Raw genomic sequence first — 72,089 nt, 5'->3', positions numbered from 1 at the left:
ACCTTTGTGACTTTGTTTGACCGCTCGTTTTTGTTTGCTGGTGTAATGCTTGTCGCTTTTGAAACGCTTAGGTGGTGCTAACTGCTAACTTTTGAAACGCTTTTGTGTGGTGCTGCTAACGGCTAGCTTTTGAAACGCTTTTGGTTATATTGATGGTTACTTTTGAAACGCTCAGGTGGTGCCAACTGCTAACTTTTGAAACGCTTTTGTGTGGTGCAGCTAACTGCTAGCTTTTGAAACGCTTTTGTGTGGTTATATGGTTGCTTTTGAAACGCTCAGGTGTGCTGTGTTTATCCAGTCGGTCGCTGGTAATTCAATCGTGTCTGTAATTATTCCGGCGTAGTAGGACCATCCGGCTCGCTCTTCGCTGTCAGCATCCATTAGACCAAATAGCATATTATAAATAGAGCCAATCCATTCAAAGGGAGCCGTTCGTTGTCTTTTATTGGACACGATTTAATGGTGACTACTTTTTAGCGCTTCATACCGCCTTCCTAGTGACAGCGATATAACCGTGCATGCTTCCTCGTGATCTTTTATTCGATGTAGACAGCCTGGCATCATATTCATTTGTTCAAAATATGAATGGAGATCATAATAGATTACCAAATTCCAATTTGAAGTTATGACGTCCATCTTTCCCAGTGAATCCAAATAGATAGCTGTGTTATCTGGAAGTTGAGCAACTACTCCATTGCTTCCTGTTTGACTGCTGACTGCTTTGAATCCATTTATTGTTGTAATACAAAACAGAAACATAAGTAGAAGTGCACATATGTTTGTACTTGGTCTGTGCTTTGCCAGTTTACTTGATTTAAATGTAGTTAGTACCTGTGCTAGTGATTCATCCGCTCGCTCTTCTTGATTAGTGTCTGGTGATATAACTAGCGGACACAACTTCTGAATCGGTCGTTTCAGCATACTATTCTGTAGCTTCAATGTGGCGACTCGAACTCTACCATCAAGTCCTGGATGGCACTCTATTATTCGACCAAGAGGCCATTTAGCTGGTTGGGTATTCTCATCCTTTACTATGACTATGTCACCTATTTTCATATCTTCTGCTGGTGTTTTCCACTTATTTCTCTGTTGAAAGGTGTGTAGATATTCATTCTTCCAACGTTTCCAAAAATCTCGCTGAATTTTTGGTATCAGCTTCCATTTATTCAAAGATGATATATTGTTGTCATCTTCTGAAGATGGTATCGATACCAATGGTCTCCCGATTAGAAAATGGCCTGGGGTCAAAGCATCCATTCCGTTTTCATCATTAATGGCATATAGTGGGCGTGAGTTTAATGATGCCTCGATCTGTGCTAGAACATTAGACATCTCCTCAAATGTTAGTTTTGTGTCTCCGATTGCTCGTTTCAAATGATATTTCATTCCTTTTACACCAGCCTCCCATATTACACCAAAATATGGTCCTGCCGGGGGAATAAGATGCCAAGTAATTTGCTCATTGGCTAAGATTGGTGCAACTTCACAATTTTGTTTTACTGCTTTTTTAAAGTCTTTGTCGAGCCATCTGCTTGCACCCACGAAATTAGTTCCATTGTCGGAGTAAATGTGTAGAGATTTTCCTCGTCTGCCAAAAAATCTTCTTAGTGCTGCCAAAAATGCTTCTGTTGACAAGTCACTGACGGCTTCCAAATGTATAGCTGTGGTTGAAAGGCAGACAAATATTGCGACATATCCTTTGAACGATTTTTGTCCTCGCCCTTTAGAACACCTCATTTGAAAAGGTCCGGCATAGTCTACTCCAGTATATGTAAAGGGACTGGATATCGACACTCTGGCTAATGGAAGATCACCCATGAGCTGCGTTGCAGCAGCTTGCTTGAATCGTATGCATTTACAACAGATACGTATGCAATGTTTCACTGCATTTTTTAATCCGATTATCCAGTATTGTCGCCTGACGACTGCTTCTGTTAACCGATTTCCACCATGTATTGTCGCATGATGAGCATCTTTAATAATTAATCCGGCCAAGTTTGAGTTTGGTACGACTATTGGGTGCTTTTCATTATAAGGTAGCTCTGAATTTGTAAGCCTGCCTCCAACCCTTATTATGCCATTTTTATCCAAGAAGGGGTTGAGGCTTGCTAATTTGCTTGAACTCTTGACTGCTTTTCCATCAAGAAGTTTACTTAATTCTTCTTTATAAAAGTTCTTCTGTATTTGTCGGATGAGAGTTAATGTAGCTGTCTGAAGCTCCTCTGCCGATAAATGTGAAAATTTGCGCGTTTCTTTCTTTTTACGAAAGCGTAAAATGTATGTTACCACTCTTTGTAATTTTAGCCAACTTGAATATTTGTTTATTAAATTTTCCATAAAAGAATCTTGGTCTCTGGACGTCAATAAAACCGTTACTTTGTTGCATGCATTTATCGTTGTTGACTCTTGATCTTCTGTTGACGATAGCCACTTGGGTCCATTCCACCAAATATCCATATTTAATAATTTTGGAGATGGAATACCTCTTGATGCCACATCTGCTGGATTGTCTTTCGTGTTCACGTGTCCCCAGGTTACTTGTGTTATAAGTTTTTGAATGTCTTCTACCCGATTTCTGATAAATTTATCTTTGTTCTTCGGATTTGCAATCCAGCCCAGGGTTATTGTTGAATCACTCCATGCATAAGCTTTATGATCCCTTGCAATGATCGCGCACACTTTATTCAACAATTTTGCCAATAAATGAGCAGCATAGAGTTCCAGTTTTGGTAAAGTTTTCCGATTTTTAAATGGATTAACTTTCGTTTTGGCAGTTAAAAGCTTTACGGAATCGCCAACTTTTGCATAAATTACTGCAGCGTATGCCCTTTCGGAAGCATCGCCGAATCCGTGAATTTCTACTTCACATTCCATGCTAGTTTCAATCCAGCGTGGAATTAGCATTTCTTCCAATATGCTAACAGTGTCAATGAAAAGCTTCCATTCGTTTTGTAGGTCATCAGAAAGCTGTTCGTCCCATCCAGCCTTTTCAATCCAAAGTTTTTGCATATATAGTTCTGCAACCACAGTGATTGGCGATAACCAGCCCAACGGATCAAATATTTGGGCGATTTGTGATAAAATACTTCTTTTTGTTATTTTCTTCGGCATTCCCAAATTAATTTTAAACTGGAACTCATTTTTCTTTGGATCCCAGTATAGCCCAAGTGTTTTCACTGCTTCATTTTCTTTTATTTGAATTACTTCATTTTCTCCCATAGTGGTGATATTTTTTGGTAATACTGTCGCAATTCCAAATAACTGAAGATGCTTGCTGATTTCTTTCTGGATCATAATACATTGATTAACCGTATCTCCACCAGTCATTAGATCATCCATATAAAAATCTTCCCTTATGATTTTTTGTAGCCAATTGTTTTCACTTGAGCATTTGTTGGCAATTTCAAATAATGTACGCACTGCTAAATATGGTGCTGAAGGGGTACCATATGTCACTGTTGTCAACTCGTATTCCTCTATATTGTTATATTATTTGAAGGATGTTCCCGCCACAAAATTCGATGATACACTTGATCTTTCTCCGAAATTTTTATTTGCCGGAACATTTTTTCAACATTTGCTGTGATTACCACTTTCCATAGTCTCCACTTGAGGATGATATCAAACACATCCCTTTGAAGTTTCGGTCCTGGTAACATGATATCGTTTAGGCATTTGAAGTTTTGGCTGACGCATCGAAAACAACACGAAGTTTTGTAGTTAATTTATCCTCGCGTATAACAGCATGGTGTGGCAAATAATACTTCCCATTTACCTTCTCGTTTGCTTTTATCATGTGCCCAAGGTTTTGGTATTCGTGAATGAACTCCTTGTAATCATTGCAAAGCTTTTCACTCTTTTTGAATTTAGTTTCCATGGATAGCAACCGAGCAACTGCCTGTTTACGAGAGTCACCCAGCTCCATGTCATCTTTAAATGGAATTTCCACAATGAATCGCCCATCTGCATCTTGTGTAGTGGTTTCCTCAAACTTTTTCAAACACATTTCGTCTTCCACTTTAGCTTCTTCATCCTGTTCTTCCTCTAGCTCCCAAAATCACTCAAGGTTGGTTACTGCCGATGTGACTTTGCTTGGTTTCTTTTGCTTAATTATTCCAGACAAAATCCAACCAAACTTCGTAGCTTGTGCAAGAACTCCATTGTGTTTCTTTATGCCTTTTTCTATTATTCTGCCAAATATATCACCACAAATCACCATGTCAATTCTATCAGCTTTGTTAAGTAATGGGTCAGCAAGAGTGTAGTTTTCCCATTTTTTAAAGTTGAACCTGAAGGATTGATCAGGTTGCGCAGTTGTAAGGGTTGATACAACTATGGCATCCACTTCTTCGACGTGCTGGCTCAGAAAACGTGGTGTAATTTGCACTTTAATTTTAAACTTCGATTCACCAACCACAACATCTCCTAGACCATGAAGCTTTGTCATCACTTTTTTCTTTGGTACACCTAATATCTGTGCTGCCTCTTCAGAAATTGATGTTATTTGTGACCCTTGATCAATAAGAGCCCTTAATAATATGTGCTCACCATTCGCAGCTTTTGCTCTCACTTGGGCTGTGGCCAGAATTACCGTTGTTAGACCTGCTTTTGTGGACATTGCTGCCTTCTTTTGAACGTTATCGAAATGAAGGAGCTCATGATGACTGCTGAAGTTGCATATTTTACACTTCATATTACTAGCACAAGTTTCTCCTAATTTATGAAACAGACATCTGTAGCAGATTTTATTGTCTAGCATATTTATGCCTTTCATCCGTTGATATGCTCTTGAAACTTCGGCATTCGGTTATGATATGATTTGGTATTTTGCAGTAAGTACACTGCCTAAATGGTTTCCTCGCGTTGGTTGACGTGTGATTTGCTTTAAATATTTGCAGCTTTCGGATTTTGTAACCTTGCTCCTTTTCGACTACAGCTTTCAATGTCTGGAAGTGTTGATCCAGAAAATCTCTAATATCAGATAATGTCTGCACCTATCTTGTCTTTTTAACCGTTTGTTCATATAATTTGAGTCCATCTGTGTCCAATTTGCGAGCTATGACTCGAGCAATAAATGGATCTGTGTTTTCAATTTGTATTCCTAGTGACTGTATTGCGTTAAGGCACTCATTTGTAGTATCGAGCAATTGCCTTACGCTTTCAGCATTGTCACTATTTATTGGCGGCTGATCCATTATCCTATCCCACTGTGTTGTAAATAAAATACGTTTATTAAAGTATTAGGGCGATAATTTATTTTTGGCTCTTCTTTCACTAGACATCTTTCCAAATGCCCAGATTTTCAAAATATTCTGCAACTACCTTGGCATAGGCATCTTCTATTTCAGCATTGTAGTATTTTCATTTCAATCATTTGTGTACGCATTTTTGATGTCGATATATAAACTTTCTAAATATTTTATTTGATTATTACCGATCGTGCTTTCGAAGCGCATATCAGTCATTTTATTCGTTCTTGTTTGAATTTTCTTCATGAAAAATTCAATTTTTGGGTCATTTTTACCCATGCTTGTAGTTTGTGCTGCTGTTGTTGGTGTTTGTGGCCTGCGGTTATCTGCTAAAGAAGTGTGCAATCTTCTTGGTTGAAATGACACTTCATCACTAAGGGATTGTTTGAACCCTTGAACTACTTCGTCAATTTGCATTCTTATGGCACTGTATTTATCTTGCGTGAAATAATCCTCATTGCAACGCCATCCGCCAAAAGTTTCTCGTTGTTGGCGTCCAATTCTTTTTGGAGCTTTTCTATTGCTTTTATCACCTCCTCGGCCTTCGACCTAGTTACTTTTCTTCCTGCAACATTATTGTACATCTGCAGTACTTTTTCACTTATGTCCATCTGGGATTCAAGGACTTTTCCTCTGTTTATTCCCATATTGCTTTTTATACTCAGTTGAGCAGAGCTCACAGAGTATATTAAGTTTGATTGGATAACGGTTGGTTGTACATATATAAAGGCATCGAGATAGATATAGACTTCCATATATCAAAATAATCAGGATCGAAAAAAAATTTGATTGAGCCATGTCCGTCCGTCCGTCCGTCCGTTAACACGATAACTTGAGTAAATTTTGAGGTATCTTGATGAAATTTGGTATGTAGGTTCCTGAGCATCATCTCAGATCGCTATTTAAAATGAACGATATCGGACTATAACCACGCCCCCATTTTCGATATCGAAAATTTCGAAAAACCGAAAAAGTGCGATAATTCATTACCAAAGACAGATAAAGCAACGAAACTTGGTAAATGAGTTCAATTTATGACGCAGAATAGAAAACTAGTAAAATTTTGGACAATGGGCGTGGCACCGCCCACTTTTAAAAGAAGGTAATTTAGAAGTTTTGCAAGCTGTAATTTGTCAGTCGTTGAAGATATTATGATGAAATTTGGCAGGGACGTTACTCCTATTACTATATGTACGCCTAATAAAAATTTGCAAAATCGAAGAAGGACCACGCCCACTTTAAAAAAAAAAAATTTTGTAAAGTAAAATTTTAACAAAAAATTTAATATCTTCACAGTATATAAGAAAATTAGTCAACATTCAACTCCAGTAATGATATGGTGCAACAAAATACAAAAATAAAAGAAAATTTCAAAATGGGCGTGGCTCTGCCCTTTTTCATTTAATTTGTCTAGGATACTTTTAACGCCATAAGTCGAACAAAAATTAACCAATCCTTTTGAAATTTGGTAGGGGCAAAGATTTTATGATGTTAACTGTTTTCTGTGAAAACGGGCGAAATCGGTTGATGCCACGCATAGTTTTTTATACACAGTCGTTCGTCTGTCCTTCCGCATGGCCGTTAACACGATAACTTGAGCAAAAATCGACATATCTTTAATGAACTTAGTTCACGTACTTACTTGAACTCACTTTATCTTGGTATGAAAAATGAACGAATTCCGACAATGACCACGCCCACTTTTTCGATATCGAAAATTACGAAAAATTAAAAAAATGCCATAATTCTATACCAAATACGAAAAAGGGGATAAAACATGGTGAGGTAATTGGATTGGTTTATTGACACCTTTCATTTGATACCCATATCGTACAAACAAACTCTAGAGTCACCCCTGGTCCACCTTTATGGTGATATCTCGAAAAGGCGTCCACCTATAGAACTAAGGCCCACGCCCTTTTAAAATACTCATTAACACCTTTCATTTGATACCCATATCGTACACAAAAATTCTAGAGTCACCCCTGGCCCACCTTTATGGCGATATCCCGAAAGGGCATCCACCTATAGATCTAAGGCCCACTCGCTTTTAAAATATTCATTAACACCTTTCATTTGATACCCATATCGTACAAACAAATTCTAGAGTCACCCCTGGTCCACCTTTATGGCGATATCTCGAAAATGCGACCACCTATACAACAACCACCACTCCCTTTTAAAACCCTAATTAATACCTTTAATTTGATACCCATATCACACAAACACATTCTAGAGTCACCCCTGGTCCACCTTTATGGCGATATTTCGAAAAGGCGTCCACCTATAGAACTAAGGCCCACGCCCTTTTAAAATACTCATTAACACCTTTCATTTGATACCCATATCGTACACAAAAATTCTAGAGTCACCCCTTGCCCACCTTTATGGCGATATCTCGAAAGGGCATCCACCTATAGATCTAAGGCCCACTCGCTTTTAAAATACTCATTACCACCTTTCATTTGATACCCATATCATACAAACACATTCTAGAGTCACCCCTGGCCCACCATTATGGCGATATTTCGAAACGGCGTCCACCTATAGAACTAAGGCCCGCTCCCTTTTAAAATACCCATTAACACCTTTCGTTTGATGCCCATATTGTACAAACAAATTCTAGGGTCACCCCTGGTCCACCTTTATGGCGATATCTCGAAACGGCGTCCACCTATGGAACTAAGGATTACTCCCTTTTAAAATACTCATTAACACCTTTCTTTTGATACCCATATTGTACAAACAAATTCTAGGGTCACCCCTGCTCCACCTTTATGGCGATATCTCGAAACGGCGTCCACCTATGGAACTAAGGATTACTCCCTTTTAAAATATTCATTAACACCTTTATTTTGGTACCCATATTGTACAAACAAATTCTAGGGTCACCCCTGGTCCACCTTTATGGCGATATCTCGAAAATGCGACCAATTATACAACAACCACTACTCCCTTTTAAAACCCTAATTAATACCTTTAATTTGATACCCATATCATACAAACACATTCTAGAGTCACCCCTGGTCCACCTTTATGGCGATATTTCGAAACGGCGTCCACCTGTAGAACTAAGGCCCACTCCCTTTTAAAATACTCATTAACACCTTTCGTTTGATGCCCATATTGTACAAACAAATTCTAGGGTCACCCCTGGTCCACCTTTATGGCGATATCTCGAAACGGCGTCCACCTATGGAACTAAGGATTACTCCCTTTTAAAATACTCATTAACACCTTTCTTTTGATACCCATATTGTACAAACAAATTCTAGGGTCACCCCTGGTCCACCTTTATGGCGATATCTCGAAACGGCGTCCACCTATGGAACTAAGGATTACTCCCTTTTAAAATACTCATTAACACCTTTCTTTTGATACCCGTATTGTACAAACAAATTCTAGGGTCACCCCTGCTCCACCTTTATGGCGATATCTCGAAACGGCGTCCACCTATGGAACTAAGGATTACTCCCTTTTAAAATATTCATTAACACCTTTATTTTGGTACCCATATTGTACAAACAAATTCTAGGGTCACCCCTGGTCCACCTTTATGGCGATATCTCGAAAATGCGACCAATTATACAACAACCACCACTCCCTTTTAAAACCCTAATTAATACCTTTAATTTGATACCCATATCATACAAACACATTCTAGAGTCACCCCTGGTCCACCTTTATGGCGATATTTCGAAACGGCGTCCACCTGTAGAACTAAGGCCCACTCCCTTTTAAAATACTCATTAACACCTTTCGTTTGATGCCCATATTGTACAAACAAATTCTAGGGTCACCCCTGGTCCACCTTTATGGCGATATCTCGAAACGGCGTCCACCTATGGAACTAAGGATTACTCCCTTTTAAAATACTCATTAACACCTTTCTTTTGATACCCATATTGTACAAACAAATTCTAGGGTCACCCCTGGTCCACCTTTATGGCGATATCTCGAAACGGCGTCCACCTATGGAACTAAGGATTACCCCCTTTTAAAATATTCATTAACACCTTTCTTTTGATACCCATATTGTACAAACAAATTCTAGGGTCACCCCTGGTCCACCTTTATGTCGATATCTCGAAACGGCGTCCACCTATGGAACTAAGGATTACTTCCTTTTAAAATACTCATTAACACCTTTCTTTTGATACCCATATTGTACAAACAAATTCTATGGTCACCCCTGGTCCACCTTTATGGCGATATCTCGAAAAGGCGACCACCTATACAACAACCACCACTCCCTTTTAAAACCCTCATTAATACCTTTAATTTGATACCTATATCGTACAAACACATTCTAGAGTCACCCCTGGTCCACCTTTATGGCGATATTTCGAAACGGCGTCCACCTATAGAACTAAGGCCCACTCCCTTTTATAATACTCATTAACACCATTCGTTTGATACCCATATTGTACAAACAAATTCTAGAGTCAACCCTGATCTACCTTTATGGCGATATCCCTAAATGGTGTCCACCTATAGAAATATGGCCCACTCCCTCATAAAATACTCTTTAATGTCTTTCATTTGATACACATTTCATACAAACACATTCCACGGTTCATTTTCCTACATGGTTATTTTCCCTTATGTTGTCACCATAGCTCTCAACTGAGTATGTAATGTTCGGTTACACCCGAACTTAACCTTCCTTACTTGTTTTTATTTATTTTTCACTATTCAAAAATAAACACTGAGCACTATTTAAAAACTTCACTTTTTATTTTGACTTGTTTTTCTCCAAAGGAATCGTTGGAGGAAATTGGTTTGGTCGCCCGGTTGACCTTGCTGTGCCTCGACTCACCGCTGATGTATTCCTTGGATTGATTACAAATCACTTTAATTTCGTATAATTTTTTATATTATACAGCTTATTTCCCATTCGTTGGAGCTCAATTTGGCGGCTCGTATGGACCAAATGTTGAGGGGTAAATAAAAGCAATGTTGTCGTTTGAGAATATTTTTTAATTCTGACTTGTAAAGTTATTTACAATAGCTTATAAAGAAAATCTTAAAAATATGTTCCTAAAACTAATTATATGTGTATGTGTGATTGTTTATATGTATGATGATAGAGATTCATTTATTATTTGATTAATGCTAGCCTCTTGATTTTTATAATTGTGATGTGAGCATTTGTAGCATTTACAAGTAGGCAAACATTTTGAAACTAAGATAAGAAACGTATCTTGTGTTTGGCTATAAATGTCAGACAGTAAAATGGTTTAGGTATATTTGTATATGCATGTAAACATTTGTAATTTTTATGTGTTGTGAACGAAGTGATCGTTTTGCTAAATATATGTATGTACATGTGTTTGTTGGAAATATCAGTTTACGTGTCAATATTACTTCTCAAAAATATCCACGGATTATATTACTAATATTTGTTCACATGTGTATATGCATGTTCAATTTTTATTTGAACAAATAGTGAAAAGGGAGCGTTGAATACAATTACTTTGGAGGAAGAATCCTTTGAAGCACCAGCCGATGTATGTTCCGGCAATGCAGAAGATAATTACAAACCTTGTAGTAAGAAAGGGTCAAATAAATTTATTGTCATGGAAAAGGAAATAATGGCGGAAATTAAGAAAATTCATTCTAGAATAAATATGAATTTACCGTTTAGGACCGATGTTAGAGCGGAGATTCGTACTACGACTAATACTCCGGTTTGGAGTAAGCAGTATCAATATCCGCTAGCTGCAAATAGCTTTGTTAATGAGGAGATCAGGGTTTTATTACAAGATGGTGTGGTTAGTCCAAGTAAAAGCCCATACAATTCACCCATCTGGGTTGTACCAAAAAAAGGAATAAATGAAGATGGTATACAAAAGTTGAAGATGGTTGTGGACTTCAAAAAATTAAATGAAGTAACAGTTTCGGATAAATATCGAATTCCAGACAGCAATGTCATACTGTCTAATTTGGGGGTTCTAAATACTTTTCTACAATTGACCTTGAGTCGGGATTTCATCAAATTTTGATGAAAGATAGTGATGTGGAAAAGACAGCATTTTCAGTTAATAACGACAAGTATTAATTTCTAAGAATGCCTTTTGGACTGAAGAACGCACCTAGTATTTTTTAAAGAGCTATGGCGAACGTTCTTAGGGATTACATGGGCAAATTTTGTCACGTATATATAGATGATATCATTGTGTTTTCCAAAACATTTACGGAGCACACGGAGCATTTAAAGCCGGTTGTTGATACGTTGAAGAAAGCAAATATGAAAATTTCATTGGAAAAATCGAAATTTTACAGAAAGGAAGTAGAATTTTTAGGGTATATTTTGGCTAACAATATTATTAAAACCGATCCGGAAAAGATTGAAACGATTTCGAGGTATCCATTACCTAAAACAGGAGACAACTTCGTAGTTTTCTGGGGATGACAGGTTATTATAGAAAATTTATTAAAGATTATGCAGCGATAGCGAAACCATTGAAGAAGCATTTATCAGGGAAAAATGGACATGTGTCACAGCACATGTCTAAAAAAATTGAGGATAGATTAGAATAAGACGCAATTATGGCTTTTGAAAAATTAAAGAAATTACTTGCAAACCAAGTCGAACTAACTCAGCCGGATTTTACAAAAAAATTTATATTGGCAACAGATGCCTCAAATGACGCATTGGGAGGAGTATTAAGTCAGAAACTAAGAATGTTATAATGAAAAGATGGCACACTATAATAGAGGAATATGCGCCGAAAATAATTTATAAGCCAGGTAAAGTGAATATAGTAGCGGATGCGTTGTCTAGGCAATATTTAAATCAGGTGATGATGACTCATCGGATCGTGCTACGCAGCATTCTGCGGAAAGCTCAGATAATATGGAAGTTCCGGAGACAAAAAAACCGTTGAATCAGTTTAAACAGCAGATATTGCTGAGTAAAGGACGTTTTACCATACATGAGTCAGTGATAAACTTTGGTCGGACAAGACATCTTATTGAACACGATACGCTGGAAAATTTGATAACAATTTTAAAGGAATTTATACAACCCAGTCTTGTGACTGCAATTCACTGTACACCAGAAGATCTCTATGAGATTAAAGCTAAGTTAAAGGAAACGTTTACAAAGAAATTTATAGTAAATGCCAGGAATTTTCCTATAGATGTTACAAACAGGGAGGAGCAAGGTGCGATAATAGAACAAACACATAACAGAGTACACAGAAGTTTTGAAGAAAATATAAAGCAAATTTGTAAGATGTACTATTGGCCTGAAATGCATAAGCAATTCAGAGAGTATATTAGAAGCTGCGATATTTGTAATGGAAGTAAATATGATAGGAACGAATACAGATTCATATGGATATATCTTATGCTCAATCTTTGAAATTTATTACATGTATTGACGCATATTCAAAGTTGTTGATTATTAAACGAATTGAGGATAAGACTGAGTTGGAAGATAAGGTATTGGAGATATTGCAGGGTTTCCCTAATGTAAAGATGATAACACTAGATAATGAACCAGGATTTACTACTATTCAATTTAAGACCACGATGGAGAGACTTCATGTTGAGGTTTATTTTTGTAACCCAAATCACAGTACTACAAATGGACAGGTTGAGAGAGTTCATTCAACGATAATTGATATTGCGAGATGTATGAAGCAGGAATATGATTTAATCAGTTTTTCTGAATCAGTATATAGAGTGGTTCAACAATATAATAAAACTAAACACTCCGTAATTGAGAATAAACCTTTTGAGGTACTTTATAATAAAACTAAACATTATACTGTGCCACAAATAGTAGTACTGACGCAAGAAAAGATGTTATACAGACAAAAGAAAAACAGAAAAATGAAAACGTATTCATGTGGTGATATTATATACGAAAAAATCATAGGAGAGAGAAATAAATTAAGACGTAGGTATAGGAAACAGATAGTAAAGGAGGATTTAGGCAATAGGGTTAGGATTAATCAAAGAAATAGAATAGTGCACAAAGATAATATAAAATCTTAATTATACATTTTTTTTTATATGATACCAGTAATAATTGTATCACTAATTGCTCTAGCGATATCAGACATAGTAGACTATACACGGGAGGATTATGTATTAACAGAAGATGGTGATGTTGCTTTATACCGCAGTTTTGGAACAATTTTTCACAATACCAATTTGACTTATTTTGAAAATCTCATAATGGCAGATAAAAAATTGTACAACAAAAAATTCAGATACAATAATTTAGAGGAAACGTCTGAATCACCAGATATTAAGAACTCAGACATAGAATTTGAAACTGGTTTAATAGAAACCTTATTGGGGCAACTACAAAGAAATAGTGGAAGAAATAAAAGGGGTATTAGGGAGAATATGGAAATGGATAGCGGAATCACCAGACCATGATGATTTGGTGTTAGTAAATAACAAATTGATCGAATAAACGGATAATAATAATAAACAGTACACTACAAACTCGGAAATTTTTAAAGAAATTTATAGATTAACTGAAACAATAAGAAGCTTAAACGGAGATGAATATGTTAAATTACTTGTAAAACGAAGAAATGAATTTTCAATGTCGGAATTACAAAATCTGGTGAATACTATAGCAATGGCAAAAGTAGGAATTTTAAATCCAGTAATTTTACATTTGGATGAAATAGAGAAGATAACCGAAAATGAGCACGGACGAATGTCTATATCAGATATAATAGACGTATCTACTTTTAGAATATTGCATAATGAAGATGTAATAGTTACTTACATAAAATATCCAAAAATTATATTTGATTGTAAATTGTATGAAGTAAGGCCAATTACCAAAAATTATATTTGATTGCAAATTGTTTGAAGGCCAAATTAATTGCAAAAGAAATTTCAAAATGTAACGACAAATACCCTAATGTTGAAAATTGTAAAAAAGAATTGATAAATACCTATTGTAAAAATAATAATACAAATAGGTGCTTGTCAGATATTTTAACTGGAAATAAAGCTAAATGTAAAAAAATGAAAGAAGACAATAAACAAATAGATGAAATAAAACAAGGTGCTATATTAGTTTCAGGGAAGCACATTATCAATAATCAGGAAGCAGATGGAATTTATTTAGTTACATTTGAAAATCTAACAAATATTAATAATGTTACATATGCAAATATAGATTCAAAAATATGGCAGTATGTCAGGAATAGTAAAGTAAGTAATTTTGAAATTGCAGATTGCAATGAGTCCAAAGACTATAATTTGAAATTTGAAAACATTAATTTGATGAACTATGTAAGAAATGAAATACAATCACATCCTGTATATTGGATTGTCATTGTATTAACATGTATTATAATTATAATATATATATTTTTTAAGATCAAGCAATGGATACAGTACGTCCAGGATTTTGTATGCCAGTAATTTTGACAAACTTTGTGCTGCCACTTGGTACCTCCTCAACCAAATCAGCATTTACAAGATTTTCAGCAACAAAGTGATCTAATGATGCTATCGGACGCCAATTCAGAATATTGTCAAACTTTTGAAAAACTTTGTGCTGCCACTTGGTACCACCAAAAAATATAGTTTGTCCTAAGTCTATATTTAATAATTCTTAATTTCACTCCTTGATTGTTTCAATATCAGAACTTTCATTCTGATGAAAATATTTTCAAAATTAAAGATACTTTTACACGTATCTCAATGCAATTTTACCAAACCTAACAGTGGTTTCAACCACTACACGTCATTATGTCGGCAGACTAACTTAATCAGATTATTCCTCCCGAGTACGCCAACCACGATCTCAGCCACTTAAGCTCCTAGTACCGGCTCATAAGCCCCCAACCTAAGGGCATCTACGACTGTTCTACTAACAATTTGATATTCCAGAATGACTGCATTGTCCCACAAACGGCCCAGACGGAGGCACGCGGCAACACATTCAGCGTCCCCTGCCGGCTATGTCAAAAGTCACACAGCATACTAGCAACGGCCATTACACTCTAGCAACGGCCATTACACGCGCATTTGTAGCCATAGCTCCAACGGCGGTCGTTCGGATAGCAGCAGGAGGGAAGCTCCACGCAGTACGCGCCCTTATCGATCCGTGCGCTCCGAATTCAATCATCGATGCAAATCTCGCAAAGGACCTCGGGTTAGAGCGTACCGGTACGTCCTATCATGTGAAGTGCACGCTTGTTCTGCGAGGGAAATACGGGGTGACGGGAGCAGTGACGACCCAGGCCACAGTGGTGTCGCGATATTCACGGCTCAGTCCGACAGCAACGCTGGATCCATCGGTAGCCACGCCATTCCAATTTATGAAGCTGGCGCATCCAGCTTTCCACCGGTCTACACCTGTCCGGCTCACACTAGGTGCCGACGTCTACGCCAGCCTAATGGTTAGCGGCACACCACCGTCGAACGTCGGCGGGCTGCTGACTCAAGCCACCATATTCGGGTTGGTAGTGTCGGGAGCCCACCAGCAATAATCAGGCATCTGTCCATTCAATAAGTAAAGTGCACTAAAATCAACCCACGTCTATTTCGACTAACATTTCTTTATTCACAGGAATCTCACGAAGAAGCGTCTGGCGTCGGTCGAATTACGTATCCTGGGCATACTATTTTTTCTTCCATACGCATTTACTGCAGGGTCTAAATTTAAGTTGAGATTCGTTAATTCTAAGTTGAGATTCGTTCTCGCGAGCCCTTTGGGACTTGGTTGTTTGGAGCGTTACGGTCGTTTCGAAGTTGCTCGCCGCAAGGGGGCCGGCATGTTAAGGCCACAAGCCTAAATATGGCGGTGCACCCTCGTATCGCTTTACTTTTCCTTTTCGTTATCTTTTCACCTCACATTTTTCATTTATTCCTACGGTTTATACCGATAACCGTTTACGCCGCCAGATAATAGTTAAGCCTAGGATTCGGCGGTGACCGCGACCTAAATTCTTTTTACCTCGGTCACTTCTTTTGCAAACGTTTAAGAAACCGCCAGCAGCCAAGCCACTGAAGGTAAGTCTTTCCTTAATACCAAAAATTATAAAGTTCATTTTTACACTTCCGTCATCGGAAATATTGAATTGTGATTAAGTGGATTAACTTTGAATTTGCATTTGCTTTTATTTTCATAAACATTATTGTGTATCTTTTTCTAACGAAGTCATTTGTGTTTTCTCCTTTCTTTTCTCCCCACCATTATTGCGAGCGCGCCCAATCTGTGGTCTTGCCGCCGTAACAAACAAAGTGGTTGAGAGATGGAAAACAAATAGACAGTCAATAAAATAAGAGGAAATTTTTAATGAATTAACCGTTAAAATTAATCAACTTACAAACAAAATTACAGAATCGGGGCGATTCTCTTAAAGAAAGGGGTGAATTAACAGTACACCTCCCACAGTGCCCTTATGGCAATCATAAACAAATATTCCATTTCTCAACCCACTGGAATTTCAGTAAGCAGACTAAACAAATATTATATTTCTCAAGCCACTGGCATTTCAGTAAGCAGACTAAACAAATATTATATTTCTCAAGCCACTGGCATTTCATTGAATAAATATTCCATTTTTCACACATCGGTTTTCAAGGGCAAATCGGATGCAATGCTTATATTGTAAATATTAAATTAAGTTATAAATAAGAGCAATTGTGGAAAATAAAAGCAGTTTGGTTTCTGAGTTTGGTGTCAATGTTACATTCTCTAACTAACCATACAAAATTCTTATTATTTTTTAAAAACCCCTCCTAAAGTAGGAGGACGATAAGTTGCAGGGGTTCAGGTGGAGGAGTCAGTTCCGGCAATTAAATTTTTCCAGCTGCACAACATAATCCCTCCGTTTCACCTAAAAATTTCATTGCATTGCAATGTGAACAAACGACGCTCATTGACCCAATACTTATGGCCCTTTGCGCACTATAATTAGCTGCAGGGTCTTAGTGAAACGCAGCACGGTGCAGATTTGATGAGACGCAAGTTTGTCTGCGTCGATTGTTGTCGTTACGACTGGAGCAATTATTAGCTGAAACCACCCTATTTCTGCTCGTTCTCTGATGCGCCAACTCTCTTTGATATGTATGGTAATTAGCACTTGGACTTTCCCGATAATTTGCCTGATTAGTGGCATTACGACTGCGCCGCCCGATTCGAACACGTCGTACTCTAGGTGTTTAGGTCAGAACCTAAATATTTATATCTATTTTACACGGCCACCCCAATGCATAATTCATTTAGTTGCACATATGTATTTACATAAATACACTGTGATGTATTGCTAACACGCATGCATACACCCTCATATAGTCATTCACACATATAAGCAGCATAACACGGGTAACTGAGTTTTCCATCGGATAACAAATATCCCTTGGAAAACCCCCTCACGATCTCCGGTCCGACACAACGGAGATCATTTTCTTGTTTTATGTTCCATTTCAACCACGGAACACGCCACATCATATACCAAAGGTAAAATATTGTACTATATTAATACAAAGTAAATTAATTATTGCCGTCATTCTCATTATACTAATACAACTATTTGCCTTTTATTTCTTTTTCCATATCCATATATATATATTCTCCGTGCTACCACACACCGTGCGAGAATATACATTGGCCCTGTCTCACCGAGAGAAATTTTACAAGCGACCAGAATTTGAACCTACAGTCCACAAAAAAGGCAAATCATTATCATTTCGGGCACAACAAAGAAGACCTTCGAGAACTTTTAATCTCTACACTAAATACCTTCGAGATTTTTTGGCACAACACAATAAGACCTTCGAGATATTTAACACCATTTCAACAAAAACCACCACCACAACAAAGAAAGCGGCAAAAACAACGCAACAACAAAACAAGGTACGTGGTTACATATTCTAACGCACAGTGACAAATATTTTTTTTTTAAGTGAATTGTGTTCATACGGCCTTTTGTATATCAGCTATATCCCCCACCCGCGGTAAGGTATAGCTGACAAAGCTTAAGGTAACATAGTGCAGTTTTTCCAAGTAAATTTTCTTTTACTACTGCAATATTTTCTGGTTCCTTTGGATACTTCACTTTTGTTTATTTTCAACAAAAACAACACTACACTTTATTTTATGTGCATAACTACCCAACAAAAAATTCACTGGTACTTGCACGGTGACAAATAATTTTTTTTAGAGTGAATTAAGTTCATACGGCCTTTTGTCTATCAGCTATATCCACCTACCCGCGGTAAGGTATAACTGAAACAGCTTAAGGTAACATAGTGAAGTTTTTTCCAAGTAAATTTTCTTTTAATACTGCATTATTTTCTGTTTCAAATAACCATACTTCCATTTGGGTACTTCAGTTTTTTTAATTTTCAACAACAAAAAAAACACACTTGTTTTATGTGCGTATGTATCCAAAAAAAAATTCACAGCTACTTGTAACTATTGAATTTTTTCTTATACTTTTTTACACTTTCGCTTATTGTTCACTTTCGCATATTTTCTCGAATTTTGCCCTTAAAATCACTAGAATAGCGATATATTTGTCACAATCGCTACGAAGTCTAGTTATTTTGTTGAAATATATATAAATACTGTTACGAATATTAGCAACACTAAGCGGTACTGCCATCTCTAAGCCGATGCTGGGCAGTGACGTGAATTCACATCAATAATTCAATCATTGTGTCTACACATACACGTACACGCAGCGGGGAGGCAACGCACAGACACATGTAGATATCTTATCTGAGGTGCTCCTAAAGGTATGCAGTTGTAATTGTGGAAGTGTCGCTCACACATACAAACGCATGGGGTATAAGAGAAGCTATAAAAATTATACACCTGTAGTTGTAGCTGAGAAATTTATAACCAACTAGTAAGTTCTGGAATTAGAAAAGCCTAGAAATATGCAACAAGGAAATCGGACAGTATAAAAGGGCGGCAATCGTAGAAGAGAGAAGTCAGTTTCATTTGAGCTATCAATCAGTTTGGTTATTAAGCAAGCTATTCGTTGCAAAGTATAAGTGTTATTGTGAAGTACTTTAATAAAGGCCATTTTTTCCATTATTCAATATTGGGGTTATTTATTCCACAGTTTAGCGATACGAACTTTGACAGAAGATTGCAAATAGGGGGAATTGCAGTAAATTCGTTACAATACAAACAAATTCATTTATTCCTGTCAAATTTGGGTGGCAAACCTGCTTACATATTTAATTTACACTGAAACAAATAAAAGTTCATATTAGAAAAATCTTTCTCATTTATTACGGTGTTAATTAATTTGCGTTCTTGCGTCATATAGGTGGTTGCTATTTTGCTTTTTTTGCAAATTAAATTTAAAGTACACAATAAATTGCCTTAATTTCTGTATTTATATACAAAAATGGAATCTTTCATACAAAAGCAGAAGCGATCTTGGAATTCGAAATGGATTTCAATGATCAATCCACAGCTGACCACTCCATAATCTCCCTCAGTATTCAGCAGGGTGAATTTAAATTTTTGTGGGAAAAGCTAAGGGCTGCATATGAAGAAGCTACCTCCTCAACTCAGGCAGGGGCTGCAAGCAAAAGAACTTTCTTCAATTAAAAAGAAATACAAATTGTCATACCAATCGTATGTACGATGATTGACTGCAATGGGTAAGTTTTCTGACAAGTTATCCAAGGGTACCAAGGAGACCGAAGCTCCAACCACCCGAACACACAATATGCGTCTTCCTCCGTGCGATACAGCTGTGTTTAAGGGTGACTATTTGTCGTGGCCAACATTCCGAGATATGTTCACGGCCATTTACATATCGAACAAGGACCTTGCCCCAATTGAGAAATTATTCCATCTTAATCAAAAAAGTCAATGCACCTATCAAAAGCAATGCACCTGTTACTAATGAAGGTTTTAATATTGCCTGGAAGAGTTTAACGGGAAGGGTTGAAAATAAGCGTAGTTTAGTGAAGGCTCAACTGGACTAAGTTTTCGTCATAAAGCCCATAGAGTCTGATTGTGGTAAATCAATAAAGGATTTACAATTAAAATTAAATAATTGTATGACAGCTTAAAGGGTCATAAAATAGATCTGTAGGACACCCTCTTTGTATACCTGTGTGCTGAAAACTTGCCCGAGAGCAGCCTCTCGCTTTGGAAACAGTCTTTGGGGAACAAGACAGAGATAGCTAAATGGGAAGACATGAACAAATTTCTTTCTGACCGATTTCTTGTGTTGGAAAACTTGTCTGGCCATAGAGGTAATAAGTCTTCAAAAAGTTTTAAGCCTCATATTACAAAACCAACTCCTGAACCCCAACAAAAAAAGGTTGGCAGCTTCCAAACAAGTGTAAAGAAATTTAATTGTAAAATGTGTCACACAAATGAGCATAAACTATGCAACTGCACGAAATTCCTTAAACTTTCACCTCCTCGTAGAGTCAATTTTATTAAGAGCAATAATAGCAGCCTGAATTGTTTATCGTCTGGACATGCTGTGTCGAAATGTACAAGCTATTACAACTGCAGCACTTGTCATTCTCGACACAATACGCTCCTACATATTCAAAAAATGCAACAAAAGGCAGCAGCGCATGCAAAGCATTCGGATGATACTGCCACATCAACATCAAAACAGGCAAGGGAAAGACAAAATTCAAAGTCACATGAGAAGCAAGTCTCGAATGTGCAATCTTGTCATGCGCATACAACCACAGGTATACTGCTAGACACTGCTCGTGTCAACATTAATTACAATAATACCAATTTTTCAGCTAGAGCCCTAATTGACTCTGGTTCTGAGTGCTCGTTCATCACCGAACGTCTTAAACGTCGAATTAACCTGCCATCCAAGAAAATTCGCGCTCAAGTTTCCGGTATTACCAACTCATTCTCTGCACAGATCAAAGAATCCTGTTCAATAGAGTTGCGGCCCCTAACTGACCCCTTATTCTCTTTGAACGCAACGGTACTTGTCCTGCCTCAACTAACAGGGAATCGTCCAACGTGCCAGATCAGTGCGATGACAAATAATTCTGAACGGATTGCAGAAGAATGTGCTTGGTACACTCTTCGGCTGGATTCTTACAGGCCGTGCAAATGCTCAGGAGCAAACAAACCGAATAGTCTCTTACTACAGTGACGTATCATTGGACAAGCAATTATCCGCCTTTTGGGAACTCGAAGAAATCCCTAAAAACAAACGCTTTAATGCGGACGAACAATACTGCGAGGAATTATACAGAAGTACCACCACTAGGGATTATACCGGGAAATACACAGTCTTATTACCTTTTAAACAAGAATTTCCTTCCAATATATCCCTAGGGCCTTCTCTTAAAAGAGCGTGCTCTCAGTCCTTCTGGAACGAGACACGCCTCGCGAAAAATCCTACTTTACAAATGGAGTACAATCGAGTTGTGACCGAATACGAGGAAATAGGACATATGTCAAGGATCAACAGCATCGTGCCACCAGACTCCCCTGACCATTATTTCCTACCTCATCACGCCGTACTCAAAGAAGAAAGTACCTCCACGAAAGTTCGCGTTGTTTTTAACGCATCTAGTCCGACCGCAAACGGAGTAAGTCTGAACGACGTTTTGTATACAGGTCCTACGCTACAAGCTGATATAACTATTCTTATACTTCGCTGGAGACTTTACAAATATGTCTTCAACATCGATATCGAATGTACCGACAAATTATGGTACATCCGAACCAAACAAAATATCAGCGCATAGTATTCCGTACTAGCCCTGAAAACCGCATAGGTCTTTATGAACTGAAGACTGTGACATTTAGTGGAAGGTGCGCTCCTTATCTCGCAATAAGGACACTTTTACAATTGGCAGAGGATGTCGAAGACACCTTTCCAATTGCATCCACAAGACTAAGAGAATACATGTATGTGGATGATATTCTTGCTGGTGGACACTGCATCCAATCAGCAATTACTGCCAGAGATCAAATATCTCAAGCCTTGCAATCAGCCGGCTTTCCACTACGAAAGTGGACAGCCAATTGCGAGCAAATTCTAAAAGATATTCCTAAACTATATCTACTCAACAAAGATTTCCTGGAATTTGAAGATGCAAATTCAGTGAAAGCACTAGGAGTAAGATGGAATGCACACAATGATGAGTTTTACTTCATAGCAAAACCAATGAAAACTGTTCGATCCATTAGGATGGCTTGCACCAATAATAGTTGTAGCCAAAATAATCATGCAAAACATTTGGCTTGAAGGTACAAAATGGGATGAAGATGTATCACCAACTACTAGGGAACGTTGGAACACCTTTATGGAAAAGTATCATGAAATTAATAAAATTCGGATACCGCGATGGACACACTTCTCCCCGCACAACAAAGTGGAAATTCACGGTTTTTGTGACTCATCAGATAAAGCGTATGCCGCGGCAGTATACCTCCGAGTGGGAAGCAACGACCAAGTTCTAATCAGTTTGCTGTTGGCAAAAACAAAAGTAGCTCCGGTAAAATCCATCTCACTTCCCCGCCTGGAATTATGCGGAGCCGTATTACTCTCTGAAATGATGGAAACAATTCTAACAAATCTCAACTCAGGGAATCCAAAAACCTACTTATGGACCGATTCAACGATTGTACTGGCATGGATACGAAAACCCCCTTGTTCGTGGTCAACTTTCGTAGCGCACCGTATTACGGTGCCATGTGGATTCGGGATCAAATCCAGCCGACATGGCTAGCAGAGGACTTCCAGCACACGATCTGGTCAACTATTCGCTGTGGTGGCAGGAACCTTCTTGGTTACAAGAAGATATCTAAAAATGGCCTACACAAGATACAAATTACAACACGGTGATAGAGGAAAAAAGGGTGCAAGCTCATATAATCACGACCAAATGAATTGTGAAATTCTGGATAGATTTTCGAATCTACCTAGAGCTTTGAGGGTGATATCTTATTCTTGAGATTCTGCGAAAGAACTCATCCAAAGACAAAAGATTCTTTTAAGAAATCCTCGTGTCTGGTTTTATCAGATGAAATACAAACCACGACACAACGTTTAGGGAGTTTATCTCAACTGAAATTTTATACTACAGAATACAAAAATCTCAAATCAGGGAAACCGATCGATTCTGAAAGCGAAGTGCTCCCTCTTGACCCTTTCTTAGATAAGTATGGCATTTTAAGGACTGGTGGTCGCATCCGCGCGGCTCTAGACCTACCATACAATGAACGCCATCCAATAATCCTACCTTACACATGCAAATTTTCTCGCCTTTTAGCTCAGATTATCCATGAAATCTCTTTAAATGGAGAAAATCAACTAATGTTTAGGCTTATTAGGACCCAATACTGGATTCCTAGGGTTAAAAATATGATAAAATTCATCATTCACAATTGTAAGGTCTGCACAATCTATAAAAAACGTGTACAAACCCAACTTATGTGTAACCTTCCCAAGGAACGTACCACATTTTCCCAACAATTTACTAATTCAGGAGTAGATTTTGCAGGACCATTCGACATAAAAAGTTATAGAGGTAGAGGGTGTCGAATTTCGAAAGGTTATGTCTGTCTGTTTGTTTGCTTTACTACGAAAGCCATACATTTGGAAGCCACAACCGACCTTAGCACCCAATCCTTTCTCGCGGAATTTTCCAGATTTATCGCCAGGCGAGGATGTCCGAAAAATATAAGTTAAGCCTCACAGCAGGCGAGGCGATAAAAAATTAAAGTTGCGGCGAACTGCCCGTTCACCGAATTAAAATAAACACGAGAAATATTTTAACGTTATAAAATTTATTCTGTGCTCTTGCACGATCCAAATTGAACTAACTCGAACAAAGTAATTTACCTAGCAGCTAAGTTCTTGTGTTAAAGTAATTATGCTATGCTAACCAATTATTGTATAAAAAATAGTTTACTTAACTAAAACTAGATTTGCTGTTCAATCACAATTTCTGCAACTACACCAATCGTTGTCCCAATTAACTTCCGCTTATTCTGCGCGTGTGCTGCGTCAGCGAAACTTCAACACGCAACATAGCGCGGTCACATGCTCAGCAACGTGAGTAAATGGGTCAACCGCTGGATACTGCTGTTATAACTTATATATTCCGACAATAGGACTAACTTTGTCGGAGCCTCACGATCACTTAGATCTGAGTTTAGGGCATTTATAGCTGCTTCGTGTGAGAACGCATTGTCTAAATATGTGGTAGGTAGGGACAAATATACCTTTGAGGAATTCACAACCCTACTTTGTCGAATAGACCCTTGCCTCAACTCGCGACCATTAAATCCAGCGTCGAACGAATCGATCGACTTAGAACCCTTAACCCCTGGTCATTTCCTGGTTGGCGGACATCTTCTCGCTCCTCCAGAAATAGATTCCAATGAGAATCCTGCCTCCATAGTCAATAGGTGGCATAAATTAAAAGCCTTGCATCAAACCTTTTGCAAAAGATGGAAAAGAGAATATCTCTTAGAAATGCAAAAGCGGGTTAAATGGAAACACCCGAAAGCCAACATTAAATTAGGTGATCTCGTCGCCTTGAAGGAAGACAATCTCCCTCCCACGAGTGGTCAAACTAAACCCCGGATCAGACGATCTTGTTAGAGTAGTCGACATCGCGACTGAAAAAGGTCAAATCACCAGGCCTTTGGCCAAACTGGTCCTTATTCCCCCAGCTATTGACATAAGTGGAGAAATGTCCCCTGAAGGTCAAGCCGAATCTTAAATTTAAGGCATTCCACTTCGTCAAAATAGGTAATGCCACTTCTAAATATCTATAAAATACATAAATTAACTACAAAACTAACTACATGCACATTACCACGCACAAACGTTCGGTAGCCGCAAGGGAATACATTCATTTAATCATTTGGGTTTTCTTCTTTTTTTCAAAATCTTTCTCAGCCATTTGTTCCTAAATATAAAACGGTTTAATATTGTTTCAGAAAAATAACAGTCCAACTACAATACTTTACAAAGCTTTGATTAACACAACCTGCATAATTCATTACCACATGTTAAGTCAAGTTGGTGTAATTGGACTAACTACATAAGAAACCTAAACCGCAAAAAATTCCTATTATACCCATCCTCATGCGGGTATAATTAGTAGACATCAAACGATATCGGTAAAACTACTCAATTAACAGTATAAATAAAGCCTTGCATTGCGTTTTGTACAATATAAATTCTTAACCATTGCATTAAAAAATTTGTGTAGTGTAATTTTACAATACACTAACAAAAGAACAGATGTGCATTTACTACGTCAATATGAATAAACAAAATCCATACTCGTAAATTGTGCATTTCTTTTTTCCAATATTATTTTTTTAGTTTAAGTGCTATTTCTCACAATAACTCACAACATTTTTTGTTGGGTATTACGAGACAAGGAATACACTACAAAAACAAAATTTCAATTAACCTTGCACAAATAAAATAATCTTTACACTTGATCGCTTCTGCGATAATTTCTGGCTTTTCTAGCACAGAAACTAGAAAGAAAACTTAAATGCACATCTTAAAACGTCTTACAAGTTTCCGGAACAATTTCCTGGCATAATTTCTTGGTGTTTTTGGCTTCTTCCCTGAAAGCTTCAAGCCATTGTTTTTGGGGTGGTTCATTGATGCGGTGTGCAGTTGTGTGTGCACTACAAGCATTTCATTGCATAAGCTGAAAAGAAGAGAAAACAAGAAGTTATTAAAATGATTAATTTAACACAAATTATACAATTTTACAACTTGTTTACTTACCATCATCATATTTATTATGTAATGACATTCTTCTTCTTCCATTTGTCATTCTTTCATTCTCTTTTCGCCGTGTGGTGTTACCATATCAATAAAATAAATGAGCACCATTTCTCAGTATGTGTGTTCCCGGAGCGTATCACAGGAACCATTTTTTTCATCAATATTCAAAATTAAATGTGCCATGAATATTTTACTGAATCTTTTTGTAAAGATAACCACGAATGGCATATGAAATATGGAAAACGCGAAAAGTTAAGAATGACTTACAATTAAAAATTATTTAGCAAGAGTTTTTGTCGAATACTACAAAAACTAGCCTGAAATGCGAAACTTTTCTTGGGTGGCAGGAATCTTGTGACAAAAGTATTCACAAAATAAAAATAAAGCTAAAAACTTTCGATCATAATCGAAATAACAAATTTTTCGGTCGTAGTCCAAATTACAAGTTTTCGGGCTTAGCACAGAAGTAGGGTTGCCAGCCACATAAAGGCATGTTAGAGGGTCAATATAACTTAACGAAATAACTCAAAATTATTAAAGCGTTCGCCACCCAACCAAAATTCATTTTAAAATAAAACATTTTATTAAAATTAAAACCAAAAATAACAAAATAAATCCAATCTGGCACGGAGACCCGTCTTCTCCGTCTGGATATAACCTTAAATCTCATAAAGTTAAAATCTGGAACGGAGACTTGGCCTCTTTGTCCAGATGGAAAATAATCTTACAATCGTCGAAATTTGGAACGGAGACATTTCCTCTTCGTCCAGATTACGAAAAACTCGAAATCCAAACGAGGTTTATGCTAATAAAGTGCGTTGAATTGTAACACGTTCTTGTTTTCAGCTTTAATAAGTTGCTTCTTTTCTTCCTACAGCGGCCTCTATTATCGATGAAGTACGGGTGCGATAAGTCAACACATATTTTTTTCAAAATAAACAAAAAATTAAATCTAGTTTTTAAGTACTACTGTGCGTGACAGCTGAAGCATGGAATCCTCCCACAGATGTTGCTTACCGCAAGGGGCCGGCGTGTTTAGGTCAGAACCTAAATATTTATATCTATTTTACACGGCCATCCCAATGCATAATTCATTTATTTGCACATAAGTATTTACATAAATACACTGCCATGAATTGCTAACACGCATGCATACACCCTCATATAGTCACTCACACATATAAGCATCATAACGGGTAACTGAGTTTTCTATCCGATAACAAATATCCCTTGGAAAACCCCCGCACGATCTCCGGTCCAACACAACGGAGATCTTTTTCTTGTTTTCTGTTCCATTTCAACCACGGAGGAAAAAAGGCGCTGCTGCTCTCACGCCACATCATATACCAAAGGTAAATTATTGTACTAAATTAATACAAAATAAATTAATTATTGCCATCATTCTCATTATACTAATACAACTATTTGCCTTTTATTTCTTTTTCCATATCCATATATATATATTCTCCGTGCTACCGCGCACCGTGCGAGAATATACACTAGGCATTATTCAATTAAGTATGGGTGTACACTTTAAATAACGCTTTAGCACTAAAGACAAACACCAATAACTAATATTCACTTATAATCCTTATAATAGTTTTTCCTTTGAAATTGCACCAATTTATTAAAGTAGACACTTTCGAAACAACCAAATGACTTAAAATGCGAAAATAAAAACACGTACTTATCGCAACGGCTTGCTAAGTTCAATTAAATTTTTGAGGTACTAAAAATTTCAATTCAAGAATGAATAACGGTATCAAACATGGCTGCTTTGTTCTTTTGAGTTTTTGGTAAATTCAAATGAAAAATTATACAGCACAGTGGGACGAATGACCATTCAAAGTGAGCAAAAGTAATCTTTTGCATCTAAGTTGTCATACATTTACAACGTAATTTTTGGAGAATTTTTAACTCATTTTAAAATATGATTGGAGTATAAAAAATTATAAGGAAGTGCGAACTCACAGAACAGTAAAAAGCTAAATAGTATCAAAAATATTTTATTAACCGCTCTTACAGGAAACCAACGACGTTTTTTGATTTGACCGAATAGTGCGAAACACTAATACATCAAGTCACCGGTAGGTAATTCACCACAGGGAAAATGTAACCTGAAATTCGCTAAATTTAGCACTAAAGCTCTTTTATTTTAATGCAGTATTCACAACTTAACTATTTGATCACTTGCACATTAACATTTTTGTAAAAGTTTAGCCAAAACACTGCTTCTTTTCAGGAATAATTAATTGTGGCATATGGTTTCACTCAATTAAATTGGTAAATTACAATTTTGATAAAATAATGTACTGCTTTTAATGTATGCTGCAAGATAGCTATTTTTTAAAGGCGCATAAATGTAGAACATGCCGAAAGTATATGTAAGGTTTCAGCAGATCGACATACAACAGACAAACATATACTTTCCATGTATTCAGTGTTTGCAATTATCTGGCTATTAGTTATTATTTTTATAAATAAACATTTTCTAATTCCGAATTTGAAGTAGTTATATATATGATCTGCCATGAAAAAGCTTCTCACCAATAATTCATCTGCCTATTACTGCGAAAATTCGCTCTTTCACGTGTACAATGGGACTTGAATTGCAAAAATTCGTTACCTAGACCTTTTCAAAGATAAGCTGAAAATAACCATACAGATAGAAAAACACACGATGGTATTGAGCTGACCCTATAAATTTGAGTTTTGTCCTCGAAGAATTTGATTTTATTAAATAGTAGCAGACTCGGCAGACGTTGTCCTGCCTGGAATTTTACTTTCCCTCATTTGTGTATATTTCACCTATCCCAATTCATGATCCGCTCCCTGTTCCCCAGTAACAAAATTTTTTCCTATAAGGGAATTCACACACAAGTGCAAATAGTACTGCATCGTTTCATAGAAAACCATTTTCAAAACAACAACAAAATAGATGTATACAGACAATTCATGCGTTAACTCTGCCTGTGAGGTTACCATAAGTTTTAATGAAAATCTTTATAAATTTGTAAAGTAGAAATTATAATTATACCGATAAAATGTATAACATTTATATGTGATGGTTTTAATTTTCGCACGGTGAACACTTATTTGCTTCAGAGAAAGACTTTTTGAGTTCTTTTAAGACAATTTCAACCGGCGTACTGGTCACTCTAGTGGTAGAGTCCCGAGGCTTTGTTTTTGATTCATGTTAAGGTAATTTAAGGAGGTAGCTCACGATTCGATGTTATTTAATGCAATTGCATAGTTTTATTAAACCATATGCAAATTTCTATGAATTTGATATTTGAAAAAAATTTCGTAACTATTACTATAACATATTAATTTTTTGTCATACTTACTCAGATCAAAATTGAGAAAATGGATTGAATTAGTTCAGCACGTGATGATAGACAACGTTTTTCGGTTGAGCGTAAAGAAATAAACTGGATGGTTTGCCAACTCTTGAACAAGCGACATAAAGTTGGCCGTGTGCAAAACATGGATATTCCAAATTGATTCCGCAAACTTTAAGGGACTGACCTTGGGACTTATTAATTGTCATTACAAATGCAAGACGTACCGGAAACTAAATTCTTTTAAACTCAAAGGGGCATCAGTTGGCGTCATGGGTGTTCGGGGTATTAATACATCTTCGCCTTTATATTTACCCAGCAGAATTGTTGCTTCAATGACATTTACCATTAGTTTCTTAACGGATAATCTGGTGCCGTTGCAAAGTCGTGGTTGATTAATATTTCGGAGCATCATTATAACTGAACCAACCTTTAACTGCAGATTATGGGGTGGAATCCCCGGCAAGTCGATGGAATTTAAAAACTCGGTTGGATAGTTGACGGCTTCATCGTAGTTCATTACTACATCTACCGATTTGTAGGAAATAACTTGACCTTGTATTGTACCTTGGATAGCAGCATTAAGTTCATTCACGTCTTTGTTTTTGGCAGCAAGTATCGCACGCTCACTCAGCCAATCGTGATTTTTGTAGTTGAATGCTATGTTTGGAAACACCTTCTGGATTAACTCCTCTTTCGATGCGGTAAAACAGCAAAATTTTTTTGGCAACGTAATAAGTCCTTTTGTAATATTTGCAGGTACTTTTCCGTTACCTATGTCAATTAACTGCTTCGAAAATACTTTTGCGGTTTTGTCTTTTTGCAACTCGACGCGCATATTTAACGTAAATTTTAGAGTTCTTACATATCGCCACAATTCGGAAGACTTTAAACACGGAAGTGTCTGGCGAAAGTCACCGGCCGGTAGTACTAAGACGCCACCAAAAATATTCTCATTTTGACGAAGATCTTTTAAAGTTCTGTTCAATGCTTCCAAGAATTTTTTATGCGCCATTGTGCACTCATCCCAAATGATGATTTTACATTGCTGCAGAACTTTTGCCATTCCACAATTCCTGGGTATGTTACATGTAGGGCTTTCATTCATCTGGACATTCAATTGCAATTTTAAAGCACTGTGTGCAGTTCGTCCGCCATCCAATAACGTGGCAGCAATTCCCGACGAAGCAAGAGCTAACGCAAGCACACCTTTCGATCGTATTTTTGCCAAAATAAGATATAACACGAAGGTTTTTCCTGTTCCTCCAGGTACATCAATAAAATAAATACCTCCACTTTCGCTGTTTACTGCACCAGTAATTGTGTCATAAACTTGTTTCTATTGCTGACTGAGTTTTGGTAAATTTTCTTGTAAATTATTCCTCAAAACGTTTGGATTATAGTGCTGTTCACGCTGTACCTCTGGTTTAAATGCGACATTAATAGGACTAATCGGCGGAATCATACCTAGTTCCGACAATGATTTATTGACCATTATGAGGCACATATCTTCGACCATCACCAGTGCTTGATTATGTAATTCTGCATTAATTTCTATATTCGGATTTGAAGAAGCGTGTCGTATACGATACAAAATATCTCCAGCCATATGATCTTTAAAATTTTCCAATAAATTCATGGGATTTGAAGGAAAACATGTCGATATTATGATTGAAAACAAAGTGCGTAGGTGATGCGGGTGAGACGAATGTACTGTATCAGTGAGTGTATATTCCCAATTCATGTATAAACGATCTCGGTCCGCGAACATTAATTATCAACAGGCGCAAGTAAAAGCATTCATCGCTATTTGGATGGACAGTATAAATTCGTCCTAATGCATATGTCGAAAAAACACCAGGATGGTCCACAACTGGTGTCCCCTGTTTGCGTCGTTGAAATTGATTTGATGACTGATTCCACGTATAATATCGCGGCATTTCAGCGTAAAGAAGAGTTCTCGCAAATGCGTCGTCTCGGCAGGTTCTGAAAAAACTTGTCAATGTTGAAAATGGTGGACGTTCAGTGATTTGGATTGCGTTATCTGTTGTGAAATATACCCGTTGTCCCTTTTCGAGGTGTACTGCTAAGTGAACGACAGTAGGATATCTTTCATGAATAGGAAAGGACAAAATTCGCCACATCGCTTCATTGCTGCTAATATACCTTCCCAACACCAACCACCGCCATGTCACTTCCTTTTGGTACATATTTGCAAATATATTTTTTGGATTTTACTCAATTGCAGTATTCTATATTTATGGGAGCATTAAATGTCTTAGACAGTAAAGGTGAATAAGGCACCACCCATCGATTGTCTACTTCAACATTGCGACCATTAATATTCACAATAGCCGATTTTCCATTATCCTCAGTAGATCGACGACGATATAATCGATATCCATCATCTCAAGTAATAGTTTCCGCAATCAACGCTCTCGGGTATCGCTTTGCGCATTTTTCGTCAATCATACATGGTGAATTCGGATTTAGTGATCCGCATGGCCCATTAATCATGTTTTTTGTAACAACTTCAAACAAACCTGGATCAATCGCTTCCTCAGGAATTTCCGCTGAAATAACATCCTCTATGAATACATCCAACAACGTGTCTCGCCAATCACACTGCCTTTCACAATTAAAGTCATAAGTGACTTTAATTTTTGTTTGAAAATACGCGCTGTTAAATCATGACGATCCATTGCTTTTTGACCTGCAAATAAATGGTCTTTCACCTCTTTCCATTGTGGATTACACGTGAAAGTAATAAATAAATCCGGGCGACCAAATTGGCGAACATATGCAATCGCATCTTGGGCATACTCGTGAATGTGACGTGGACTTCCAATATACGTAGCTGGTAAAATCATCATTCGGCCAACGTTGTTGGCATTACCACCCATGTTTATTGCATCTCGAAGATGAATATAATGTTCAGAGCGTAACTTTGCCTGATTTGATTTTATGAAAATTAAACGCGTACATGTCAACGACGTATTGATGAATTAGCATGCAGCATTTCATAAGATGGTTATCGTCATTTTCACGAAACATCATTTGGTATGCGTAAAAATTCATAGAATTAAATTTTTTGTTTGTTTCGATGCCTAAGGTATAAAACATGGAAATGGAAAAAAAAGTAATAAACAGAAAAAGTGTTCTTTATAATATAAAGAACGTATTAATTTAAAATTTGAAACAAATCAAGTTTTTGAAGAAAAAAAAAAAAGACAATACAGAACAAATATTGATCCAGCCCCCAAATTCTGTAAATCGCCATCGCCAAAAATCTCTAAAACAATATCAAATCCGCAGAAAAATATGCAACAATTAGTACCAAGTGTGACACGTGGCTGTAATACTGATAATTAATACTGGCAATCTGAGTGATATGTGGCAGACACGTTACCAATTTTGCATGCTTTTCTACGAACTTAATATTGTTTTAGAGATTTTGCCGATAGATTTTTAGCGATGGCGATTTACAGAATTTGAGGGCAGCTCGACTTAGCATGTGAGTTCAACAGTCTTGCCTCTATGCCACAACAGATTTAGAAATACTGAGATCAAATGCTAAATTTGTATATCAACAAAAAAGTTCGCAGCAACCTCGAATTTAAATAAAATAGAACATTTTACAGAGAAAATAGTTTGAACTGCCATTTCGGAAAAAATTTCAAATCGAGCGATTAGAATATATCTAAAGGTACTGAAATAGTCAAACACAGATTAAGGAAATTGCTCACCAGTTGAAGGGTTTATCATTTTGAGTGTAAAATCATATCCATCTTCACCTTGCCAAAATAATAATGGATACTGTAAAGCATCGTACGACCGGTGTGTTTCTGAAACACGTTGTACATTGTTGCTTCTGCGTTCAAGGATAATATCTCTTGATTGCAAGTTTTCCCATACAATCACGATAGCCACGTCAGCTATTGTCGGTGCATTGAATCGACCGGCGTGCTCTCCTGGTGGCGTTTTGTCCGCTCGAATAACAACTTATAATTATCAGAAGGCATTCGATCTAGAGCATCTTAAACATCTATATATTAATACGCTAACAAAATTTCCATACAATCAATTGACAGGCTGTTTCGTATACTTAGCATACGTAAAATCATATAAAAGTTATATAAATCGATTCGTGTTGATCGGCCACAGTACATAGGCCTATTTTTGTTAACAAATATTACTCTATTTGTTTATATTAATAGAAAATTTTTTTTGTAAATTCGAAAATCTGTGCAACTATCGAAATTGCCTCATTTCTGTTCATTTTCTGTTGAAATAAAATATTGTTTCCCATTGTTGCCAATAACCTATATTGGTCTGTACCAAAATCTTTAAAAAATTGTTCTAAAATAATTGTTAGCACACAAAAAATCTTTAAAGAGAAGTAAAAGGCCGGTTACTCTTTTTTGGACACATTTTACTTACACGTAAAAGCATAGGTCTTTATTTAACAGATTCTTTGTTTTTCATTTTAGGTGCTTTAAAAAAATGAAATCAGAAATAATGAGTCAACTTTTGTTCAAACTCACTAAATTTATTTATTTATTTATAACAACTAATTGCAAACTTGACCCAAATATTTTTTGCATTTCCAGATTTTATGCTCATTTTAGATATAGCACGTCTTATAGTGAACAAAAAAAAAAATAAATTTGCTACAGAGATATTACATTAAAATTTTTATATTGTCTTTTATGCTAATTTATTTTGATATTTCTTATTTTATTTTATTATATTATCTTTTTTCACGTTGTATATTTAATTTGCTACAAAGATATTACATTAAAATTTGTATATTGTCTTTTATGCTAATTTATTTTGATATTTCTTATTTCATTTTATTATAATATCTTTTATCACGTTGTATATTAAATTTGCTACAAAGATATTACATTAAAATTTGTATATTGTCTTTTATGCTAATTCATTCTGATATTTCTTATTTTATTTTATTATATTATCTTTTATTTCAACTTAGTTTATTTTTATTTAAATGCAACTTGATTGAATCGGAAAATTTCACGTTGTATATTAAACGAAAAAAACGACCCAAAAACGTTTTCGATTTTAGGTCGAAATATTGCATATGCCGTATATTACTCTACTATCTATATATTAATACGCTAATAAAATTTCCATACAATCAATTGACAGGCGGTTTCGCATACTTAGCATACGTAAAATCATATAAAAGTTATATGAATCGATTCGTATTGATCAGCCGCAGTGCATAGGCCTATTTTTGTTATCAAATACTACTCTATTTGTTTATAATTAATAAAAAACGTTTTTTGTAAATGCGAAAATCTGTGCAACTATCGAAATTGCCATAATTATGTTCACAAACCCCCCTGAGTACATAGCTCCAAATTCTCAATTGTCGCGTTGCTCAAATATTTCATCTCTACATATGTATATATTTGTACACGCCAAACAGTGAGAGAACTACTGCTTCGCTCATTTTCTGTTGAAATAAAATATTGTTTCCCATTGTTGCCAACTACCTGTACCAAAATCCTTAAAAAATTGTTCTAAAATAATTGTTAGCGCACAAAAAAACTTTAAAGAGAAGTAATAACTTAACCGGCATATTTTTTGGAAAAATTTTACTTACACGTAAAAGCATAGGTCTTTATTTAGCAGATTCTTTGTTTTTCATTTTAGGAGCTTCAAAAAGAATGAAATCAGCAATAATGAGTCACCTTTTGTTCAAACTCAGAAAATTTATTTATTTATAACAATTAATTGCAAATTTGACCAAAATGTTTTTTACATTTCCAGATTTTATGCTCATTTTAGATATATCACGTCTTATAGTGAACAAAAAATAAATAAATTTGCAACAAAGATATTACATTAAAAGTTATATATTGTCTTTTATGCTAATTTATTTTGATATTTCTTATTTTATTTTATTATATTATCTTTTATCACTTTGTATATTAAATTTGCTACAAAGATATTACATTAAAATTTGTATATTTGCTTGTATGCTAATTTTGATATTTCTTATTTTATTTTATTATATTATCTTTTATTTCAACCTAGTTTATTATTATTTAAATGCAACATGATTGAATCAGAAAATTTCACGTTGTATATTAAACGAAAAAAAACGACCCAAAAACGTTTTCGATTTTAGGTCGAAATATTGCATAGGCCGTATATTACTCTACTATCTATATATTAATACGCTAACAAAATTTCCATACAATCAATTGACAGGCTGTTTCGCAAACTTAGCATACGTAAAATCATATAAAAGTTATATGAATCGATTCGTATTGTTGTTGTTGTTGTTGTAGCAATGCTCGCCCCACCTAATAGCCGCGACCGATCACAAATTGTCATCAATATCCTCTAACGGGAGTCCAAGGAAACTTGCCGTTTCAACAGGGGTGGACCATAAGGAAAGGGGTGTTAGAGGCATTGGTTCCACATTACAATTAAAGAGATGGTTGGTGTCATGTGGGTACACATTGCAAGCGGGGCATACATTTTGTATGTCGGGGTTGATTCTGGATAGGTAAGAGTTTAACCTGTTACAGTATCCAGAACGAAGTTGAGCAAGAGTGACACGCGTTTCCCTGGGGAGTATGCGTTCCTCTTCCGTGAGTTCTGGATATTTTTCTTCAAGTACTGGATTTACCGGGCAATTCCCGACATAAAGGTCCGACGCCTGTCTACGGAGTTCACCAAAGACCTGCTTGTGGTTTTTCACTTCATACGGCTGGGTTCTCAGGTGCCGTATTTCCTCAAACTGCTTACGGAAATGACTCCTTAGGCCCCTAGGCGGTGCTGGTTCGTCAATCAGATGTCTGTTGGGATGCCCAGGTTTCTGGGTATTCAACAGATACTGTTTGGTCAGCATCTCATTTCTCTCCCTGATGGGGAGTATTCTCGCCTCATTATGCAGATGGTGTTCTGGGGACATAAGAAGACAGCCCATGGCGATTCTGAGAGCAGTATTTTGGCAGGCCTGTAGTTTCTTCCAGTGGGTAGTTTTTAGGCTTGGCGACCATATGGGTGACGCATAGCACGTAATCGGCTGGCTAATTGCTTTGTATGTGGTCATGAGCGTTTCTTTATCTTTTCCCCAGGTACTGCCAGCAAGGGATTTGAGGATTTTATTACGGCTCTGAATTCTCGGAACAATTGCGGTTGCGTGTGCACCAAAATGTAGATCCTGATCAAACGTCACACCCAAGATTTTGGGGTGTAGGATAGTCGGTAGCGTAGTGCCATCGACGTGGTCGACATTTGGGGCGTCCGTGTTGTAAATAAGGTCGCGGAAGATTTAGTCGGTGACAATGCCAGGTTTCGCGAGGCGCAAAAACTGGAGAGATCAGGGAGATAGCCGTTTAGTTTATTGCACAGCTCATCGATCTCTGGGCCTGGGCCTGTGGCCATTATTGTGCAGTGTTCGGCGTAGGAAACGATTGTGACTCCTTCCGGTGGTGAAGGTAGCTTAGATATGTAGAAATTAAACAAAAGTGGGGATAGGACACCACCCTGTGGCACCCCTTGTTTAATTCTCCTTGGTTTTGATGTTTCGTTTCTGAATTGCGCCGATGCCTGCCGACCACCCAGATAATTTGCGGTCCACCTTTTAAGACATGGGGAAGGGTAGACCCTTCCAGGTCTTGCAGTAATGAGCCATGGTTGACCGTATCAAAGGCTTTTAATAGGTCTAGCGCTACGAGTACTGTTCTATGGTGGGGGCATTGATTCAAACCGCAATTTATCTGGGTGCTAATGACATTTAGCGCGGAGGTAGTGCTATAGAGTTTTCTGAAGCCATGCTGATGAGGGGCTAGCTGCAAATGTGCTTGGAAATAAAGGAGCAAAATTGCTTCAAGCGTCTTTGCCACTGGCGATAGGAGAGATATCGGACGATATGACTCACCTACGTTAGCTGGTTTCCCAGGCTTTAGTAGCGGGACCACCTTGGCCATTTTCCATTTCTCGGGTATGGCAAAGGTGGAGAGAGACAGGTTGAAGACATGCGCTAAATATTTGAAACCCTCTTTCCCTAGGTTTTTAAGCATCGGCATGGCTATGCCGTCTGGGCCCACTGCTTTGGATGGTTTAGCGCGACCAATGGCGTCCTCAACCTCTCTAGCGGTGATGGTGATTGGTGACACGCTGAATTTGTGTTTATGTGCGTGTCTATTGGCTCTCCGTCTATCTTTGTCGACCGTAGGATGCATTATATATTGTCGGCAGAAAGCGCTCGCTCATTTTTCCGCATCCGACAGCACCTTATCGCCAAAGGCGATAGAAACTTTTTCTTTGTGCTTAGTCGGATTCGATAGGGATTTACGGTGGACCAAAGTTTACCTACACCGGTAGAGAGGTTACAACCTCTTAGGTGCTCTTCCCATTTCGCCCGCTTGTGTTCGTCCACAAGCAATCTGATGCTTTGGTTTATATCCCTTATTTGGGGGTCGCCTGGATCAAGCTGTCTTATAAGGTCGCGTTCCCTCGCTAAGCTCGCGGCCTCCGCCGGGAAGTGGGGCCGGATTTCGGGAATTCTCCCGGCAGGAATGAAATTTGCCGAGGCGGATTCAATGACCTTACGGAAGGCACGCTCCCCTTGGCGGGCATCAGTCGGGATAGGGAGGGCAGAAAAGCTGCTGTCTGTTGCAGATTTATATTCTTCCCACTTTCCTTTTTTGAAGTTTATGCAAGTGCGTTTTTCGGTGACGATGAAGTCGGCAGTACGCTCGAACGAAATAAGTATGGTCAGGTGGTCGGATGCCAATGTTACCATCGGCTGCCAGTTGACGCAGTTTACGAGTTCTGCGCTCACGATTGAGATATCTGTGGGGGGCGTCTCCGTTTATTGTGCAGAACGTCGTTTCTTCTATTTGATCCGCCAACATCTCACCCCTACTGTCCGCCCGCAAGTTTGAATGCCATAGGTCGTGATGGGCATTGAAATCGCCTAAGATAATGCGATTGTTGCCAGTGAGTAAGGCCTCGATTTTAGGGCGGTATCCACTGGGGCAACAGGTGACAGGAGGGATGTAGATGTTGATGATTTCTAGATTTGCATCGCCTGACCGGACAGATAGGCCTTGACGTTCTAAGACATTGTCCCTGCGGTCGATGCCAGGATCAAATATATGATATTGCACAGAGTGGTGTATAATAAACGCGAGGCCGCCCCCATTTCCGCTCTCGCGGTCCTTCCTGTGGACATTATACCCAGAGCAGGTCTGCAATGCAGATCTTGCTGTGAGTTTAGTCTCTTGAATCGCAGCAATGCGGATGTTGTGCCGCTTCATGAAATCGACTATCTCCGTAATCTTCCCAGTTAGTCCATTACAGTTTAACTGCTGAATTCTGAAGTGCATGAGGGGTGACGCCGCCACTCTAGGGGTAAGTGACGGGTGACTATGCCTAGGTTGTGGAAGGCCAGGACGCAATTGCTGTTGTGCCCTTGGGACTGGGCGCCCTTGGGCAAGCATTGGGGTACCCGGATGATTTGGGTTTGCGACCTGGCAACATGGCGCGATGAAACCCGTCGAGGGCTTGCCGTCGCGGAGACCAGAACATCTAGGAAATTGGCACCACCCAAGGCAGGAGCTGCATTGAGCGGATGTCGCAAACCTATATATTCTGTGCTGGCAGACGGTGCAAACGGGGGAAGGGACTAAGAGTCTGTTTCCCTGACCTGCACGATTGCTGCCAGAAAAGAGGGAGGGGAGAAGAAGACGGGGCAGGGGCTGATGCTCAGCATTGCTACCAGCTCTACTACGAAGGTAGTAGTTATGAGTGGTATCAGCTGTTTGAGTTGTTGGCGCCGTGGGGCGCGAGCAGCAGCGGGTACTTGTTGTTGTGTGAGTATGACCGTCCTAAAAAGATTCTTTTCTGGCAAATGCAGCAAAACCATTGCTCAGGACCGGGGTCAGGAGACGGACCCGGATTGGGTTCGATACCTTCCCGGAGTAAGAGAATATGTAGCAGTCCTGCTGCAAGGGGCTGCTGGGAGGATGACAATTTGTGGGAGGGACGAAACAAATTAAATGGGGTCACACTGAAATGACAGTCCTTGGTCGGGAAAAATCCCGAGTCGCTCCGGTACATAGAACCGACTGCCTTGGGAAGCGCAGTATTGATCAACCGCAGTGCATAGGCCTATTTTTGTTAACAAATATTACTCTATTTGTTTATAATTAATAGAAAAAGTTTTTTGTAAATTCGAAAGTCTGTGTAACTAACGCATTATGTTCACAAACCCCCCTGAGTACATAGATCCAAATTCTCATTTGTCGCGTTGTTCAAATGTTTCATCTCTACATATGTATATATTTGTACACGACAAACGGTGAGAGAACTACTGCTTCGCTCATTTTCTGTTGAAATAAAATATTGTTTCCCATTGTTGCCAATTACCTATATTGGTCTGTACCAAAATCCTTAAAAAAATGTTCTAAAATAACTGCTAGCGCACAAAAAAACTTTAAAGAGAAGTAATAACTTAAACGGCCTATTTTTTTGGACAAATTTTACTTACGCGTAAAAGCATAGGTCTTTATTTAACAGATTCTTTGTTTTTCGTTTTAGGTGCTTTAAAAAAAATGAAATCAGAAATAATGAATCAACTTTTGTTCAAACCCACTTTATTTATTTATAACAATTAATTGCAAATTTGACCCAAATGTTTTTTGCGTTTCCAGATTATATGCTCATTTTAGATATAGCACGTCTTATAGTGAACAAAAAATAAATAAATTTGCTACAAAGATATTACATTAAAATTTGTATATTGTCTTTTATGCTAATTTATTTCGATATTTCTTATTTTATTTTATTATATTATCTTTTATCACGTTGTATATTAAATTTGCTACAATGATATTACATTAAAATTTGTATATTGTCTTTTATGCTAATTTATTTTGATATTTCTTATTTTATTTTATTTTATTATATTATCTTTTATTTCAACTTAGTTTATTATTATTTAAATGCAACTTGATTGAATCGGAAAATTTCACGTTGTATATTAAACGAAAAAAAACGACCCAAAAACATTTTCGATTTTAGGTCGAAATATTGCATAGGCCGTATATTACTCTAATACCTATATATTAATACGCTAACAAAATTTCCATACAATCAATTGACAGGCTGTTTCGCATACTTAGCATACGTAAAATCATATAAAAGTTATATGAATCGATTCGTATTGATCAGACGCAGTGCATAGGCCTATTTTTGTTAACAAATATTACTCTATTTGTTTATAATTAATAGAAAAAGTTTTTTGTAAATTCGAAAATTTGTGCAACTATCAAAATTGCCATCTGTAGGACGCATTATGTTCACAAACCCCCTGAGTACATAGCTCCAAATTCTCAATTGTCGCGTTGTTTCATCTCTACATATGTATATATTTGTACATGCCAAACGGTGAGAGAACTACTGCTTCGCTCATTTTCTGTTGAAATAAAATATTGTTGCCAATTACCTCAATTGGTCTGTACCACAATCCTTAAAAAATTGTTCAAAAATAATTGTTAGCGCACAAAAAAACTTTAAAGAGAAGTAATAACTTAAACGGCCTATTTTTTTGGACAAATTTTACTTACACGTAAAAGCATAGGTCTTTGTTTAACAGATTTTTTGTTTTTCATTTTAGGTTCTTTAAAAAAAAATGAAATCAGAAATAATGAATCAACTTTTGTTCAAACCCACTTTATTTATTTATAACAATTAATTGCAAATTTGACCCAAATGTTTTTTGCGTTTCCAGATTTTATGCTCATTTTAGATATAGCACGTCTTATAGTGAACAAAAAATAAATAAATTTGCTACAAAGATATTACATTAAAATTTGTATATTGTCTTTTATGCTAATTTATTTTAACATTTCTTACTTTATTTTAGTATATTATCTTTTATCACGTTGTATATTAAATTTGCTGCAAAGATGTTACATTAAAATTTGTATATTGTCTTTTATGCTAATTTATTTTGATATTTTTATTTTATTTTTTACGAAGGTATCCTCTATTCTATTCGAAATTTTCGTTTTCGTTTACATATTACATATGTACTTATAATTAATTTAATTAATTATAATTTAATTTAATTAATTATAAATACATATGTAATAGTAAAGCGCCAAATGCATACCTAACCGGTGGTGTGAAATAGGTTAAATTCCTTTAGCACATTCCTTCGTTCTTAACTAAAAATTCGTGTTTTTTGAATTATGACGCTATTGAAGTAAATGTGCGATATATGTATATGTAGTTTATATTGGTGATATAGGCCTACTGGGGAACCGAGCACACAAAACTTACTTCGGTAGCCCGCCAACTGCGTATCTCCGTGTGGTGTGGAAAAAGCAAATTTTCAATTCAATTTCAAGTAATTTCACCACAATTCTATGTAAATTTCATTTGATTTTACATATTTGTTATATTTTTTTTAAGGAGCTCCATACCAAAACTTATAATTACATTTGAAAAGTTTGTAGAAAATTTAATAAAATACAATCAAAGATTATAACGTCTTAGGTCAAATTCAAAATTTTAATGAGAACTTTAAGTAAGATAGATCAGTTTGCTATATTTCCACTCACTGCTCAACTATTAACGCATTATTGCACTACCCCAACACTGGATGCATAGAGTGAGTTGAAAAAAATACAAGTTGGTCGAATTTCGACCACGGGCGATGCTAGTTTTAATTAATTCATTATGCTCATGAAGTAATGCTTGCAACTGTTGGATAATTTGTAATTTTGTATTAGGGAAGTGGGAATTTTGTTCTTGAGCTTCTACATTCGGATCTCCCATAAAATATAATTGAATAAATTTATGATCGTCACTGGACAACGGCAACAACGAACCTGCTCTATAGTAGATTTGACCTTGAATCTGTAATTTAGAGTTTAAAGCGATGTGCCCTATTTATTTTTATACTCAACTGAGCAGAGCTCACAGAGTATATTAACTTTCTTCGCATAACGGTAATCCGTAACGGCATAAACTAATCGAGATAGATATAGACTTCTATATATCAAAATGATCTGGGCGAAAAAGAAAATTCATTTAGCCATGTCCGTCCATCCGTAAACACGATAACTTGAGTAAATTTTGAGGTATCTTGATGAAATTTGGTACATAGGTTCCTGGGTCTCATCTCAGATCGCTATTTAAAATGAACGAAACCGAACTAGAACCACCAAAAAGTGCAATAATTCATTACCAATGATGGATAAGGTTCCTGGGTCTCACCTCAGATCGCTATTTAAAATGAACGAAACCGAACTACAACCACCAAAAAGTGCGATAATTCATTACCAATGATGGATAAGGCGATGAAACTTTGTAGGTGCGTTGACCTTATGACGCAAAATAGAAAATTAGTAAAATTTTGGACAATGAGCGTGTCACCGCCCACTTTTAAAAGAAGGTAATTTAAAAGTCTTGCAAGCTGTAATATCGTAGTCGTTGAAGATATCATGATGAAATTTGGAGGGCACATTACATCTATTACTGTATGTGTGCTAAATAAAAATTAGCAAAATCGGATGACAAACACGCCCACTTAAAAAAAAAAATGTTTTAAAGTCAAATTTAAAAAAAAAATTTTATATCTTTACAGTACATAAGTAAATTATGTCAACATTCAACTCCAGTAATGATATGGTGCAACAAAATACAAAAATAAAAGAAAATTTCAAAATAGGCGTGGCTCCGCCCTTTTTAATTTAATTCGTGTAGAATACTTTTAAGGCCATAAGTCGAACAAAAATTTACCAATCTTTGTGAAATTTGGTAGGTGCATAGATTCTATGACGATAACTGTTTTCTGTGAAAATGGGCGAAATCGGTTGAAGCCACGCCCAGTTTTTATACACAGTCGACCGTCTGTCCTTCCCCTCGGCCGTTAACACGATAAATTGAGCAAAAATCGGTATATCTTTACTAAACTCAGTTCACGTACTTATCTGAACTCACTTTATTATCTTAGTGTAAAAAATGGCCAAAATCCGACTATGACCACGCCCGCTTTTTCGATATCGAAAATTACGAAAAATGAAATAAATGCCATAATTCTGTACCAAATATGTAAAAAGAGATGAAACATGGTAATTGGATTGGCTTATTGACGCAAAATATAACTTTAGAAAAAACTTTGTAAAATGGGTGTGACACCTACCATATTAAATGAAAAAGTTCTGCAGGTCGAAATCAAAAGCCCTTGGAATCTTGGCAGGAATACTGTTCGTGGTATGACATATATAAATAAATTAGCGGTATCCGACAGATGATGTTCTGAGTCACCCTGGTCCACATGTTGGTCGATATCTCGAAAACGCCTTCACATATACAACTAATGGCCACTCCCTTTTAAAACCCTCATTAATACCTTTAATTTAATACCCATATCATACAAACATATTCTAGAGTCACCTCTGGTCCACCTTTATGGCGATATCTCGAAAAGGCGTCCACCTATAGATCTAAGGCCAACACCCTTTTAAAATACTCATTAACACCTTTGCTTTGATACCCATATCATACAAACACATTCTAGAGTCACCCCTGGTCCACCTTTATGGCGATATCCTGAAATTGCGTCCACCTATAGAACTATGGCGTACTCCCTTTTAAAATACACTTTAATACCTTCCATTTGAAACCCATGTCATACAAACACATTCCAGGGCTACCCTAGGTTCATTTTGCTAAATGGTGATTTTCCCTTATTTTGTATCCAAAGCTCTCAACTGAGTATGTAATGTTCGGTTACACCCGAACTTATCCTCCCTTACTTGTTCGTTCTATTTTATATTAGCCGTTTTTTTCACGCGCATTGCATTTGCATGTGTGAGTATAAGAAAATGCTTTTCGATATTTCTATATATGCATATTTATGCTATATGCTATGTTTAGTGGAGATGCACACACTGGTGAATCTCAACGCTTGCGAAAAGCGGAGACACAACCCTCTGTTGTATTTCTGTGTATAACCAACATAGCTGAATTTTAAAGGCTGTTTAACTCTGTAATCTTTTCTGTAATTTATTTTGCTTTTGGAAAAATTACGTATTTGAAAAAAACTGGCAGAAAAATATTGACATAACAGCTTAAGTTAAATCAAGAATGGAAAAACTTGGAAAATTTGAGCAGATGTGGCAATTACGCGTGCCCGTTGAACAAAATATTGACAATCTATTGATAATCGCTAGGAAATTAGCGACATTCCATCAACTTAGCAGCACTTTAGCAATACTACTGTTAAAATATACAACTCAAAAGCTGAACTACCAGCGCTACCGCCATCAGCTCAGTGTCATCATTGCCAGTAGCGCCAATAACACCAAACTCGTGCCTGACACACAAAAGTCGTTTCACTCAATAGCGCAAGTGAAATGTACTACGCACTCCCTACTAAGTAACGTCAAATATTCGATTGGAGTCATTTCGTCAATGAGCTACCATTGAGCTGGCGCCGCATTGGCGCTGGCGCCATGCAATTCACATCACTAAAATTGCACGAATGTCCAGGCTCATGACTGTTAATCCAGATGGTGAAAACGAAGACTCAAAGGAATGCAACCTTGCAAACAACAGCCATCATTTTCAAAGTGTAAAAATTCTGTGATACAACGAACGCTAACGCCGTTAGGCTGTTATCGGTAAGTGTTGCATACTTTTCTGCGCACTTGATTTTGTTTTACAGATTTTTGGCGATGGAATTTTAGCTAAGCGAAAGTAGAATTTTATTTTAAAACAGATTTAACCCACAGATGAGAGATCTGCAATAAGTAGTTGTAAACTGAACGCGGCATAGGCAAATTTAAGTTATTTAACACTGTTTGACATAATTTTATATGTGCTCTCTGTCAAAAATGCTTCAACTAACTTAGTCACGTTTTATTTCGATTATGAATATGCCCCAATATATTCGGATTATGATATAATAAAATTAAAGAAAAAAATAAAATTAAAGAAAAAAAACTTTTTTAAAAATAAGCTTTTATTATTGGCTAATAAAATTAACTAAAAAGTAAGTTGATGCATTAAAAGAAATGGATAGAATGAAAAACGTTACAAATAACTAAGTAAAGATTACGTAACTAATTTAAACTATATTTTACCCTACTAAAAATTTAAAAAAATTAAATTAAATTTAAGAAAAAGGCTTTTCTAAGAACAAGCTTCTTTTACTTGTTAATAAAGCGAACTAAAAAGTAAAAAATAAAATTAAAGAAAAAAAAACTTTTTTAAAAATAAGCTTTTATTATTGGTTAATAAAATTAACTAAAAAGTAAACAATAAATTGACTCTAAAGAAATATAACACTTTATAAGTTCATTGTAAGCTTTAACGATAATTAGGCTTTTTCCTCTGCGACAAAAGAATTCTATATTGTACATAATTATATATTTTTAACATTAAAACTTTACACCTAAATTATTAAACCTTACAGTTTATATCACAGTCCTAATTGTTCTAATAAAAGCGTGTTACATTGCGATAGCAAGAAAAGGAGATCCTAAATGTTCTTAATTATACCATCAAAATTCAACACGTTTTTTATTAGAACAATTAGAAATGTGATATAAACTGTAAGGTTTAATAATTTAGGTGTAAATTTTACATATAAAAGAAACATAAAAGAAATATTTCAAGCACTTAAATACTAAAAGTCGCTATAGTTGTTCTAGCCAAAATCGGATAGTGCATGAGGGGCTATTTTAAAATTTCGCCGCAGAGATGGCAACTGATTGTGTTACTAAACCCCTAAAAAATTGATTGTAAAGTAAATAATGCAAGTATGTACATCGAGTTGACATGAAAAATACCTTCAATGTTTAAATTGCTGTTCAAAAATATTATCATATCTAGTTTATCTCCTTTAAGTCGGTTTCTCCTGTCTTTAATTATTTGCCCTGCTTTCGAGAAAACTCGTTCTGACGGAACCGATGTTGCGGGTATACATAAATATTTTTTCGAAAGCATATATAGTTCCGGAAATGTTGACTGGCTACGATTCCAATAGTCTAGGGGATTATTTGAGCGATCAACAAAATTTTGCCTTAGATATTGCTCCAACTGAATATTTGCATTGACATTGGGCGCGTTTAGACAAATTGTTTTTGCTTCAGCAACTCTTTAATCGAGAAGGTCCCAGAGAGATACTTCGCTTTTATCGACCGATACTTCTCTTGGGGTGTTGGTAGAAACACTTGTGTTTTGTTGCCGTATTAGGGAAGTTACTTCTTCCACTAGCCATTTTGTTGTATTATTTGCATTAATTTCATTACCGAACGCAATTTTTTTAAACCTAGGATCTAGGAATGTTGATTTGGCGCACATTTTGTCAGACTCCAACTGCCCTAATCGTCTCCAAACTACCTCTAACAATCTGCTCTTTAAACTTTCTCCCTCTACAGTTTTCATTTTCGATTTCGTACTGCGTATTGAAGACCTCTGATTAGGGGCCCTACCAGTGACATCGTGGGATAATTTTCTCCTGACAATTCGGTTGACATGGCCTCTACGGGCTTGAAAAGATTAGTGTAGTCCAACAATGTTTCCCATTCTGATGAATTGAGGAAATCAGGAGCATTTGGTAAAGAAGTTATTATGGCAGAGAGTGGTTCTCTTACCAAGCATATGCGCTCCATCATTATAAGGGTGGAATTCCATCGGGTAGGGACATCTTGTTTTAACCTCAGTTCAGTAACGCCCATTTGCTTTTGCATATTTTTTAATTTTTCCGTCGCTTGAAAACTATGGTTAAAGTAAGTGACTACGGCACGACACTTGGTTATGAGTTGTGGACCAGCTTTGATGGCATCAATTACACATAAATTTAATGTGTGCGCTACACATGGGTGGTGGTGCTTCTGTAGCATATCAATTATAGCCTTTTTAATATTAGCCCCGTTATCACTTACTACAGTAACTATTTTGCCAAAAACGGACCACTCATCAAATATTAACTTCAATTCTGTAGCTATATTTTGGGAGGTATGATTTCCTAAGATTACCTTTGTTGATAAAACTGCAGAAATCATTTTGTTATGCCGAACTGACAAAAAAGATTTTTGACTATCAGAAGTCCACATATCAGTTGTAACTGAAATATGTGTTACAATGTTGAGCAAGTCATGCATTTTCTTTCTTACTTCATTGTATTTAAAAGGTAGCATTGTATTTGATAAAACTTTTCTGTTTGGCAAGGAATATAATGGCTGAAGCTTTTTTGTATATTCTACAAATCCTACATTGTCAACGATGGAAAGCGGCTGCAAGTCTTTTGTAATCATCTTTAAAAGAGATTCATCAATATTATTTTTTTCTTGCTCTGAGAGCTCAGAACGTGTGCTGGTAACAAATAATTTTGTTTGAACAGTCCTTCTCAAACATCTACTATTGGAAATGTCTTCGGTAGGTACTGTTAACGAACTGCGCGCTGCACTCCCTGCAGTAGTTGATGAAAGAGAAGTGAAACTACGTTCCTCTTCTGAAATTACTGGCGCTATTTCTCCTGAAGTTAGATTCCTATGTTCTGAGGAAGATGGATGCTTACGGCGTAGATGGTCATTTAAATTTGATGTGTTGCCAGAAAATTTAAAAATTTTTTTGCATATATGGCATTTAACTTCATTGCCATTTTTGGTAAAAAACTCCCAAACGGAAGATCTCTTCAATCCAGGCCGCATAATAAATATCTACACAAATTAAATCGTTAAAATCACTTCCTCAGTTAAAAATATTTAATAATTACCACGCTTAAAACGTTTGTCGATTAGGTTGACGTATGCTAAATTTATTTTAATATCTTTTTAACACTGATATATGCACAGAAAAAATTTAAATAGAACGAACGATTCGAAGAAATAGTAATGAGCGAATCATTCATACCAAAAACTAGTAGTTCGATAAAATAGTAATGAACGAATCATTCATGCCAAAAACTAGTAACTCGAAAAAATAGTAGTGAAGGAATCATTCATACCTAAAACTAGTAATTCGAAAAAATAGTAATGAACGAATTTCAAATGACTATCGAATGAATGAAAATTAGTGAACTATCGAATAACTCGATAGTTTTCATTCGATAATTCCCAACACTACATAGAGTGCCGGTGAGGCCTTCTTGATCCTCTCCTCCACGTTGAGCTTCCATGACAGCTTACTGCAAGGTTTCTCCTGTAAGGTCACCCCTCCTAACTTAGGCCTGGTCCAATTTGGGACCTTGTACCTCTTTGTAAACAAGACCATATCCGTCTTCGCCGCATTGACTTTCAACCCGACATTAGATGCCCAGGTATGAATATCCCGAAGCGCCAGATCCATCAAAGAACTAATCGTTGGAAGGCACTTTCCACTTATGACAATTGCAACGTCATCTGCGTAAGCCGTAAGTTTTACGGGTCCCTCATCGAATTGCCTGAGCAGTTGGTTCATGACCAGCGTCCACAGCAGAGGTGATAGCACCCCTCCCTGCGGCGTGCCCCTGTCCACTGATTTCGTGGCCTCGTAAAATCCCCATTGTGATGTAATCTTTCTGCAATTTAACATGCAGCCGATCCATCTGATTAAGGCAGGATGTACTTTAATGTAATTAATACCATCCATAATCGCCCATTTTGCAACATTATTGAAAGCCCCGGCAATGTCCAAGAAGACTCCAAGAGCATACTCCTTATATTCCAGGGATTTCTCTATGCTTATTACCACCCTATGCAATGCGTTGTCTACCGACTTGCCTTTGGTGTACGCATGCTGTGTTGTGGAGAGCAGCTTTTCATCCACGTTGGACTTAGCCTCTCAAAGGTTTTGAGCAGAAATGATGTTAAGCTAGTGGGTCTATAGTCTTTGGGATACACGTGACCGATCTTCCCCGCCTTTGGTAGAAAAGCTACATGAGCAGTTCTCCAAGAGTGCGGTACATGATTCAGTCATATGAACCCATCGAATATTATTTTAATCCATTCCACGACCGCCTCACTTGAGACTTGTAGCATGGCCGGGAATATACCATCTGGGCCCGGCGATTTAAACTTAGAAAACGTCTTCACTGCCCACTCGATCTTGGTATCGGTCACCAAGCCCGGCACTACTAGCTCCGTGATCGAAGTGTGAGTGATGTCTGCTGGCTCTTCTAAACCGTCTCCCGATGGGAAATGTGTATCGAGAAGTACCTCAAAGGATTCCGCACTATTACGTGACCATTCCCCGTTGTCTTTCTTTATTAGTCCCTGGACTATGTTTCCCTTTGCTAGGACTTGTTTCAACCGTGCTATTTCGCTGGAGCACTCTATGTCCGTACAGAAACTTTTCTATGAGTTTCTCTTCGCCCTGGTAATTTCACGCTTGTAGATCCTCAGTAGATCCCTGTACTAGCCCCGACATGCTTCGCTTTCCGCGGTCTTTGCGAGCTTAAACATTTCTTTTACCTGTCTTCTTAGAAGACTCAGCTCATTGCTCCACTATGGCGGCTTTGCTTTCCTTCTGAATCTTCTTAGAGGGCAAGCTTTGTTATACGCCGTCATAAGCGTCCTTGTTAGGAATTCATTCGACTCCTCCAGTTCCTCTACATTAGCAACCTCTTTGGGTTGTCCCAGTTTTGTTTCTATATGTTTCTGGAATTTAGTCCAGTTCGTTTACCTAGGGTGTCTAAAGGTTCCTCCCTTCTCTACCCTCTTTAGGGGGATGTTGAAGCTGATATACGCATGGTCGGAGAAGGATGGTCTATCAAGAACCATCCAATGATACCTTAATATATCACGCTCGGAGCTCAATGTAATATCCAGAACATTGCTGGATGTTGGACCAATGTATGTAGGGACATTTCCCCTGTTGGCTATCTGCAAATTGGTTTGCAGGATGTAACAAAACAGAGATTCGCCTCTCTCGTTCGTATCTGCTCCTCCCCACGCATTGTGGTGCGCATTTGCATCTGCGCCTATGACCAACCGGCCTTTGCGTCCTTCCTCCTGCAATAGCCTTTTGCACTCCATTGGTGGAACCTCCGCAGCATGGGCCATGTAGGAGGACGCCAGGATAAATGCCTGCTTATTCTTTTGCTCAACGGCCACCGCTATGAAATCCTCAGTTGTGTAATTAGGCAGCATATGTGAATGCAGCTGTTTCCTTACCATTACTACAGCTCGCACCCATCCTTCCGTTTGTGCGAAGTAAACGCCAAACCCGCGCGCGCTAAGTCCAGAAACCTTTCCTCCCGATGAGAGCCACGGCTCCTAGATCAGCGCCACGTCAAACGAACCATCCTCAAGGGTTAGGAGGAGTTCGCTCGACACCACTTTACTGTGTTGGAGGTTTATCTGTAGGACTCGCCGCACCATTGGGCTGTTTGTCCCCCTCCAGCACTTTCGTCTTGAAGTCGTCGTCCTCCCCTTGCCCTTTTGGTTTAAAGTATTCGGGCCCCCTTCAGCCTCTCGTGACTGTTGTGCCGGGTGTTCCTCTGTGCGAGTCATAGCACCATTTAGCGGTTGGTCATCTTCTATCACGTTCGTGGTGACGTCGGGGACCTCCAGCTGTCTTTTTTTCCTTAGGTTTTGAGGTCCTTTTCGACTTCGCCCACCTCTAGCGTGTTAGGGTTTTTATCCTCGGGACTTCTTTTCCTGACTCGCATGTAAATTTTGCCACCTCAAACCGCGCGTTTGTGCCTTGCCTTTGGAGGTTTGGAACCACTTCCTCCAGCCACCGCAAGCTCGCGATGTTGTCGCACGCTATCATCTTCACACCATTATACCATCCACTCGTATCAAAGGTTGGAAGGGGCTTACTTGGTTGTTCCCGCATCATCTTAAGCATTAAGCTAACAAGCTCCCTTTACACAGATCTCCACCTTTCAATAGTCATTTGTCCGAAAGGACTGCTACGATCAACCAGCGCCACAGTCAGTGACTGCTTTGCCACATCACTCATCTTCTCAGGAAAAGCAAGAGTCTTAGTGTTATCTCCCCTTGGCACCTCCGAGAAAGCCAGAGTCTTAGCGTTAACTCCCTTTAGCGCCTCCGAGAAAGCCGGAGTCTTAGCGTTATCTCCCTTTGGCTTATCTCCTACTTCCTTAATTGGAACTTCCCTCTGACTCGCAGATTTCGAGGTAGTTGCTACCTCGCTATTGGAGCCCATCTGTCTTACAGCTTTGGGCCTACTTGTTTTGTCTATGCGACTGCCTTGCCTCGCGGCTCTAGGACTGGGTCCTTTCTGCCTCTTGAAAGCAGGCTTGTCGCCTTCCGCCGAACGTTGCCTCTTCATTCTGCCATTCGGCGCTTCTTCCTCCTCGTACCGGTTGCAGAACCGAGGGTTTCTTGCAGCAAACCTTTTGAACTGCCTTCGACCTACTTCTACTGCTTCATGGGCCCATTCCAAGTGCTCGATCTCCACTTCTGTTGGGTAGACCACTGCTACCAAGCGTTGTACAATTCTTAGTGCTGCACGGTAATGCGAGAGAGCTCTTTTACTTCCTCTGGTCCGTACCCTTCTCCACTCTTCTACTCCGTTTTCATTTGTGTGCTTCTCCAACACGGAGTTCATTGAGTCAGCACTACTCTCGCTCCCCGAGTCCGACGCATTGCTTAATTCGTATTTGTCGTCCTTGGATTGCGACTCAGTCCTCCTCTTTACATCGTCCTTATTACAGTCAGGTAATGAGTCGTTCATCTTGGTCGTACGACCACCTACCCGACAAGGCGGGCTCAGCGGTCCAGTATTATATTCGTCAATTAAATACCGCTTTTCTTATTTCCTATATTTTTCAGAAAAAACCTCTATGAATTTTGTAACTGAAACTATGCAAACCAATCTCAAAAATGTTTTCGAAAGAATTCTAAAGTTCGATTAAATTTTACGAAAATGTTTTACTTTCGTTAGAATTTTTTGAAATTTTTGAATTTTTTCGGAAATGTTTTAATTTACAAACTTCAAATAAATTTTTGGCGGTGGTTTGTTTGACTGGCGAATTTGCTACTTCTATTCCTTTTTACCAACTATATTTATTCAGTGTTGCGCCATCTGCTGTTCTGGCCTTGAGCTCGATTCGAACCTTGAATGATTTATCAAGAGGCCGATAAAAACAAAAACAATTGTTAATAAACCATGAGCACTTGGGAATGTCAAACAAAGTAATTGACAATAAACAAAAATCCAGCATTATCAGTGATTTGCACCAAATGGCGCAACACTGAATATATATAGTTGGTAAAAAGGAATAGAAGTAGCAAATTTTCCAGTCAAACAAACCACCGCTGTATAGCTAAATGGTTAGGGCAGCATGCCTAACGCGTACTGATGATGAAGGCTTAGCACCCTTCGAAATGGATCTGCCTGCGCAGCTATGGCAGGTTGTCTGAAAAATTTTCTACTTACTATTCCAAAAACAAAATACAATTTTTCAAATTTAGAAAAATTAAAAAATAACAATAATTATAATTAGAAAAAAATTATTGCTCTGGCCTTGAGCTCGATTCGAACCTTGAATGATTTATCAATAGGCCGATAAAAACAAAAAGAATTTATTTATGTTTTTTTTAAGAAATTCAGCCGTTGCCAATCATTAAAAAAAAAATCTGACATCTTGCAACACCATATTTTTTTTCTTTTCTAAAACTGGGTTCAAGTAGAGCTTAAGAAAACAGCAGTAGAACGAAGTTTATGCGTACAGCCGTTCGAAAGTGATTCGCTTACAAACATGTCAAAACCCATTTTAACACGCTTTTATTAGCTTGGCCTGTATGTAGCGGAATCTTTGAGCTTAATTTTCACCGGTTTCTGGAAGTCTGATTAATTTGAAACTTTGCATACGTATCAAGGACCGATGACAATGCATTAATGTGATGGTGTGGTGACATAAGGTTAACGGCCATAAGGTCAATTGGCCTTATTACCACTTTGAATGGCCATACGTTTGATTGAAACTTTGCACACGTATCAAGGGTCGATGACAATGCATTAATGTGATGGTGTGGTAACATAAGTTCAACGGCCATAAGGTCAATTGGCCTTATTGCCACTTTGAATGGCCATAAGTTTGATTGAAACTTTGCACACGTATCAAGACTCAATGACAATGCAATAATGTGATGGTGGGTTGATATAAGGTTGACGGACATAAGGTCAATTGAACTTATGACCACCCCAAATGGCCATAGATTTGAAACCTTGCATACTGGATCCCTTTTTTAACACGCTTTATTAGCTTGGTCTGTATGTAGCGGAACTTTGAGCTTAATTTTCACCGGTTTCTAGAAGTCTGATTAATTTGAAACTTTGCATACGTATCAAGGACCGATGACAATGCATTAATGTGATGGTGTGGTGACATAAGGTCAACGGCCATAAGGTCAATTTGGCTTATTACAACTTTGAATGGTCATAAGTTTGATTGAAACTTTGCACACATATCAAGGCTCGATGATAATGTATTAATATGATGGTGTGTTGACATAAGGTCAACGGCCATGAGGTCAATTGGCCTTATTACCACTTTGAATGGCCAAAAGTTGGATTGAAACTTTGCACACATATCAAGGCTCGATGACAATGCATTAATTTGACGGTGTGTTGACATAAGGTCAACGGCCAAAAGGTAAATTGGCCTTATTACCACTTTGAATGGCCGTAGGTTTGATCTGCCGACCCTTGGCAATTTCGGAGAAAGACCGCGTCCAGCCTCCCTGCGTCTTGGCCCTTTTCGGTGCCGTGGGGTTGGATTCATCCATGGACCGTGGCGTTTCGAGGTTTCATCACTCTCGACTAAAACTTTTAAAATTATTTGAACTAAAAAAATTAAAAATGAATAATAGTTTAAAAAAACTAAAAAAACACGTTTTTATAGCAAAGCGAACTAAAAAATAGAAAATAAATTTCAATTGAAAAGAGTTTATATAACAGTAGTAGAAGGTTAAACAATCGTTTATAGTTAATCACCTCAATATAAAATTATAATAAAATTTAAGTTATTAACAGAATAATTTAATTCAGAGTAAAAAGCGTGGGGTGCATTTGACTACATTTCATACCTTTCCTCTCAGATAGTTGCCAATAGAATGATTGTAACATTCAATATCAAGCACCCCACGCTTTTTACTGTGAACTAAATTATTCTGTTAATAACTTAAATTTTATTATAATCTTATTTTGGGGTGATTAACTATAAACGATTGTAGGGTATGTATTGTAACGAATTTTCTTGCAAATCCTCTTATTTGCAATCCTCTGCTAAGTTCGAATCACTAAACTGTTGAATAAATAACTCCAATATTGAATGATGGAAAAATGGCCTTTATTAAAGTACTTCACAATAACACTTACACTTTGCTACTCGCTGGCTTAATAACCAAACTGATTGAAATCTCAAATCAAACTTAATTCCTTCTTACTCGCTTGCCCCGCTTTTATGGTTTACGCTGCATACTTCTAGGCTCTTCGATTTCCAGAACTTACTAGTTGTTTCGGCTACAAAATCGCCAGCCACAACTACGTGCACAAATTATTGCCCTTTCTTGTGACCACTGAGATAAGATATATGCATGTGTTTGTGCATTGCCGCTCCGCTGCTCGTATACGTACATATGTGTAGACGCAATTATTTATTCGTTTATGTAGATAAATAAAGATTGAATTATTGATGTGAATGTTTGTAGTTTACAGTCTCTCGCGCGCACATAGGCGTATAAGTAAATGCATTTGTGTGTGTCATCTCTCTGGGCTGCCTTATATATGTGTATACTTGATTTGATTATTAACGTAAATACTGCTTGGCATGGCCTTAGCATCGCCTTAGTGATGGGATAACTTAGTGATGGTAATATCCGTGACAGTAAATTTAAATGGCATAGTATGTGCGTACGGTTGTTCGCTGTGCACGGCGATCGTCGGGTATGTACATATTTAATGTTTGGGCTTGTGTGTGGGTGTTTCGGCTACAAAATCGCCAGCCACAACTACGTGCACAAATTATTGCCCTTTCTTGTGACCACTGAGATAAGATATATGCATGTGTTAGTGCATTGCCGCTCCGCTGCTCGTATACGTACATATGTGTAGACGCAATTATTTATTCGTTTATGTAGATAAATAAAGATTGAATTATTGATGTGAATGTTTGTAGTTTACAGTCTCTCGCGCGCACATAGGCGTATAAGTAAATGCATCTGTGTGTGTCATCTCTCTGGGCTGCCTTATATATGTGTATACTTGATTTGATTATTAACGTAAATACTGCTTGGCATGGCCTTAGCATCGCCTTAGTGATGGGATAACTTAGTGATGGTAATATCCGTGACACTGCCCTCCACCTAAGTCTGATCGTCCCGATCAGACAAATCTCTCGATCTAAACGTTGCCAGCCTTTCCAAATGGACCACTTTCATTTTGGTTCGTGGTTTACCGATGGTTTGTATGCGGTACACTACATCGTTGATCCGTTTTACAACTTTGTATGGGCCTTCCCAATTACACTGCAATTTCGGGGACAACCCTTTTTTACGTTGTGGGTTGTATAACAGCACCAAATCTCCTTCCTGAAAACCTTCTGAATTAATTGCTTTATCGTATCTGGCTTTCATCTTGTCACTCATAATCTTTGTTCTTTGCCTTATCAGATCATGTATTTCTCTTAGCTCTTCTTCCAAATCACTAGTGGATTTCCTGACATTTCTCTCCGCATTGGCATTTATCCCAAACTTCAAATCAGCTGGCAGTCTAAGGTCATTGCCAAAAATTACTTTTGCAGGGGTTTCGCCCGTTGTCTCATGCACTGCTGATCGGTAAGCCATCAAGAATAATGGTATGCGGGTATCCCATTCTTTTTGGTACTTGTCTACTACTTTCCTTAAGTGCTCCTCCAATGTTCTATTGAATCGTTCTACCATACCATCGGATTGAGGATGCAATGCAGTTGACCGTGTTTTTCGAATGCCCAATGACTTGCACATTTCCTGGAACACAGCTGATTCGAAATTCCTGCCTTGGTCAGAATGTAACTCCATTGGTACACCATACCTTGCAACCCATTCGTTTTTAACCACTTCTGCTACTGTTTCTGCTTCTTGGTTTGGGATTGGGTATACCTCTGGCCACTTACTGAAATAATCCATAACCACCAGTACGTATTTGTTTCCGCGGTTACTAGTAGGAAATGGACCTGCGACATCCATGGCGATCCTTTCAAATGGCGCACCTGAGTTATATTGCTTCATCTGGCCATGACTTCGTGTTCTGGACCCTTTCGCTCTGCTGCAAACCTCGCAGTTCGCAATCCACTCAGTGACCGACTGACGGCAACCAACCCAATAGAATCTCTGTTTAATCTTCTCGAGCGTCTTCGTGATTCCAAGATGACCTCAGCTTGGACCATTATGCAGCTCGCTGAGCACGTCAGGAATCCTCTTTCTGGGAACAACTATCAGTTTATTCTTGTATTTACCATCCTCACTCTCCCATAGTCGATGAAGGCAACCGGATATCAATTCTAAACTGTTCCACTGTGCCCAATATGACTTCGCAATGGGACTCTCTGCTGACATCTCTTCTCTGTTTGGTCTTTCATTTCGTTCGAGCCCTTGCATAACACGTGACAGATCTGCATCTTCTAGCTGGCACTTTCTTAGCTGTTCCTTGTCCCATTCATCTGTACATGTTATATTCATTAGCCGGACATCTATAATATCTTCTTTAGCCTCGGCTATTGAACAGTGCTTGCATTCCAGACTACATGGTCTTCGTGACATTGCATCAGCATTTCCATGGGTACTACCTTTTCGATGCTCAATGGAAAAGTCGTAGCTTTGTAGTCGCTCGATCCACCGTGCCAATTGTCCTTCCGGATTACGGAACTGCAGAAGCCATTTCAACGCTGCGTGATCTGTCCTGACACGGAATCGCTGGCCGTAGAGGTATTTGTGAAAATGTTTAATGCAGTCTACCAATGTCAACAGCTCTCTCCGCGTAACACAGTAGTTCCTCTCTGGTTTTCCAATCGAACGGCTGTAATAGGCAACTACCTTCTCCTGTCCATCGACCAGTTGTGATAAAACGCCTCCTATAGCATATCCACTCGCATCTGTATCCAGAATAAATGTTGCTCCTGGAATCGGATATGCTAACATTGGGGCAGTGCACAAACGCTCCTTCAATGTTTGGAAAGCCACTTCTTGCTCCTTCTTCCATTCAAAAGCTTTATTTTTTCTTGTAAGCTCATGGAGGCTATGGGCTACGCTGGAAAAATTTTGTACAAATCGGCGGTAATATGTGCACAGCCCAAGGAAACTCCTTAATTCATGTAGGTTCTGTGGTCTTGGCCAATCTTTTACAGCCTCTATCTTTTCGTTCGCAGTGCAGATGCCCTCTGCCGTTACCTTGTGACCCAAATAATTTACTTCCTTTTTAAACAGCGCACACTTTTTGGGACTTAACTTCAGACCAGCGCCAACTATTCTTTGGAAAACTTCCTCCAAGTTCTTAAGATGTTCATCGAAATTCTTGCCCAATACGATGATGTCGTCCAGGTACACCAAGCATGTTTTCCAATGTAGTCCTTTCAATACCTGGTCCATGAGTCTCTCAAAAGTAGCTGGTGCATTACAAAGTCCAAAAGGCATCATTGTAAATTGCCAAAGACCATCTCCGACGCTGAAGGCTGTTTTCTCTTTGTCTTCCTCCTTTACCTCCACTTGCCAGTAGCCGCTTTTCAAGTCCAGTGTGGAAAACTATTTCGTACCAGAGAGCGAGTCCAGAGTGTCGTCAATTCTTGGCAATGGGTAGCTATCCTTTTTCGTAACGTCATTCAACTTCCGGTAGTCCACGCAAAACCTCATTTTTCCATCCTTCTTCTTTACAAGTACTACCGGTGAGCTCCAGGGACTAGCTGATGGTTCGATGACGCCGCTGTCGCTCATTTCTTGTATAATTTGACTCACAACTTCCCGCTTCGCCAGTGGAACACTACGTGGAGCTTGACGGATCGGCCTCGCATCTCCAGTGTCAATTTTGATGTTTCACAACGTTGGTGCGGCCTGCTTTAGAACCATCCTGGTCAAATATGTTCGCGTACTTTAGGAGCAGTTGTTTTGCCTTACTCTGATATGCTTCCTCTAGCCGCTGCGTCCATGCCGTGATGTCATTTGAAAGATTAGTATTACTAGCTGAAACGTGTTCCTGGAGCTGTTCACAGTTAATAACTACTTCAGCCTCTTGGCATCTTCCCAAAATAGCTCCTTTAGTCAGTTTGAGTGGTGAATTGAACTCATTGATTACTCTTACCGGAATACGTCCATCTTGTTTTGTCATAGCCAGGGTTTTCCCTACAAGTATGTTCAGTGCTGATTTGTTTGCTGCTTCGACAACCCACAATTTGTTTGTCCCACAATCTCCATCAACCTTTGCCCAGATGACTGCTTCGGATTTTGGTGGTATTCGCTGACTCTCTTCCACCAGCACTAGTTTACTGCTGTAGCCTCTCTCGTACCCGAAATTAAGTGGTACATCCATGTTCTTATATCGCATCGTTTTGCTTTGCATGTCGATCTTGATGCCTTGGTCGATTAAGAAGTCCACTCCAATTATGATTTCATCAACAATCTCTGCCACTATAAAATTGTATACTACCGTGACGTTCCCAATTGCGACTTCACATGATACTTCTCCTAGAACCGTGCTGTCTTCTCCAGTGGCTGTACGCAATCTTGCTCCATGCAATGGTGTTATCTTCTTGTTGACTAAATCCGCTCGAATGATGGAATGAGATGCACCCGTATCTACAGTCAGTAAACGTTCCTTTCCATCCACATGTCCTCCGACAGTAAGATTGTTTGACCTTCTTCCAATTTGTGAGATAGAGATTATGGGGCATTCAATTGAGGGAGCCAGCTGTCGCCCCCTGCGGCTGACTCGCTTTAGTTTAACGATTGAGTGGACTTGGAGATTTGCTCATCTTCTTCAGCTCTGCGTTTACGGCCACCCACATTGTTGGAGCTATTGGGTCCGGGGCTGCAATGTCGTGCAATATGACCTGGGTTGCCGCACTTGAAAAATTTAATAACTCCGACATTTTTCTGTTGTGATCCCTTCAGAGCTTCCAAAATAGTATCTACCCACTCTGGCCTTTCTACTTCCACACGATGAGCTTTGTATGCTGGTTTACTCAATAATGACGCCGTTTCCTGAGTCAATGCATGGGATACCGTTTCAGAAAATGTTTGCTTTGGGTTCGCGTATGTGGCTCGCTTCGTTTCGACATACCTTATGCCATTTATAAAGCTCTGAATCTTCACTCTTTCCGTGTATTCCACAGGTGCATCCGCATTTGCAAGATGAGCCAATCTTTCAATGTCCGAAGCAAACTCCTGCAAAGTCTCGTTAGCTTTTTGGTAGCGGTTTTGCAATTCTATTTGAAATATCTGTTTCCTGTGTTCGCTTCCGTATCGCCGTTCCACAGCAGCCATTAATGCGTCATAACTGTTCCGTTCGTACTCTGGAATAGTCTGTAAGATTTCGGCAGCTGGTCCTTTCAATGCTACGAAGAGTGCGGCAACTTTATCTTCCACATTCCAGTTGTTCACTGCTGCGGTCTTCTCAAACTGTAGCTTAAAGACCTGGAAAGGAACAGAACCGTCAAAGGATGGTGTTTTTACCTTTGGATTACTCGCTGAAAATGCTGGACGATTTAGTTGTAACTGCTCGATACGTCCTCTCAAAGCATCCACCTCGGGGTCGATTTTATCCTGTCGATCACTGAAGCCCCTCATGAAACTGGGTTAGTTTTTCTTCCATATGCGCTTCCAGTTTAGATGATATACGGGTTTCCTGCTCTTCTAGTTGTGTGGATATCTGTGCTGAAATTTGTGCTGACATTTCCGAAATACGCGTTTCTTGTGCTTCAATCTTTGATGTTATACGTGTCTCTTGGGCTTCAATCTTGGATGTTATATCTGTCTTTTGCGATTCTAGTTGTGATGCCATATATGTCTTCTGCTCTTCCAGTTGAGATGACACTGTTCGATGTTTGAGCAGATATTGCAGCTAAAAATCATGTTCAAGTCTGTGCTGGTAACCGTCTGCGATGTTTCGTTTTTCTCTTCAATTTTTGCTGTCTCCTCGCTGTCAAGATGAAAGACATACTCTTCCACATCAATTCCTTCTGCTTCCATTGCCTCTCGTAGCCGTGCTGAAGTTCAAGTTTAACGCCGCTTGTATTCAATCCACGGCTCTCCAACTCCTTCTTCAATTCACTGAACTTTGCCATGTCCTTGTTGTCCTTTGGAATTTATTCAACAATTCCTCTTCTGACACCAATTGTAACGAATTTTCTTGCAAATCCTCTTATTTGCAATCCTCTGCTAAGTTCGAATCACTAAACTGTTGAATAAATAACTCCAATATTGAATGATGGAAAAATGGCCTTTATTAAAGTACTTCACAATAACACTTACACTTTGCTACTCGCTGGCTTAATAACCAAACTGATTGAAATCTCAAATCAAACTGAATTCCTTCTTACTCGATTGCCCCGCTTTAATAGTTTACGCTGCATACTTCTAGGCTCTTCGATTTCCAGAACTTACTAGTTGTTTCGGCTACAAATTGCCAGCCACAACTACGTGCACAAATTATTGCCCTTTCTTGTGACCACTGAGATTAGATATATGCATGTGTTTGTACATTGCCGCTCCGCTGCTCGTATACGTACATATGTGTAGACGCAATTATTTATTCGTTTATGTAGATAAATAAAGATTGAATTATTGATGTGAATGTTTGTAGTTTACAGTCTCTCGCGCGCACATAGGCGTATAAGTAAATGCATTTGTGTGTGTCATCTCTCTGGGCTGCCTTATATATGTGTATACTTGATTTGATTATTAACGTAAATACTGCTTGGCATGGCCTTAGCATCGCCTTAGTGATGGGATAACTTAGTGATGGTAATATCCGTGACAGTAAATTTAAATGGCATAGTATGTGCGTACGGTTGTTCGCTGTGCACGGCGATCGTCGGGTATGTACATATTTAATGTTTGGGCTTGTGTGTGGGTTATTGTGACGTGGCATTTTTGCTACATTACAGTCCCCCTCCCACTTCAGGGAAGAAAGGATTCGGCATTCGAGAGTTTGGGACCCTAAGGTCTGCACTACCTTGGACCAAGTGGTCCCGGCATATTTTACCACCTCGGGGGAGGGGGGTTCGGCCGACGTACGTGTGTGTGTTTGTTGTTCGGTATTTTTTTTTATTTATGTATTTCTTTAAATATATTTTCCCTTTTATTTTTTTCTAAATTATACAGTTATATACAAGAGTTCAGCGTAATAGAAAGCATTGTAAATTGTATTTTACATTTTTTTTTTTTGTTTGTGTAAAAAAAAATCTTCTTTTAGTTTAATACAAATTTATTGAAGTCTACATACAAGAATTCAGCGTAAGTAAAAAACATTGTACATTGTATTGTATATATACAAAAATGTTTTTTTTTGTATAAAGTTGAAAAATTTGACAGGTATTTGGTGTATAGAAAAAAAACATGCGTATTTATTTCAACAGTATTATATTTTTTTCCTAACTTATTTTACAATTGTTGAAAAAAACAAAGGGTTTGTTCCCATGATTTGCTCAATAAAACAATGCGATTTGGAGAATTCAAAAAAAAAAATCTTTCTCCATTAGTGTGTTTCTTTTTCTCTTTTTTTCGGTAGTAAGCATTCATATACCGATATATTATTTTTTTCTTTTCCTATGTGTATAATTTTTTTTTTTTTTTTAAAGAAATCTTACTTAAAAAAAAATATATATATATAAGAAGATGCCCAGATCACATTATTTTCTTCTGCCCGCAATTTTTACTAACGCGTGGTCTGCGTCCATCTTCGTGCAGTACACATGTTGTTTTCCATATCGGAAGTGCCATCGGGGTGTATTTTTCCTCGGTCGCTTCACGCAGTCTATTTTATTGATAATTTTCTCTGCTTCCTCTTTGCTTAATTTTTTTTGGTGCCTTGCTGGTGTTCTCCTCGTTTTCTTTTGTTTCGGTGGTCTGAGCTGTTTTGTCTATTTCCTTTTTACAGTTTGCTGCGTCGTCTGCGCACTCGGTTATGCTTAGCAGTGGGTGTATGGTTTCCGTCAAGTTGGGATAAAGGGGGCCGTGAAATATTTGTACCTGCTGTATGATCGCTTTGTTGGGTGGCCATGGCCTTGCCTCGAAGGGCGGTACCCATTCTTTCACCTTTTGTGGCGAATTCGGTGGGGTTGGCAGATGTGTATGCGCTGTCCGTTTGTGGTGCTCTTCGGTGTGTTTCAGCTGGATGGTATTGGATGATATGTATTTTTCTACCACATAAGGTCCGGAGAACTTTGGTGCTAATTTTTGTGTAAATTGATTGACCGCGGATGAGAGCGGATGCTCTCGTTTAATCACCTTTTTCACAACCTGTGGTTTCCAGGGTCTACGGCGCAGATCGTAGTATTTTTTCTGTGTCTTGGCTGCTTTAGCCAGATTCTTCTTGATCTCTTCCCATAGGTCGGTTTTTGTTGGGGATGCGGAAGGTGATTCTTCGGGGACGGCGCCTTCGGTGCGTATTTGCTGGGTTGTCGCGATGTTTCTGCCAAAGTTGATTTCAGCAGCCGATGCATGGGTTGCTTCGTGATGTGCTGTGTTCATAGCGAAAGCTATTTGCGGGATTTCCCTGTCCCAATGCGGTGATCGGCTTTTGAGCGCTGCGTTATCATGGTTTTGATTACTCTGTTAGCTCTTTCGGTCGGGTTTTCGTGGGGGGCGTATGCGGCTGTAAATTTGTGGGTTATTCGATGTTCGTCGAGGAATGAGGTTAATGCTTTCCCCACGAATTATTTACCGTTGTCGCTGAGGAATAATTTTGGACATCCAAAGCGGTATACCACTCGTTCCTGTAGAGCTTTGATAACGCTCATGGTTGTTGCTTGCCTCACTGGTATTATTTCCACCCACTTGGAGAATTTGTCGACAAGGACCAGGAGGCACGAATTTCCCTGTTTGGATCGCGGTAGGGGCCCTATAAAATCCGCCGTAATGATCTCCCATGGTCTAGCGCATTGCATAGTGGCCATCAATTCCGCTGGACGCTTTTGCTCAACTTTGTATTCGGCGCATTGGTGGCATGCTTTAACATATTTGAGTACATCGCGATATATTCCTGGCCAGTAGTAGTTTTGCTGAGCACGTTTGAGAATTTTCTTTACTCCGAGGTGCCCTGCGGTGGTGAAGTCGTGTACTTCCTTGATAACGTTTCTTTTGTAGTTGGCTGAAATACAAAGTTTCCATTGCGGCGAGCGGTCGAGCTTATTGCGTGTTGCTATGTGTCTAAACAAGCGGTTGTCGACGATCTGATAGTCGGGATGGCGGCTGGGGTTCTGTAACGATTTGTCCATTTTCCGGTTATACCAGTCCCTGTTGGTATTACTTGTAATACACATGATGTCCGCCTCATCATCACGTATGTGGAGTGGGCATTGGGACAGGGTGTCTGCTACTATGCTTAACGCCCCTTTCCGGTATTCGATGTCGAAGTTGTATTGCTTGAGCTCTAGCGACCATCGGGCGAGCCGTCCGGAGGGGTTTTGAGTGAGTGTAGCCACTTTAATGAATGGTGGTCGGTGATAACGGTGAATCGATAGCCCTCCAGATATGGCCTCATTTTGCGTAAGCCCCACAATACTGCCAGAAACTCCTGCTCCGTAGTGGAGTAGCGTTTCTCGAGGTCGGTCAAGGTCCGGCTCGCGTATGTTATTACCCTCTCTTGATCTGAGTGGCGTTGAAATAATACAACCCCTATGCCCTCTTCGCTCGCGTCGGTTTGTAGGAAGAACGTGTGTTTGAAATCTGGGCAGCACAGTACCGGGGCGCTGGTCAGTTTGTCTTTGAGGTTCCGGAGAGCATCTTCTTGTGCCGTGTTCCACTCCCAGCACTGACCCTTTTTCAAAAGTATGTTGAGTGGCGCGGCGAGTGTGGAAAAATCGGCTACGAATCGGTGGTACCATGAGGCGAGGCCGAGGAACCGGCGTAGTTGTCGAACGTTTAGTGGCGCGGGCATTTCGCGTACGGCTGATGTTTTTGCGGGGTCGGTGTGGATTCCCTGTTCGCTGATGATATGTCCAAGGTAATTTAGTTGTTGTTGCACAAAATTGCATTTTTCGAAATTTACTAGCATGTTGTTTTGTTGTAGTCGTTCAAAAACTTCCCTTAAGTAGTGGATGTGTTCTTCAAACGTGTCCCCCAAAACGATTATGTCAGCCAAGTATGCAAACACCTTCGGTTGGAGCTCTGGGCCAAGGATTGCGTCTAGGGCGCGTTGGAAGGTGGCCGTAGCAGAGTGTAGCCCGAAGGGAATGACCTTCCACTGGAAAAGTTCGCGGCCAGGGACGGTGAATGCGGTATACTGGCGGGTCCCTTTTGCCATAGGTATTTGCCAATACCCATTTTTCAGGTCGATGGTGGATATGAATTTTGCATCTTTCAATTGGTCCAAGATCGCCCCGATCAGGGGTAAAGGATACGCATCTGGTATACTGGCTGCGTTGAGTTGGTGATAGTCGATGCACATCTTCCAACTGCTTTGCTTCTTGCGCACGAGGACGATTGGTGAACTTTAAGCGCTTTTTGATGGTTCGATCCGTTTGTTGGCTAGTAGTTCGTCGATTTCAGCATTTATTACCTGTTGCATCGCTGAGTTTCTTGGCTAATATCGCTGTTTTAGCGGTCGATCGTGTTTCAGCGAGATTACGTGTTCTGCTGGGACCAGTTATCCCTCGAATATCCGTTGGTGGTGGTTTAAAAAAACTTCGAGTTTGGCATTTTGAGTTGCGCTTAAATTTTTTTTTTTCTGTCACGGCACTTAGTTTTGCAATTGTGGTGTTCTGGGTTGGTGTGGCTGGCGGTAATAAGTTTCCGTCTAAGGTGAGGGTGAGCCCCCTTTCCCTGAGGAAGTCCATGCCTAGAACCATGTATTCGGCTAGAGTAGGCAGGGTGTACACTCGCATGTGGGTTGCTTTATTGTTACAGAGTATGGTTACTTGGTAGGTGTACGAAATAACAACGCACGTCCTATCGGCAAGCTGTAAGTTGCGGACGCTGGGTGTGCATGTTATTTTCTTGCCTTCCAGATGCTTGCGTATAGTGTCACCTACGTAGGTGAGCGTTGCGCCGATGTCCACCAAGGCTCGGACGTTTAACCCTTCGATGGTGAGCTTGACGTAGTGACGGCCATCCATCTTTTCATTCGGCGGCTGTTCGTCGATTGTGGTATTTTCCCGTTCCGTAGCCTGTCGAGAGTCAAGGTGCTCGCCTTATCGCACCTGCAATCTCTGGACAGAACGTTGTCCCGACCACATCTGGAGCAAAATAGTCTTCGGGCTTTTCAGCATTGGTGGCGCATATTTCCTCGCTCCTTGTATCTCCAACAGGATTGCTCTCGGCTATATTCTTCGGTAAACGGTGATAAAGAATGCGCTGTTTGTTTGCTTTATCTGGTGGCCTCTAACTGTAGCAACTCGAATTCGTCGTGAGCTCCATCAGCTCTTCAATGGTTCGGAACTCGCTACGCTTGGCGAATAACCGGTATTCGACGCGCAGCCCATCGTAAATGCGTTATAGGTGGTTCTCTCGTGACATAATTCCCGCCCCTGCTGCCTCCTCTGACATATGGCGTCCTCTAGTGGGTGTAGATGCCGTCTGGGTAAGAAGAATTGCTCGGCCGCTGTGTGGAACTGTGAGAGTATCTCGGCTTTGCGTACACGCAGCTATTGCAATGCCTTGCCGCGCAACGTCTCTGGCAGCGTTGGGAGAAATCTGTCCAATGGAATGCTATAGCGCTCGCCCAGCTCCTTAATTCTCTCCAAAAATCATAAAGCGTTTCTCCACCCGTGAAATGGACATCCCATCGGAGGACCGTATTCATTCCATAGGCTTCGGTTAACTCGGTACGGGGTGGCGACGGTCGTTGATTGCCTTTGTAACTGCAGACGTTATAGTCACATGGATGGAGGGAGTTTGGTCGAGGGAGTTTTAATTTGGCTATTCTCTTCTGCCTTGATTTCATCTTCAACCTCTCTCAGTAGATTTTCAGTTGACTTGCGATTACGTTTTGCCTTGACGTAGGCACTGAGCGCTATGCGTAGTTCAGCGACAGTGCTGCCGTTAACGAAAATCCGGTATCTCTTGCACTCCTCGATGAGTATCTCTTTCTTCAGCGAATATATCCAGTTCAAGCTGTCGGTATATAGTTTGGTGTTGTCCTCTGATTGTGGTTGCGTGTTCGGTGGCCCATCTCCCGGCGGGCTGGTGCTTGTTGTTGCTTTTACACTTTCCTCTCCGGAGATGGGTCCCTGCGCCATTTGTGAGGTGGGTTTTGTCGAAGGCTGGGGTAAGCTCAGTCGCTCCAGGGTCAAGCGAAGGTCCCACTAACCTTTACCAATTAGTAACACAAGTAGTTGTTGTTTTGTTCCGAACACGAACACACACACGATGCGGCTTTTGCCTTTCTATGCCGGCAGCCGTTGATCTCAGAGAGAGAGGGAAATAGAGAGAGATGCCACGGGCGATAGCGCAGGAGCGGTGGAAAGATGACAGTACGGGTGGCGGTTCTCAGGGAACGGTGGTGATAATCCTCAAATATATTACCCCCAGAGAAAGCTTACGGATTATTTCAGGCGGGTTGCGGTGGTACTCCTATGGCTAACGATTGGAGGCGGTGGGCAGGAAGGGCGCAGTTTGACCTAGGTGGAGTATATCTATTAGTAATACCCAACGTATAGATGTATGTGTATACAGGGGTGCTGGATAGATTCAGTACTCCTCTCAGGAAGCCTCGGACAAGAGTCCTAACGACCATGGGCGGTGTAGTGAAGTCCACAGTTGCATATGGCACGACACTTCACCCAGGGAGCGGGGGAGCGAGATGATTCTCGGCAACCCTGGGATAACTGTCCGCGACAAATTCCACCCGTATTGATATGTATTGGGCTTGGCATGCCTCTCAAGTGGAGCCCAGGACTGGTCCTGGACGCGCCTTGGGGGAACTACACGTGCCCATCCCTCTTTCAAGGTAGAAGGGGAGCGTATCCCCTCCTACCCTGTGGGACGTTGTGCAAAGGTTGGTTTCCCATAGGTTGGGGGGGGGGGGGGAGATCCATGAGCCCGATGGGTTCCCTGAGAGTCATCCCCGTTCACCTTGGGACCCCTATGATACCTACCATTGTAAGTTGGCCTCAGCCTTACTTACCTAGGTGGAGTATGCAGTGAGTGATGGCGTTTGCCATTTCATACTTGGTAGCGTATAAAATGGTTAAGAATTCAGCTCATCAATAAATCCTCGTTATGATATCGAATGAAAAATGCACGCCAGATAGTCAGTACCACGCGCGCTGAGTATGTTTGGTTGTTCACTGTTGGTACTTGGCATACTATGTGCGGGTGGTTGTTCGCTATGCCAGGCGATCGTGGGGTATGTATATATAAATGGCATATTATGTGCGGACGGTTCTTCGCTGTGCACGGCGATCGTCGGGTATTTACATATTTAATGTGAGGGCTTGTGAGTGGGTTATCGTGACGTGGCATTTTTGCTACGTTACAAAGTCGAACAAAAATTTACCAATCCTTGTGAAATTTGGTAGGGGCTTAGATTCTAGGACGATTACTGTTTTCTGTGAAAAAGGGTGAAATCGGTTGAAGTCACGCCCTGGTCACCCTTTATGGCGATATCTCGAAAAGGCGTCCACCCATAGAACTAAGGCCCACTCCCTTTTAAAATACTCATTAACACCTTTCATTTGATACCCATATCGTACAAACAAATTCTAGAATCGCCCCTGGTTCACCTTTATGGCGATATCTCGAAAAGGCGTCCACCTTTAGAACTAAGGCCACTTCCTTTTAAAATACTCATTAACACCTTTCATTTGATACCCATATCGTACAAACAAATTCTATAGTCACCCCTGGTCCACCTTTATGGCGATATCTCGAAAAGGCGTCTACCCATAGAACTAAGGCCCACTCCCTTTTAAAATACTCATTAACACCTTTCATTTGATACCCATATCGTACAAACAAATTCTAGAGTCACCCCGGGTCCACCTTTATGGCGATATCTCGAAAAGGCGTCCTCCTATAGAACTTAGGCCCACTCCCTTTTAAAATACTCATTAACACCTTTCATTTGATACCCATATCGTACAAACAAACTCTAGAGTCACCCCTGGTCCACCTTTATGGCGATATCTCGAAAAGGCGTCCACCCATAGAACTAAGGCCCACTCGCTTTTAAAATACTCATTAACACCTTTCATTTGATACCCATATCGTACAAACAAATTCTAGAGTCACCCCTGGTCCACCTTTATGACGATATCTCGCAAAGGCGTCCACCTATAGAACTAAGGCCCACCTTCTTTTAAAATACTCATTAGCACGTTTCATTTGATACCCATATCGTACAAACAAATTCTGGAGTCAGCCCTGGTCCACCTTTATGGCGATATCCCTAAATGGCGTCCACCTATAGAACTATGGCCCACTCCCTCTTAAAATACTCTTTAATACCTTCCATTTGATACACATGTCATACAAACACATTCCAGGGTTACCCAAGGTTCATTTTCCTACATGGTGATTTTCCCTTATTTTGTCTCCATAGCTCTCAACTGAGTATGTAATGTTCGGTTACACCCAAACTTAGCCTTCCTTACTTGTTTTTTATATAGATAAGGCAAAGTACTTGTATCAACCACGGCTAATACTACAAAATGTACGCTAAGATAGATAGCAACGCCATTGTTTCGGCTATTCATTCAGAATTTATTTATGTTTTTTTAAGAAATTCATCCGTTGCCATACATTAAAAAAAAAAAAAATTCAGACATCTGGCAACACCAATTTTTTTTTCTAAAACCGAGTTCAAGTAGAGCATAAGAAAACAGCAGTGAACGAAGTTTATGCGTAGAGCCGATCGAAAGCGATTCGCTTACAAACATGTCAAAACTCATTTTTATACTCAGTTGAGCAGAGCTCACAGAGTATATTAACTTTGATTGGATAACGGTTGGTTGTACAGGTATAAAGGATTCGAGATAGATATAGACTTCCACATATTAATATCATCAGTATCGAAAAAAAATTCGATGGCGCCATGTCCGTCCGTTAACACGATAACTTGAGTAAATTTTGAGGTATCTTCATGAAATTTGGTACGTAGGTTTCTGGGTACTCATCTCAGATCGCTATTTAAAATGAACGATATCTGACTATAACCACGCCCACTCTTTCGATATCGAAAATTTCGAAAAATCGAAAAAGTGCGATAATTCATTACCAAATACGGATAAAGCGATGAAACCTGGTAGGTGAGTTGAGCTTATGACGCAGAATAGAAAACTAGTAAAATTTTGGATAATGGGCGTCGCACCGCCCACTTTTAAAAGAAGGTAATTTAGAAGTTTTGCAAGCTGTAGTTTGGCAGTCGTTGAAGATATCATGATGAAATTTGGCAGGAACTTTACCCTTATTACTATATGTATGCTTAATAAAAATTAGAAACATCGGAGAACGAGCACGCCCACTTTAAAAAAAAAAAATTTTAAGTCAAATTTTAAAAGAAAAGTTAATATCTTTACAGTATATAAGTAAATTATGTCAACATTCAACTCCAGTAATGATATGGTGCAGCAAAATACAAAAATAAAAGAAATTTTCAAAATGGGCGTGGCTCCACCCTTTTTCATTTAATTTGTCTAGGATACTTTTAATGCCATATGTCGAACAAAACATTACTAACCCTTGTGAAATTTGGTAGAGGCCTAGATTCTAGGACGATAACTGTTTTCTGTGAAAAAGGGCGAAATCGGTTGAAGCCACGCCCAGTTTTTATACACTGTCGACGGTCTGTCCTTCCGCTCGGCCGTTAACACGATAACTTGAGCAAAAATCGATATATCTTTACTAAACTCAGTTCACGTACTTACCTGAGCTCACTTTGTAATGGTCCAAAAAATGGCCGATATCCGACTATGACCACGCCCACTTTTTCGATATCGAAAATTACTAAAAATTAAAAAAAATGCCATAATTCTATACCAAATACGAAAAAAGGGATGAAATATGGTAATTGGATTGGTCTATTGACGCAAAATATAACTTTAGAAAAAACTTTGTAAAATGGGTGTGACACCTACCATATTAAGAAGAAGAAAATGAAAAAGTTCTGCATGGCGAAATCAAAAGCCTTTGGAATCTTGGAAGGAATACTGCTCATTAATATCTTTAATTTGATATCCATATCGTACAAACACATTATAGAGTCACTCCTGGCCCACCCTTATGGCGATATCACGAAAAGGCGTCCACCTATAGAACTAAGGCCCACTCCCTTTTAAAATACTCATTATCACTTTTCGTTTGATACCCATATCGTACAAAGAAATTCTAGAGTCACCCCTGGTCCACCTTTATGGCGATATCTCGAAAAGGCGTCCACCTATAGAACTAAGGCCCACTCTCTTTTAAAATACTTATTAACACCTTTCATTTGATACCCATATCGTACAAACAAATTCTAGAGTCAGCCCTGGTCCACCTTTATGGCGATATATGTCGAAAAGCCGTCCACCCATAGAACTAAGGCCCACTCCGTTTTAAAATACTCATCAACACCTTTCGTTTGATACCCATATTGTACAAACGCATTCTAGAGTCACCCATGGTCCACGTTTATGGCGATATCTCGAAAAGGCTTCCACGTATAGATTTAAGGCCCACTCCCTTTTAAAATACTCATTTAAACCTTTCATTTAATACCCATATCGTACAAAAAAATTCTAGAGTCACCACTGCTCCACCTTTATGGCGATATCTCGAAAAGGCGTCCACCAATAGAACTAAGGCCCATTCCCTTTTAAAATACTCATTAACACTTTTCATTTGATATCCATATTGTACAAACGTTTTTAGAGTCACCCTGGTCCACGTTTATGTTGATATCCCGAAAAGGCGTCCACGAATAGAACTAAGGCCCATTCCCTTTTAAAATACTTATTAACACCTTTCGTTTGATACCCATATTGTACAAAAGCATTCTAGAGTCACCCCTGGTTCACCTTTAAAACGATATTCCGAAAAGGCGTACACCTATAGAACTAAGGCCCGCTCCCTTTTAAAATACCCATTAATACTTTTCATTTGATACCCATATCGTACAAACGAATTCTAGAGTCACCCCTGGTCCACCTTAATGGCGATATCCCGAAAAGGCGTCCACCCATAGAACTAAGGCCCATTCCCTTTTAAAATACTTATTAACACCTGTCATTTGATACCCATATCGTACAAAAAATTCTAGAGTCACCCCTAGTCCACCTTTATGGCGATATCTCGAAAAGGTGTCCACCTATAGAACTAAGGCCCACTCCCTTTTAAAATACCCATTAACACTTTCCATTTGATATCCATATTGTACAAAAGCATTCTAGAGACACCCCTGGTCCACGTTTATGGCGATATCCCGAAAAGGCGTCCACCCATAGAACTAAGGCCCACTCCCTTTTAAAATACTCATTAACACCTTTCATTTGATACCCATATCGTACAAACAAATTCTAGAATCGCCCCTGGTTCACCTTTATGGCGATATCTCGAAAAGGCGTCCACCTTTAGAACTAAGGCCACTTCCTTTTAAAATACTCATTAACACCTTTCATTTGATACCCATATCGTACAAACAAATTCTATAGT

This window comes from Eurosta solidaginis, chromosome X (genome assembly GCF_040869045.1).
Source record: "Eurosta solidaginis isolate ZX-2024a chromosome X, ASM4086904v1, whole genome shotgun sequence".
NCBI lineage: Eukaryota > Metazoa > Arthropoda > Insecta > Diptera > Tephritidae > Eurosta > Eurosta solidaginis.
Note: the sequence above shows the minus strand (reverse complement) of the source record.